Source organism: Gallinula chloropus, assembly GCF_964237585.1.
Source record: "Gallinula chloropus genome assembly, chromosome: 3".
NCBI lineage: Eukaryota > Metazoa > Chordata > Aves > Gruiformes > Rallidae > Gallinula > Gallinula chloropus.
Genome location: NC_140087.1, coordinates 107,437,941 through 107,509,008, shown reverse-complemented (window position 1 = coordinate 107,509,008; position 71,068 = coordinate 107,437,941). Strand labels below are relative to the sequence as shown.

General features: G+C 45.2%; 2 protein-coding genes across 2 annotated transcripts; one reads left to right on the top strand and one right to left on the bottom strand.

The window, feature by feature from the left end:
- The first annotated feature begins 32,916 nt into the window (after positions 1-32,916).
- PDIA6 (protein disulfide isomerase family A member 6) lies at positions 32,917-48,153 on the top strand. Its single transcript, XM_084262144.1, has 13 exons — positions 32,917-32,965; positions 35,729-35,870; positions 37,218-37,275; positions 38,585-38,711; positions 38,980-39,086; positions 40,515-40,648; positions 41,056-41,170; positions 42,806-42,946; positions 43,698-43,782; positions 43,877-43,949; positions 44,914-45,072; positions 46,916-47,012; positions 47,677-48,153. Exons 1-13 carry the CDS (start codon positions 32,932-32,934, stop codon positions 47,743-47,745), a joined length of 1,341 nt encoding a protein of 446 aa, XP_084118270.1. The 5' UTR covers positions 32,917-32,931; the 3' UTR covers positions 47,746-48,153.
- A 916-nt stretch (positions 48,154-49,069) lies between these two features.
- Positions 49,070-68,975, bottom strand: ATP6V1C2 (ATPase H+ transporting V1 subunit C2). Its single transcript, XM_084262145.1, has 13 exons — positions 68,951-68,975; positions 67,946-68,104; positions 66,379-66,446; positions 61,419-61,504; positions 56,835-56,929; positions 56,090-56,181; positions 54,025-54,123; positions 52,675-52,743; positions 51,680-51,772; positions 51,211-51,304; positions 50,870-50,967; positions 50,289-50,418; positions 49,070-49,515 (listed from the first exon to the last, which is right to left on the bottom strand). Exons 2-13 carry the CDS (start codon positions 68,072-68,074, stop codon positions 49,420-49,422), a joined length of 1,149 nt encoding a protein of 382 aa, XP_084118271.1. The 5' UTR covers positions 68,075-68,104; positions 68,951-68,975; the 3' UTR covers positions 49,070-49,419.
- Between the last annotated feature and the right edge of the window lie 2,093 nt (positions 68,976-71,068).

Below are 71,068 nucleotides of genomic sequence, written 5' to 3'. Positions count from 1 at the left end.
GAGTATCTGGTAACTCAGAGGCAAGCAGAGAAGTATTTAACACTTTCCTAATAACCTTCAGAGATGCTCAGATGAATTGGAGGTCGAAACCCTACAACAAAGGGGCGGCTGGGAGCTGTTAAGGTGGGAAGATACTGACTTCAGAGGGACCAAGAGAACTGTCTTTGTTGTGAGTGACTTCCCCAACTTCTGGGGAGAGGAGGCAGGCTTTCTGCTGCCCTTGTTTATCCCGTGGGATGCAGGTTGAGACAGTACTGTGCAGCACTGCCCAGCCACCACCACTGCAAATCCCTGATCCTCAGGGTCACAGAGACCGTATTTCCCGGTGCTCCTTTATTCCAAGGGGACATCTGAAATAAGGGACCACCCTCATCAGGAGTTTCTGTGCTTAAAGAACGTGAGTTGTGTTAGTGTGGAAAGTCACTTGGTTTCCAACATAGGTCACGAATGTTGCTAACCCTCTAGCCCAAACCATGGAGTCAAATCCCCAAAGAAAGATGCTCTCAGACAATAAGCTGAAGCCATAAAGATCTTTTCAACCAAGACAGTCTGCCAGCTGTCAGATAGTGTGTTGTATATGTCAAACAGTGCTAAACTCTTTCACAGCATTCTTCTCTAAACACGCCTTCCCCCAAAAGACATAACATCCCTTGCAAAACAGAACCTGATTTCTTTGACTTCATCTATATTGCTGAACTAAATGCTAGAGCCCCTCTTCCACTCTTCAGGTCAACAGACACGGTTGGCATCCTTATTATTAAAAATATGTTCTATGACCCCCATCCCTGTTGCCTACTGGGAGAAGTCCCCATCTCATAATGCTGTTCAGACCATGCCCAGAATCCTTTGGGAGAGTTACAGTTGTCTGGGATTAAATCATGCCATGATTTTCAGTGTAAACACATAAATGATTAAAAGTGCCTGCACCTACTTAATAGTCTAGAAGTAGTCTTGTGTAATTCAGACAGTCAATACCTAGTGTGCGCTTGTGCTCATGCTCACTGGGAGTTTTGGTTCAAAACTACTAAGAAATACTCTGGTAAGGGATCATTTAGTGTTTCAGAAAGGTACAATAAATACAAAATATTGAATATAAACTCCCCTTTATACCCCATGTTTTCAGCACATCTGCAGCGATTACCCTATCCTTTACTCTGAAATGAGTTTACAATGAAAACAATGGTCTTGGAGTCATCTTTCCATATTATGAGATGCAACTGCACACAAGGACCACTTGTCTTCACAAACGCTCAGAACCAGCTAATGAGTTACCCTGTGCAGTCTAGGACAATAGCCTCACATGGCAGCTCAGCTTCTCTCTCTCATCTTTAGGTCTTTTAGGTCAAAGATCAAAAAGAGGAAGAGGAAACTTTCAATATTATTCTACATTCTCAAGGAAATTTTTAAATACAGAAAATTCAAGAGAGACATACTGTTGATTTTTATTGGTATAGTCTCTTTCTGGATTTACAACAGTTATTGGTTAATGCATAATGTTCTCTGCATAGGTACCAAAGCGCCATGGTGATGGCTGTGACATAGAAGCCAAGATAAGAAAAATTAATTTGAGGCTGTGGCAGACTGAAAGGTCTGTTAATCTGCAGGAGAATAATGTCCTTGCTAAAATAAGTATCGTAACCATGACATCCTTGCTACAGGGAGAACATTATCCATCCTTCTATGAACCTGTAGGTTAGTTAAAACCCTCCAGGGCAGACATACTTCTCTGTTCAGCTCCAGCCTTCAGAATATTTGTGTATAATAACTGAATAGCTACAGGTGAACTCTCAACAAAATACCTATGCAGTGCCACAACTGCATTCGCGTTATCTCAGAACAATGTCCCCAAAAGCAGACATCTTCATTTACAAGTAGAGCAGACATTTCTCTAAACTGCAGCAACTTGAATGCATCATCTCATTTGTCTCTGTACTCCTGATGAATTAAGTCTAGACTACCAGTCAGGGGGTGGGGGGGGGGGTGGGGGGGAAGAATCTGCCACTTGCAATTATCCGTATTTAAAAAGTGAGTGTAGACATTGGGACTAAACAGCAGGAAAAGGCTCTTACTCAGACTGTGCAATAAAGGGCAATCATATTTGTGATTTGAGTTTCTTGTCTCCAACTTCATGAGTCAGCTTTGCCATTACTATTACTAGACAGACCAGCAGAAATTTATTGAGTAGCTCACTTCTCCTCCTCTTTATGCTAAATTGGACCCCTCCCGCCCAAAAGACATGTGTTTAATTTGATTAGATACCAAATGAGGTCTCAGGTTTTGCCCATGTGGGTGGTATTGGAGCCAGCTGACCTTAACCACAGTTGATAAGGGGCTTCACCCTTGACTCTCCTACATTAGTACCAGCTAATGATGGATGCAGTTTTGCTGGGAGCATTTAGATTTGCCACATGAGCTGGACCAGACAGGATTGCTGCACAGACTCTTTTTGTCTTAGGAAAGCTGCCCTTACTGTGCAGAGCAAGAGGTCTGAATATTCAAAAACATTTCCCTGGGGGCTCTTTGGAAGGTATGAAAGTGGCAGCCTGAGAGCCAAAGTCTCTACACATTTTGAATCTAAATGTTTTCTCAACCTTCTGGTTTCCCAGGGTGCTTTCACACACAGCCACAAATGGAAAACATTTTGCAAAGAAATATGGGATAGTGAAAAAATTCCTGCCACAAAGTTCATGCTACTTTTATTAAGTATTAGTTTTACCTTGCAAGGGTTGGATTCTGCTCTCATCTCCTTATTTTGCACCATGAAATGCTATGACTTCTGCGATGCTCTTGACTTCCATGCTGATCTCCACAACCTATGACCTAACCCAAGTCCCTCTGATTTAACAGGAATGTTTCCACTAACTTCAGTGCAGCCATTACAGAGAGCAATGCAACAAGCAAAACTGAGACTTCAAGCCCATATTTAATTTAGTATCTTAATAACTTCACTTTGCTGTGGAAGCTGAGGACAAAGATTATTAAATAAAGTCTTTCCTTAGCATTTCTATGCCAACTCAAAATCAAGCCAGTTTAATCAATGAAAAGCAGACTGATGGGAGTTGTTAAAACAAATAATTTAGACATTCATCTTCTACAGCTCAGAGAGACGGGAAAGTGTACGGTGTAAGCATGCATTGAGTGCTTTGGTAGATATTCTGGAAGGAGTGGTAAAGCAAGGAAGGAGGCAGCAAAGCAAAGCATGATATAAACCAAAGCAAACACCATATACAAGCGTTTGCTATTGCACTTTATTTAGACTGGACCAGCTCTTGACATCAATTTTATTTGAATTTTTTTACCACTTCCCATAACAGTCTGGTTTTGGGTTTTTTTAATGCAGATTAAGTTACTAAATTGCACAAATCCTTAGGAGAGCTGGAGAACAGCAATGTGTGGACTGAGTCATTGAAATAATTTTATTGTCTGTGCTTTGTAATGCCTTTCTGCTGCACTGAAACCCCAGGTATCTCAGCAGCTCAACCACAGCAGCTTTGAACAACTTCTCTGTCAGCTGCCGAAAGCACCTTGGCTGCCCAGCAAGAAGCTACCACCAAAGGTATCTGCTCCTGAGGGACTACCAGAACTCACTGCACATGAGCATAACTAAGGGTGCAGGGTTTAATCTGCTAGGATATAAAACAAAAGGCTTGAAGGCTCAGAGGAAATTGCACTATGCCAATAACCAGGGAGATTGTACAGTGTGTGTGATCCTCACAAGTGGATTGCTGTTAAAAACAGCACACCAAGAGCTGCATAGCAAGAATTAAGTGGGGAGAAGAAACTCGGGCTGGTTCATCCCTTCTCCCATGTTCTTTGAAGGAGCAGAAGTTGTCGCTGGGGGTGACCACAGTCAGAATACTACGCTGCCTCAGAAGATGGGAAAGCCACTTTTCTACATGCCTTGAGAAAGAGATCTTTGATTCAAGTGACTAGATAGATGTGTTCCTAAATCACTTGGAATACCCCTAACACTTGCATGCATTATGGAGATACTCCATCCAGGGGACAATCTGATAAAATTCAGCACTATGCTGTAAAAGCCTTCACAGAAACTACCAGCTCCCCAAGAGGTTTGCTGTCAGTCCTGTCATGGCCACCACGGATCCCTCAAGGAGCCTGGCAAAACTGAAAGGGTGGCCAGGAGAAGACCCAGCAGCCTATGAGTGCTGCCAGAGGGATCTTTCCCAGTTGTCACAGAGGGATGGAGGAAAAGCATTTCCACCATTTCTCCTCTTGCACAGCTGTGCAGGGATTGGTACATCTGGCCTAATGACGTGGGGCAAACTTCTTGCCTTACACAGAAACCATTTGCTCAAATGCAAAGAAAAATATTTGGCCTTCTGTTTCTGTGCATGGACAGATAACTGAGGAGACCTCTGCCCCCCATGGTCTGCCTGCTTCATATTTCACCCTACCAACTGTCTGACTCAAAGACCTGGTCAGAAATAAAAGTGGAAAAAAACAGAAAAGTATAAGGCATCTCTAAATAAGCAGGGAACAGCAACCCCACCATTGCTTAGAAAGATACTATTTTCAGCTGCCAGCTATAATTAAACAACTCGTTTTCCTAAGGCAGAAGATCACAAGCTTCCTCTACGGAAAGAAGGTTTTGTTTTTTAATTAAGTTGCCAAGGAGCTGCTTTCACAGCCAAGCTCAGAGATCTTGAGCTGGGGCTAGTCTGAGGTGGTTAGATACATCAACGTTTCATGAGAAAAGCTAGATACTTTAATGAAGACTTAACTTGACAGTCTTCTTGGCATTTGACTTCTTTTCTCTTCTTGCCATGTATCTTTGGACAAATAAGAAGCATAATTATTTTTTTTTTAGTAGAGATGCTTTGAGTTACCATGGTCGGCCATGAGTTACTCTCTTCCAGTGGGCATCTTCCTGGCACTGAGGAGCTCACCAGAAGCACATGTGAGGGGTAGGACCCCAGGGTGGCCAGGGGGGTCTGGGAGGAAAGAGACGTTGTATTTCAGTCAGGGAGGAGCACAAATGGAGGTCCATCCATGGGAAGAGCCTATCCGCACCACCTGTTCTGCTGGGACCAGCTCTCCTCTGCAGCATCTCCTATCACCTGGGGCAGCTACCCTGCATCTCCCTGCCAACTCCAGAGACCACAGATATCTTTGGAGAAGCTATAACATAAAGAAGGGCCATATCTTACATCACCATACCTGGGCAGGATACCACAGATGACCAGGGAGGGTGAGGGAAGAGACAGGGACAAACTCCGCTGCTGATGTAATGTCATTTTCTCTCTTTCTGCCCACTCCTACCCTTCACAATTTACTCCAATTTTGCTGTTCAGATCTCTAATTGCACTACTCTCTAAAGCATTTGCCTAAGTCAGTGAGCCAAACAAAGCTGCGTTATGCAGCATAGTACCCCTGCCTTGAGCAGAGCTCCTCAGCAAGCTCAAAAAAGATGGGCTCTCTTATGCCCCAGCAATTCTTCCTTTTCCAGCAATGTTTAAAGTATGTAATTATGTGCCAGATAATGAGTTACCTTATTTAACATTTGAGAAATGCCAGTGTTACGCTTCCTTGCAGGGTCCTGGAAGAAAGGCAGCACTTCTGTGAAAGCAGTATGCTGCAACACAACTCACACTGCTCCAGTCAAGGGGGGCTCATGGGATCATCTCCAAACGCTGCTCAAAACCCTCTTGCATGGCATGGGGGCACTGAGGGAAAATTAGAAGCATGTTTTAGAGTTGTTGTGTAGGCTCTGGATGGTGAGGGTCAGAGCAAAGAGTCTTTCCTACATAAAGACTAGGTTTGCATGCGGTATGGAGCATATAACTGAATGAAAAGGGAACATTTCTGTCTGGAATTACCAAATTTATTTTTTTTACTAAAAGCAAGAACATACTGCATTTTCAGTAAGCAAATATCTCCCCTAATTATTTATAAGAGCTACCTTGTTTTTCCAAGAAAGAATACAACATTCCCTAAATATATGCTGCCTTACAAACCCCAAATAAACTTTTCCTCTTTACTCATAATCCAGTCAATCAATCTGCTTTGATTTATAGCCTTTTCATTCCTAACTCCTGCCATGTCCCTTCCAGGCCCTGACATCTTATAGCTTGCTCTTTTCCTACAGCAATGGCAACTAAGGATGCAAAAAGTGATGGCAGAAGTCAATGCATCCAACAGTATATACAGGATGGAGCAAAAGGAGGACTGTTTTGGTTCTTACTTCAGGCACCCTGAGTCATCCATTGGGTCTGTCCACGGGCAGCTCATGACTGGAGGAATTCAAAACTTGAACTTCAAAGCTCTCTCCCCCTTGGCACTCAATTGGGAAGTGGGACAATTTGAGTTATCTGGTAACCCCTGTGTAGTCAGTGCGTTTCTTTTAGGTTGTGTCTTTCTGATTACTTTTTATAAATAAAACACCAAAGAGAATCAGCATGTAAAGTGGTTGGTCACCACCTGATTTGTAATGCTCCATTTCTGAAGACTCTTTTGTGCCCCACAGATTTTTAAATATATGTTAGTATTGTATGCCTGGAAAAAGAGATGTCTCAGTGACAGCTAAAGCCACTTAAGCAAACATTTGCCTCCAGACACAGAGAGCTTTTGCAAAGCTTGCAAAACATTGCCCTGCACCTACCCACTCTAAAAAGCCAGGGGATTAAGTGTTTTTCCCTGATCTAGAGTTTATTTAGAAAGGAGGAAAAGCCACTGCATTTAAATCCTTAAAAATGAGAGAGCTTCTTGGGTCAGATGTCCCTGTCATCTGAAAACTTGTCTCCAAGTGAGTGTATAACACTGGGGTGTGTATACATTTGATACTCTCACAGAATCCATCAGGCAAAGGTTTATGGACTGCCTGAGCCAGATACTACATCCAGACAGCTATGTTTAACAGTTCCCAGTGGAGCTGCCCTCCACTAATTTCTATAATCCCTTCCTGAGCCCATTTCCACTTGCTGTGCCCACGATGTCCTGCAGCCATGAGTTCCACAACTATGACCATGCTGCAGGAAAACACCCCTGCACAAGCCACCTGAAAACAGCACAGGAGCGACCACTAATTCCTGCAGCACATCTCCCTTCACTCATATTGCTGTGTTCTCCTGCTCTGTCTCATGAGATTAAGGGACCATTTGACTCAGCTGGGTGACACTAGATGCAGTTCGAGATGGAAGGAACATCATCAATTCCTACAGCACCTGAATTATTATCTCTAGTTCTCATTTTTTTTCTTAGAAATTCCAAATGTCTCCTTTGCTTTGAACCTGAACATTAACTCTTTCCTAGGCAGGTACAGTGAAGTCAGGACCCGTTGCTATGTATACATTTAGTGAGGGCTGTTTCCTAGCTGTGCAGTACTCACAGTCACTGACACAGAATTTCACTGTCCGTTTTCCTACCTGGCCAGTCAGTATCCTGAAGTCTTCACTAGAAGGGCTCTAGACACTGAGTCCAAAAGTAAAGTTGAAAACAGACTATTTGTTGATGGAAGTGGTGAAAATAAGAGAAACAGTAAGAGTTTTGTACCCTGCTTTACAGAAACTCATCTCTGAAGAATCACAGAATCAGAGCACGAAGAAGCTCCTGCACAACTTCCAAATCCCTTTTTTCTTACCAGAAATTAAATCTTCCACCCTGCAAAGGATCAACCTTCATATACTTCTCAACACAGGCCTTAAGACAGGCTTAAATTTTATACTTATCTCAAGAAAGGCAGCATTCAGTAACCCTGTATTTGCTCAAGAGGGAGCGTACCAGCTCCATGGAGGCTCCATCAGACACCATGAACACTGCTAGATCGCTGTAAGTGATCTCCATGCCTGCAGCCCAGCAAACGGCTGGTGGAGGAGTCACCCACACCAGGAGCTGAGCACGACCCTGTGCTCTCAAAGCAGTGAAGTAAATACAAAAGCAGCCGTGTTTCTGAGCCACCCAAGCATGAATAATAGCCCAGTGAATTCTGTTTTGCATGTTAGCTAAATTATTTAAAAAATTGACACTGGAAGAGATAATTCTATACATAGCAGAACCAGAAAGGGGGAAAAAAAAAGGAAATCTTTCTGTGAGCAAATATAAATCCCAGGAACTTCAGCCTCTGGCAGCTGTAACGGCACTAAATTTTTAAGATGGCTTTAGAGGTAGAGTTTCTACATGTGGAAGTCAGGTTCTATTTAATCATTAAGGTCTCTGTGGAGTAATAAGAAAATGGAGAGATCAACCAGATATTTAACAGTGCATAGGCACTGGGACATAAAACATGGGCAATAATAAAATAGAAAATTAACTCTCCGTGTATATGCACACACATGTATGTATGTTCTCATGCATTAGCAAGCCCATAAACAGTATTAGCTCATGTCCCATAAGCAAAGCACCTCACTTGATAGCTGGTGCTGTCACTGTATGTCCCTGTCAGTAGCATTCAGCACTCAGACACTGCTGAGCAAGGAAATCACCAGTGAACAGGCCACAGACCCCACCCTGGCATGTAAATGACTCTTTTAATTTCCATATATAAGTGAGCATTTGTTACAGCAAAATGGACTTGGGCTGAGCCATGGGAATTTAAATTTAACTGTGTTTGTGTCTTGATGACCGCTGACAAATGTTCTTTTCCATACAGCATATAAAAATACTAGGAATATGAATTAGATCTCAGAATTATGTTTGGTAATCGATCCGTGGCACAGCTTTAGAAGGCTATTTTGTGCACATAGATAAAAATAAAAAGACACTTTACTTAAAATACAGGATTCTGTTTCCTGAACCATTTCTCAGTGCTGTACAAGTTTGTGTTTTACTTTTGGAGGTTGACAATGAAGGAATAAGCTTCATTTTGGCCAGAGGAGAAGTGCTGTAATGCATTTTAGATTAAAATGCTAAAATGTTTAATCTCATTATGATTAATTATACTGTGGTAATTCTAAATAATATTATATAAATATTTATATGGAAAAGGTCAAAATGGGAATAAGCAAAAATGATGCCCTTGTTCAGAATTTAATTTGGTTTCTTTCCAGCAAAATAAATTCAAATTTTTCATTTTTCCTTGAATTTTTGTGAATTAGGTATTACTAATTTCAGACTTTCTAGTAAATAAATCGTATAGTTTCGTCACATTCCAGCTATTCTTATTAAATCTTTTAGTGCATATACTCATTTGAATAGACCTAAATAACTTGATGAACTAACTAAAAGGCCAGAGATCTAAGGAAATTGTTTCCCTGAATATAATTAGACATACAGGCTTCCTCTAGAGGTCTTCAGAGACATTCTCATCTCCACTAAGTACTTTCTGGAGTGACTTCACTCAGAAGCATCAATGTTGTAGGTGCAATTTAAATGGCCAGACTATACAGGACACTGCAAGCACACAGTACTAAACAGTCTCAGTCTTAATGACTGGAAAGTAACTGGGTTGCAGTTCTCCCATGTATAGAAATTCATTTTAAAAATTATATAATTAATATTCACCAATATTTCTTCTCATTTGTATCCAAAACTTGTTGCATCAGCTCAACAGCAATAAGCCCTTGCTAATTCTGTATGTCCCCATCATGCTGCTATGAGAAGAGGCAAAATGTAGTCCCTGAATGAATGGGTTGCAGCCATACCCTAGACTATGGGCTTTACACCCAGGGTATTGTTTAACTATCCTGTAGTATCAAAGTCATTTCTCATGGTTTAAGAGTGTGGATGGCGTACATGCAAAAGTATTTAGATGTTCATTGGGGCTTATGAAAGGTTCTAAGTGCTTGAAATGGTCAGGAGTTCATTCCTGGGATCCAACAGCTCCTACGCTGCCTTCACAGCACCCATCTGCTTTGTCAGGTACTCAAATACCTGTTAAAATCTGGCCTCACAACTTTGCTAAGGACAGCTCTGGCCCTGATCTTGGTTTTCAGCCATTTAGTTAACATGATTATTTTTCCAGTATTGAAAAAAATAACTGGCACACCTTCCAAAGTACTGCCAGAGGTGAGAACCCATCCTTGTGATGAGCTGCCAGCCCAAAGACAGGAAATGATGGTTGAAACACTAACAGAAGTTCAGATGCCAGCCAGAAATAGCCCAAACACATTTCTGTTGAGCCAACCCCGAAACTTCTAGCTTAAGCACACCTGGAGATAGCATTTGCTGGGGGTTTTGCAGGTTTTCCACTGTGTATGACTGTTGCCCTGGTGAGAGCACCGACAGCTCTCTCAGCAGTACAGCATGAGCAAAGCGTGAGGCTCTGACTCGCATCTGCGGGTGGGTTTAGCCACCACGGCTGGCAGAGTCCTTGCCATCCTCACCCTGTGGCTGCCCACAGAGGCAGAGCTGTGAATCATGGCCCTTGGATGTGCACACACACAGCCTGTTCTGCATTTCTGTCTCTGGAGACACCAACCACTGCAAGAGGAGTGGCGCGAACAGTGGGAACCGGTGCAGCTACCCCCATAGCTCTGCCTGGAGCACAGGCAGGCAGGGATGCAGCAGTGACCAGACTTCAAGAGGGGATTTTTAAAAGCATAGTTCCTCCAAACAAGCAAAAATTGCAGAACGGGAATGAGTCTTGCAAGTGGCATGAAGCAGTTCCCTCTCCTGCTGTCTACTGCAATGAAAAGCTGGAGAGAAATAGCTGTCATCTGACACTGGATGGAGTATGAGGGACTCTCTGTCTGCATGAATAAATAAAATAATGCCTGAGACCAACCTCTGGCCCTTAAACCAACTGGCATTGCAATGTTCCCAGCAGTAAACAGGAGCAGGGGACCGCTAACTGTTTAGCCGCATAGATGACTAAGTTTTGGTGCTTGGATTTGGGCCATAGCATTTTATGATTAAGAAGTAGGAACATGGTCCATACATAATCTGGTATTCCTTAGCAGGCACTGGTTCACGGGATATACACAGCTCCAAAACCCATTTTCCTCTTAGTCTGGGAACTGTCTCCGGTGCTTGCCATAGTCATACTTTCCTGGATTTCTGTGAATCTCTGCAGAAATTGAAACTCTTGGTGCTGGGACCATATTTCTTGGCCTCTGGAAAAAAAGCAAATTTAAAAACCCAGCAAACTACAACCCCCTCCACACAGCAGGGCCCATCATTATCTTGCTAATCAAAGCAAGCACTGTCAAAGGACCTGCTGAAAGGAGACTTACGTATATACGTCAAGCTTGCACCAATTAAAAAATTGCTCATTGCCTAATTCATTAAACAGTAGGAAGTAGAAATGAAGCTTTAAATTTAAATTTAGCAGAGATGCTACTGCTAATTATTAACCACAGTCTCTCATTAAGCAGATGCCTGTCATTCTAATGAATAATATGAACAAAATTCTAACGTAACCTAATGATATCCAATCGAACAAATATGTGGTCATTTTTTTTTTAAAGATCAACTGGTGGCTTTATCTTGCTATCACTAATTAACTGGGGTCTCACTGCTCAAAAACAATGTGGATTATTTCCACATCACATTCCTTACTGTCACAAGTAAGGAGGGAAGAGTACTCTGCACTTGCACAAGAGGCACTGCCTCAGGATGTAACTCCGTTTGCTATCTTTGTACTCCTTTACGGGTAAGGGGCTATTATCTTCACAGGACAAAAACCTCCCCATGTGACTCAGGTTCGACTCTTCTCACAGTCAAAGGATTTGCTTTGTGTAGATGATACATGATTTAACGCTCTGTCTGCTGGGTTCAAAAGCAAATTTAAGCAATTCTTATCTGCCAGACTCACCAAATACAGGAGGCAGATCAATACCCAATTGCTCCTTCTAGGTAGTGAGCTAGTTGTTTCAAAATCATCTGCCATGGTTGTACTGAGGCCAGTGATTTCTCCCTGTGAATGATGAAATTGTTAAGGTAAATGCTCAGGGTACTAGCTGAAGGCAATGTTTGCAGTTGTCACACTTCCCAAGAAAATGTAGATTATAATGTTTTTTTCTTGTAAGCCTTGAATCAAGCTGAATCCAATGGATAAGGGTTCTTTCTGTGGGTTATTCAGTTTTTCTACCTATCTCTGCAAACCTGAAGAGGGAGGGGACTGGGGAAAAGTGACACTGTGATCTCTGTGAAGCCCTGCCACTGCCTTGTCTTCACTCAAAGGATTGATAAAAAAGGATATTTAAATTTGAGCTTGCATTTGAAAATATACTAATGACAAGTGTCTTCCTCTCAAATCTATTCCCCTGTCTCCTACTGCTAAGGAAATCAGTTACAGAGAACCCCAGCGTGGCAAGCCATGCAAGAACAAAAGTGGTAGGATTCAACTGATCTGATTGCAGATGGTGGAAAGTTAGTTGCCTAGGTGTCTGCTGCTCAGCTCTGCCACTTCAGAGTCAAGAGGCAACTTCAGAGGGCAATTCAATTGACCCATGTGTGCAGCTATCTCAGCCTGAGAGAAGCCTCCTCCTGGAAAAGCCTGGTGGTATCCTCCACTGACTACAAAGCCTGTCTCAGCTTTGACTTAGACACCTTTCAGACAGATAGTTAAGCAGAGATGAATGCCACCTTACATCTATCACTCAGGGCATGAAGGCAGAGTTACATACTGACATCATGTGCGGTACGTAAGAAATCACAGGTTTGGGTTTCAAGTCTGTGTGATTATTTTCTTGGCTCCCCCTTTGATCAGGACCACAGCACTTGACAGGAAGGAACTTCGCTGGATTCTCTTTTACTTTTCAGCATCACTGAAATGCACCAACATTTGAATCCGTGTTTCACAATATTTGGGGCTTTTAACAGGTAGCTTTAAAAAAGCCCCTATCCTGCTCCACTTTGTTTTGCAGCTCTAAGCACACCACAGTTCAATGCTTCCTGGAGTTAATTAAGGGTTATCATATTTCTTTGCTCCAGAGGTTCATTTTAAGACAGATCCAAAAATGGCTAAGAGAGCACTTCAAGTTGCTCTTTTCCAGAACAGATTGTTAATTAACCTTCCCCTTTTTGGTGTCTGCTAAAACCTGCATTGCTCTTTTTACTAATTCCTCATCTCTTAACCTGTCATTGAAGTCTCTGCCCTTGGCCTTCAGATCCAAACCTTCATCTTTCTTTGACTTGCAGGTGGGTCAGAGGGCTGGTCCTTCAGTCCTTTATGTCCCTCACCCAGCCTCGGCTACAAGGAATGTTTCTGAAAGCCGCTGTGAACTGTCAGCATTTTCACTGGTTACTGCTCCTCTCCTTTATTATCCGTGACCTTCAAAGGCTTATTATTAGTGCAACACCTTAATTTGTATTGGATTTTGTGGCTGTCTGATTAGCATAAGGAGTTTGGTACAAAGCTATCCAAAAGGAAACATTCATCTTGCCAGGACTGTTAAAGCACTAAAAATGAATTTGTCTTCAATTACCTAATACAGAAAGATTAGCTGTGGATGCTGAAATCCCAAATTAAGATGTTCCTACTCCTTTCCTCTAAGCAGTGAGCAGTACAAAAGGCTGTACTAGTGTTCCTAGTCTGTTTTAATGATGTTTTAATGTTTTCCTGGGACACAATGTGAATGACACAACCCAGTGCCCACCAAAGCCTTTCCTGCAGCCACAGGAGAGGGTTTAAGCTGCAACCAGTCCTGTTAGTGTTAACCTCCTCACAGCCTGGTCTTATTAGCTTGTGATTGACTTTACTGTGCTGCCCACGTCCTTGGGAAGTAGCTTATTGTCTCCAATATCCAATGCATAGTGGGATGTTTGACTATGTTTTCCACCTGGCCTGAAAAGGCTACCGCAGGTTTTGAGCTCTAATAACTTTGGAATAATGCCCTATTCGGCTCTAGTCCGACCACATTTGCAGATGGCAGCATTCATGTATTAAGTCTGGAAAAACATTAATACAAGATGTCAGTGGTAAGAAGACTGGACAGTTGGATTATACAAACAAATCTAGATATTAAAAAGCTGGACCTTTACCTTCCAAAGGAAGCAGGAGTGTCTTGATGGCTGCCAGTGCCTCTCTCTGCAGCAGGGACAAGATTCCAGCTCTGTTTGTACTCATGCTGTGGTCCTGCCTTTCTCATTGGCCTTGGTGCCCCTACTTACAATTTAATGTTGCAGCCACTGGGTCTCTGTTCATGAAGGGAGGAATTTGTCTGGACCAGTGCAGGTGGATCTCCATCTGAATTAGTCAACTGTGCTGCCTTCATCAATGGAGGGGCATGTAGAAGTTTTAGGCTGTGATTCATCTGATTTACTTGAGATGTCTGCATTAAGATGACATGAATCACATCTTAAAACTGCTGTTTCTCACCAGAAAGCTGAGAGTGACAGTGATTTAAATGTATATCTTAGGTATCTACACTTGATCAAACAAAACCTGAGAAGAGGTAAACAAAGCCCCTATACTAACACTGTAAGCAGTATTGGGGACCCTTTTCTGGGCCTGAAGCCAGCTGGCAGGAGCAGGCCAGATAAATGTCTTCTCAGCCTCCAAGGAAGGGTGGTGATGTGCAAACAGCCCACTGGAGGATGTCCCTAGCCTGGGATTGCTCCTTGGTTCTTGTGAGCAGTTTGGGGGAGTGATAGTTGAATGAGAAAAAAGAACCCAACAAACATGTCAAGGACTTTTCTAACAAGTGTGGTTGTTCAAGTTCCCAACCCTTCATCTGTGTCTTTGCGCTCTTGATGTATGTACCCAGAGTGTCAGAGCTACTCTTTAGCAGAATCCTGATAGAATCATAGAATGTGTAAGTTTGGAAGGGACCCTTAAAGGCCACCTAGTCCAACCCCCCTGCAGTAAGCATGGACACCTTTAACTAGATCAGAGCTTAATCAAGCCTGACATTGAATGCTTCCAGGGATGGGGCCTCCACCACCTCTCTGGGCAACCTGTTCTGGTGTTTCACTGCCCTCATAGTGAAGAACTGCTTCCTAATGTCTAATCTAAACCTACCCTGCTCTAGTTTGAAACCATTGCCCCTCGTCCTATCACTACATGTCCTTACAAACAGTCCTTCCTCAGCTTTCTATAGGCCCCTTCAGGTACTGGAAAGCTGCTGTAAGGTCTTCCTGAGCCTTCTCTTCTCCAGGCTGAATAAGTCCAACTCTCTCTGTCTTCATAGCAGAGGCGCTCGTCCACTAATCATCTTCCCGGCCTCCTCTGGACTTGCTCCAACATCTCCATGTCCTTCTCCACTGCACATAGCTTCTGCAGCTTCACTGTGCATTTAAGAACACAACCAACTAACCCAAGAGACATATCCTCCAGATCACAGTGAGGAAGTGAAGCGGGACTGGGAAAAGCTGTTTGGTTTTACAGCCTTGCTTTGTCCAGAAATTATGAACTTTTACTACATATTTTTAAAGATACTCCGTTCTTAATCAGACTCAACTTTTACTCAGGTATAGCTGGGACTGTATTATAATAATGTAATCTTCACTGTATTATAACTATATCATCTTCCAGTTAACACAGCAATCTGTTACAAAGCAGTGGACAGGTGCCAAAGTCATCAGTCCTGGCACAGGCACTGACCATACCAGGAAGCTCAGTCCAGTTATCCAGGTGTTTGTTTGTTGGCCAAGCGAGCATCACACCTCCTCTCCCACCTTGATCCCCCTGATCCCAAGGCAGGACTGGATGGTGTGATGTGGTCAGAGCAGCATACCTGGTTCATTGTCCTGGTCCAGCTTTTGGGAGACACACAGGGCTGCCCATAGGGCACTTCCAGACAGCTCCACAGACAAGATCTGCACACCCTGTCATTCCTTTTCCCACTTCTTGACATTCCATTTCACCACCTCAGTTGTCTCTCAACAAAGCCATCCCTAAATGCTTTCTCCTTATTGTCCCCATTTGGCTGCCCAAATTCGGTATTTTGATACTATTGCGTAGGTCTCCTTGGGCTTGACATTTGACACTGACATTTGTCTCTAGGCACTGCTGGACCCACAAAATTCTGCTTCCCAAGAGGTCCCAGATGCTCCCCAAAAGGTCCCTCCAATTGCCTGTGAAGCTCAGCCATTTCTCACATAGCTCCCCCCTAACAACCTGCCAAAGCCACAGTGGGATCTGTAACTTCTGGCAATCTCTCACAGCGCCAGCTGCCACAGGCAGCAACTTCTCATGTCACCGACAAAGTACATTACTCATGGAAAGGTAAGCTCATCTTGGGCTGGGAGCAGCTGATCATTATTTATTGCATTATTTGGTATTTATTGCTGTTACTGTGACAAAGCAAGGTTATCTCTTTGAGGAAATAGCAATATTCCTCTCCAAATTATGTGAAGTCCTTTGTTAAATCAATAGATGTTCTATGGCCCTAGAAGAATGCATTGTATCACGGCTGAGGATGAAGGACATGCTGGCGATGTCGCAGCAGATGTATCACTGAAATCTGTAAGTAAGGTAGAGCTAAAATCCCTTTAGTTCATAGTTTTATGATTAAATTTTGTCTCCATAACTCTTGCAGTAACTCTTTAGGGGACTATTAAATTGTCTGTATCATATTTTTAGAAAAATACTCCTCCAACTATTGCTAGGGAACAATTTCCATTTCTCCATTCTGGATTTTAGTCTCAGATTTAAGGATTTTTTCTTATCATCTGCAACCCAGCCTACACGCATCCTTAGACACTTCAGCTTAAAACTCACCCAGAATAATGTGACCTCTGTATGTTTACCTGATATGAATCCTAGAAGAGTTTTTTTCTATCTGCTGGGAAAGGCTTAGACTGGGGGACAGATCAGAGCCTGTGACAGAGCAGAGCCTGTCACAGCCTTGGCTATTCCAAGACCCCTCCTTTCACAGGACCTGCCCTCGTCCTTAGCCTCAGGATTTCTCAGGATTTCTCCTCTGCTTCATTGTAAACAACTCTTTCTCCTGCTTCTGTGACTGATTCCCAGTGCAGCCTCAGCCTGTACCTGCATACGAGTCTTGCACCGACCTACCTGCCCTGGGAGGTATCACTCCAGAATGGAAAACACGACTAGGGCAGGGGGATGGAGACAGTGGTTGCCACCAAGCGTCCATGCTGACTCCTGTGCCCAGCTCCCTTTGCCCGCCTGTCCCGGCTGGAGAGCTCTCTTCTCTGGCTCCTCACAGCACGCGAACGGTATGAAGTGGTTTTGAGTGACAGCTCTTTATTTCCTTGTCTTCAGAGTCTGCATTAATGAGATATGCAGATTAGCAAACCGAAGTTAATTATTTTTTGACACAAACTAGGGGACATGACTCACTGATGATTAAAGCAAGTTTAAGGTGTCTCTTTGCACAGCTTCTGTAAAAGAAAGGAGAAAGCAGCAGCCCCACACAGCTCTGGTGGTACCTGGAACCCCCCTGAGGAAGCAGGGGTAGATGTTTCCACAAGCATGTGTCATAGCCACCAAAATCATTTGACTTTGCTGCAACAGGAGGTTTCCAAAACAACTGGCAAGATTGTTATATAGGGGGAAAGTATCTGGAGGATCTAATATTAGCCATGATGGGCAGGAAACTACTTGCTTGGGTTTCATCTACCTGAAGGTCATTCACCCAGGTTCTCCGTACAGTCCCTAGATAGAAGTATGCAACTTGCCTCAGCTACCTGCATACCTGTTTTGTTGTGAAATTAGTAGTTATTCTTCTTTCTTAACTACAGAGGCAGACTAAGAACCCTTCATCACCTATGCAACTCTTCGACATGAAAATCAAGCAAATGCCTCCCATGCCAGATTCCTCTTTTTCTGCATTTGTCCCCTGGGTTTTTCTACTCAGAAAGCAGCTCACTAAGAGATTATTTTAAAATATGGAATAAGTATTTTCAGTAAAAAAAAAGTTATTGCATTTTGTGGAACTAAAAGAGTTACGTGGAAATCCTGCTTTGCATCTTGTCTCCTGGTTCTTGAAGTTACGTAGGAACTATGCCTACTGAGAAAAAACAAGCTATGCTGGAATTTGTAACACTACATTTGTACTAATAAACTATGCCAGAGGTGTCAGACACTTGATTTTCTAGAGTGGCTACATCGTTAGAATAATCCACATTACAATTTTGTCCCAGGCCAACTAGCACTTTCCTACAAAATCCTTGTTTATGGTTTTGGAGTTAATGTAAGTCAGGGATCAATCCCGATGGAGAAAATAGTGATCCTTGCCCAAATTGTACTGCACCTCCTAATGACATACACTTGAATATTGACCTTTCTAATGGTCCTGGTATGATCATATTGTTTATTTCTTATGGGGCATGTCCAGAGGCTAGGGGCATCTCCAGAAGCTAAAGGCATCAATTTGAAACTTAGATGATAAAAGGCAGACATTTAAATCCACCATCTGCCTCCTGTATTGCTGCCCTGCCAGTGAGATTTCAGGAAAAGCTTCTGCTATGCAAAACCTGACCACTCCTTTATATACTGAAGCCTTACCACCTGAGCTACCCAAACCTGAGCAGAGTAAATCTGGTGGTACCTAAAATCACTGCCAGCTTTTTATCCTCTGCCCTGCTGAAGGGCAGCATATTGGTGGCTGCTCCCTTAAGAGCCCAGTGTAGGTGCTGCAAAGTTCTGTGAAGCTCGGAGGTGGATACAAGCCGATAGACACAAAATCAGCATTCTGTGAATAAGGGTGGCACTTGGGTCTCAAGTAGTGAAACATGAATTCTTGACTGTTCTTCAACCTGTACTGGAAAAAATCACCAAAAAAAATATTGTCTTACATTACATGTGCATGAACCTTCCTACACAGGTAGTATTTCCTTTGAATAAAGCAGAAATGTTACGAAGCAATCACTGAAAAACAGACACCTCAGTTTTATGAGTCTTCCTTTTAAATATCTCAGCATCCATATAGGACTATGCTCATTAACCAAATATCCTTCAACATTCAAGAAACCACTTGTTTCATCTTATAGCAATGTTGAAAGGACAAGTTCTTGCATTCCCTTTCATTACCACACTGCTAGTCTCCTAAATTAACATTCAAAATTTTATTTCCCTATCACAGACTGAGCCAACAGAAGAACTTGTGGTTCTACCAACAGCTCCTGCGTGGCTGTCCCTCCAAAACACAGGTTTGGGGGATGGGGAGGGAGAAGGAGACTCTAAATCAAAGGGTTGTGACAGCTTAAGTCAAGACTAAAACAAAGACTTAAGACATTACAAGATGATGGTGAGGAATAAGAAATTTCATTTAAACATCAGAAAGAAAACTTTTTAACTGAAAGGATGATCAAACATGGCAAATGTGGAGTTTCCATTCCAAAACTATAAAATGATGATCAACTTAAGAAGAAGCCAGGAGACATGATGAGTACTCAGTAACCAGAATCCTTTGTACCAGAAGAAATCTGGACCAGACCACCTACTGCACCTGATCCACCAGATCACCTTCCAGTCTCCTGAATGCTGGGCAGGCTAGTTGGACATGTGTGTCTTGGCACTTGAGATCACACAGGTAAGAGGATGGGAGGAAGTGGCTTCTTTTGTAAATGAAATAATCTTTCCTTCCACATAGTATCTGGCTTTGAGCTTTATAATACTGTTTCTACAACAGTGAAGCATTATTTCACACAACAGTGTGACACAATATGAGGCAACGTGAGCTTTTCCTTCCTCAGAAGCTCTGCAAAATCCAGTGCACAAAATGTAATGTATCATTTCCTCATCTGGGATAAATTAATAATACTGATATAATTCCTGACCTTTGTTCATTTTGCAATTGTCTGCTCATCTAAAAGATATGAACTAGTTCAGATGGGAATTAATCTAGGGAAGCCTGAGGAGCTTTGTTTAAACCCAAGTCAGCCTAGACTAACAGACTGAATCCTTCTTGTCCTAAAGTTGCTGGCTACATCAACTTATGAGTACACAGTTTAAAACTATGACACCTTATGACTAATTTTGCAGTTGCAGCGTTAGCAAACAATGGGGCTTGCCATTAATCCAGTAGTTACAGCTAATCTTACTTATGTTTTCTTCGATCAAAATCCTAAAACTGACTCCTGTTCACCCCTTTTTACTCTTCTCCGCCTCCCCGGTCTCCATTCTCCAGCATGCCGCGCCTGCATGCACAATAGAAGAGTTCCATCATGAAATGTGCTGTGTATCAAAGGTGAGCAGCACCATCTGCCAGCTCCTCCCGGGCACTGCAGGGAGCAGCAGGCTCGGGCTGATCCTGAGCAATCCTGCGGTAGTGGTGGGTGGGGAACGGAAAGATCATATTCCTCACACTTTCCTCACTTCCCTGTAACTCCCCGGTACAAAAAAGACAGGGATCTCCTGGAAAGAGTCGTGTGGAAGGCCACAAAGATGACTAAGGGCCTGGAGCATCTCCCCTACAAGGAAAGCCTCAGTGAACTGGGGCTGTTCAGCCTTGAGAAAAGAAGACTAAGGGGGGATCTGGTCAATGTTTATAAATGTCTCAAGTGTGGGAGACGGGGAAATGGCCAGCCTCTTCTCCGTGGTCTGTGGGGACAGGACAAGGGGCAATGACCTCAGGTTGGAGCATAGGAAGTTCCACACCAACATGTGGAAGAACTTTTTCCCAGTGAGGGTGAGGGAGCCCTGGGACAGGCTGCCCAGGGGGATTGTGGAGTCTCCATCTCTGGAGATATTCAAGACCCGACTGGACACCAACCTGTGCGACCTGTCCTAGGGACCCTGCTTTGGCAGGGGGGTTGGACCCAATGATCTCTGGAGGTCCCTTCCAACCCCTACAGTTCTGTGATCCTGTGAATCTGTAATGTCCTGTAGCAAAGATAGCTGTTCATGTGCCCTCGATTCAGTTCATGATTCAAATTTCTTAATAATTCTTGATAAAGAATTTTTAAAACATACCAAATTACAACACATTTTACAGTACATTTTGATTTATTGAGGATGTGTGTGGGGGAAGTATTCCAAGGAAGAATTTCTTTACTGAAAAGGTTGTCAGGCATTGGAACAGGTCGCACAGGGAGGTGGTGGAGTCACCATCCCTGGGGGTATTTAAAAGGTGTGTAGATGAAGTCCTTAAGGACACGATCTAGAGGTGGGCTAGTCAGGGTTAGGCTGTGGTTGGACTCAATGATCTAAAGGGTCTCTTCCAACCCAGGCAACTCTGTGATTCTATGAATATGCTAGTTTAATTTAGAGACTTCTGGGGAAAAGTTTTCTGTGTTCCAAGATGGGTATCTGGTAAGAGAGACCCTGTCTCCACCTGACCACAGGCATTCATAGATGAACACTAGTCTCTTGTCCCAAATGATTCTCTAATTTATCTCCCAGACAATCTCAGAGCATGTGGGATCTCCAGACCATCCATTCTTATTCCTCCCCCCACTTTGCCCAGACATATCCCTTTCCAGACATGTGAGTGTCTGAATGAACATGCTTCCCTGCACAGGCACAGCTGGCTCAAGACTTCCCAAGTATTCTTTCTTATAAACTTTTGGAAACAATGCTTTTTCTGGTAGTACACAAATAGGATATGAAAACAGTCCCAAGGACTCCTCTGAGGACTTGATCCAAGTCATCCTCCTTGACTAAAAAAAAAAAGAAAAAGGAAAAAGAAAAATGAAAGAGGTAAAAATGAGTTAGTCCTCTAGACCTGTAGTTTCCAAAGAGTAAACGCGTCACAGCTCTGATCTACCAGAAATACCCTTTCCTCAGGCTGATCCTGTGTACCGTAGTGATAATTGGCTTTCTCATGGATGACATGTTTTAATTAGTGACAATGGCAGACTAAGTGAGAGGAAAAGAAGATAAGTTAGTCTGCAGACTTGTAAATTCTGGCACAGAAAACATGTGGCACAGCAAGAACTAGAATTGAGCAGGATCCAAACATTAACTCAAGGAAAACACATGCTTTTTCAGATGCTTAATACAGATTTCACATACTTCTAAATGCCATCAGTTGAGTCCAGACAGAGTACCAGCTGGTGTCTGGAGATAAGGTGCTTTGATTTCTTGCTTGTCACTCATTTGTCACTCAAATGAGAAACTGCAGCGCTCACAAGACAACTGAACCAATATTTGAAAAATAAAGGGCATCGCTCCAGGGAAAGCCTGGATTCCACCTGCTAAACCAACATGTGTAGGCAGAGGAGCAGCACTGAGTTAAGACCCCGTCTGGTTTGTCATGCAGCATACAACAAGTTATAGGAGTAGTAAATAAAAGAGAGTAGCAAAAAATACAGGCACATATCTAGGATGACCCTCTCCTGGCTCATCACACGAGTGGCCTGGCCAGGCTGGTCAGCTGCAAGACCAAAGGGACCCCTGTAGCTTTCATGGTGACTTTGCATTCTGTTGTCATCTCGCTCATGCTCAACCTCTCTTTCCATGGGTCTTTTGCAAATTGCAATGTTATTAACATCCAATTGATTATACATAAACATTTTTCTATTGGGATGTCTCAGGTGAAACTGGCTGTGGTCTCATTTTAGCATCTTTCCTGAGAAATTCTGTATATGTCACATCTTTGCCACAATATCAAACATTCATAGAGCTCCCACACAGGTGTGTGCCTGCACTGTGTCCCTCACTATCCATATGCTCACAAAGATGTGCAAGTGGCAAACAAGGGTAAGATCAAATGAAGCACAGGAGCATTTTTTTTCTGTTTTCTGATGTATAACATTTCCATATTCTCACCTTCTTAGTATTAGCATGATAATGAGTAACCTGTACTGTTTGGGACATGGGTTGGGGCTTTTTTGCAAGTTTGGTAAGTTTTTCAAATTCTCTGGAACTCCAGAAATGTGCACACCCACACAGGTCTATCACAAAGCTTTCTTGTCAGAGATACACCAGCTAAAGTGAATTAGAGGTGATGATTTCACCCCCATATGTAAATAATCTTTGGCCAACGGCTTGGCCTGGTGTTGCCTGTGGAGAAGTAGCCCAGAGCTGCAGCTGATGGAGCTAGAAAGGGGCTGCCAAAGAAAGCTCAGGTCTCTCCCAAGGGGACCGTGTGCCTGGAGGAAAGGCTTGGCTACCTTGTCTAAGCCAAAGATTACAGCTCAGGTCAGGGTCAAGAGATAAACTCAAAGCTATGGCTGTTAATGACTGGAAAGTGTCTTTCTAAGTAAACTAAGGGCTGATGCCAGAAGTCATTTTGGAAGAGTGCTGTCAGCCCTGCTCTTGTAGCTCTGGGCTTGCTCCTTCTCTCAACACAAGAACGAGGTTGGCTTTACTAGAGCTTTTCTCTGAGGAATAATTAGTTCGTGGATTGCGCAGGTCTCCAGTCTATGGAAACCCTAACACATTGTTAGGGTCTGAGAGCAAGAGCAAGACCACAGTTGGAGAAGGGCTGGAAGAAGACAGAGAAGACTGCAGAAGTATCTTCTCTTGAACACATCATAATTGGGAGAAGGCTTGGGGTACACGACCTGAGGGACATGTTAAGCTTAGAGCCAGTTTGAGAGGAAAAGTCACACAAAACTACAGCTGTAGGGGGGCAGGAAAGCACATTCCAAAGCAAACTAAGGGCACATGCTTTTTGTTCTCTATGGGATATTTAGCACAGGGGAAGCTCTGAGCTTGGGGATAGTGTGGCTTATCCCCACCATAACTTTCTAAACCTTACTAAAGTCTTCTGACATAACAGTAATTAAAAAGGTTGCGTATGACAGCACAGGTGATGTCACAAGGAGGCAACCACAACAAAGGCAACATGAAACAATGTTAAATAGGTGACAATTTGCAACACACAAAAAGGTGCCCTCTGTAAAGTTTTTTCCACTAATGCTGAGATGCTTTGCAGAGCTCCTGTTCACTTCTTACCCTGCTGGGTACCTTGAGTGAGGATTTTACTGGCCACCCCCAAGCTCACGAACACAGGCATGTGGCAACTCAGGCTGAGCACAAAAACCCTGTAGGAAAATGTTACAGACTTCTTACAAAGTTTGTAAGCTGCTTTCTATTGTGTAACAGGTACTCTCGTTATCATTACCTCAGTAATGAACAGCCTATCCTCTTGTCTTCTATGACAGTGTTAAGTCTGCACTCACAAAGGAACTGATACACATGTTCAGATGTTCTGCCCAGATCCCTGTCAGCTGGAAGCATCAGGGCTGCCTGCCACTGACAGGAACACGTCCTGCTCGGGTCTCTGGGGACTTGCACAGACCGCGAAGTGGCACAGTGGCATCTAGCGGTATCTGGCACAGCAGCTGACACCTAGGAGTAATTCCCGAGTCATTCGGCCGTGCCCTGCACCACTGCTGAGAAAGGGGGCTGCAAAAAGGGTGCCAGGGAAAGGGAAGGACGGAGGTCTGCCCTCCTGTCTCTACCTCCAACGCAGAGAAAACCCCCGGCCACCCCCTGGGCTCTGCCGTTCCCAGCAGCTCTTCCAGCAAACAGCTCGAGTGAACTCGTCCTTCATTTCTTCTCACCTCTCCTTCCACTGTTTGCACATACTCTAGTAAAAAAAAAATTACTTTATCACATGGATATTTGTACTCTACAGCTATTTGTCTTATTTTTTAATCTACCTACTCAGCATTTACTCATTACTTACAAAACAGGTCATCCCAGTTCATCTTTCTAAACCTCTGTCACCCAGATGCCCTTCCTTAAAACAAATTTCAATGGGTTTTAGTGGTTTAGTGGGTTTTTACCTTAGCTAAGCAGCTCCAATTTATTATTTCTTTTGTCATAGTGCAAGTAAATGTGGGCTTATACACTGCTCTGCTAACAAGGGAATTTCTGTTGCTTATTAGCACCTCAGGCTAAGAAACCACAGAAGAGCAAACAGCTTGGTTGTAACTGCCCTACACAAGCTTTTTCCACCCCCACCACCAAAATAATCAACCCAAGATAGATAAGTATTCGATAACATAAAACAGCAACATAAAATCAGGCCAACAGGTCATCCAGCTCTGTACCCTAGAAGAAGTTAACAACAACAACAACAAATACATAAATATTCCCAGCAGAATCTCAGCCCCCATCCAAGAGAGGGTTCGTGGCTAACCAGCCACGAGGGGTTTTTCTTTCCATGACTTTTTCTAGTCACTTTTCTAATCCATTTAAACTTTTTACCATTCAAAATACCCTACAGAAAGGAGTGCAATAATTTGACTACCCATAGGAAAAAGTATCTGCATTTTTCTTGTTGCATCAAACACCTATTATTTTCATTTGTTGTTTCTTAATGACTAGCTCTACTTCTTGTACTGCACGATTAGCAGGTGCTCCCTATTTACTGTCTCCATGCCACTTACAAATTAACTCCTTCACTTTTACTGTAGTTAAACTTCACAGGGTTACACAGAACAGCTTATTACCACCATATTAATCTGTCATGTATCAATGATTTTACAAATGAAGCCGTAAATGACAATTTTAAATCACTTATTCTGAGTCACATCTAGTCCTTCTGGAGTCACGTAGGGGAAGGAACTAGCTCAGCTTTTTCACTCCATGTAGTTTCTTTACTGTTTTATGTTTGCTGCTCACCAGAAGTGAACAAAACTATCCTTTGTTGCATCCAGGGAAAACTTGCCATGACCTGCAGAGGGGTCAGGATTATACCTCCAGGTATTTCTAGGCTTTGATGGCTCAGAGGTTCAAGCTAGTCTCCCAGGGAGATTGGCCTCCAGTTCCCAGACCCAATTTCACCAATCCCACTGATGGTTTCCATAGGTATATGATCTGTTTCTTTGTATTTAGTTCCTTCCAGAATAACACTGCCTGTTGATCTCATCGTTGTGCTTCTTTCCTTGAGTTCTTGATCCTGGTCCTAACTAGACACGTTTCTATCTTATTGCAACGTTGTCTGTCCTGTCTACAGCCCAATGGCCAATATTCAGGCTATGCTTTCAAAACAATGTTTCACACAGTTCAGTGCTGATACCATTTTTTTGAGGCTGAGTTTCCCTTCACTATCTTTTATCTCCTTTTATCATGTCCTGTGTGCATTCCAGCCAGCACAGCAGATGAAGCATGTGGAAAGGCCTGTGCCTTCAGGACAAGGTAAGGCAGAGTAGTCAATCACAGTAAACACATGGTCTGCTGGCCAGCCAAAAATACAGCCTGCCACTGCACAGAAATACTCTGGTGAAGTGTACTGCCAGCCAGGCCTGGCCAAGGGGAAAGGAGAGGAGCAGGACGGGGCTGCAGCTCCCTGCCCCGTCAGCCAGCACCCCAGGGTCCCAGGTATGGCTGGAGCTGGCTGGGTGTGCAGGCTTCCAGCCAGACTGGGCTTCCTCCAGCCTGACACAAGCAAACAAGTAGAGAACCATGTCTATAAAACCTCTGAAATGCTCTCCTTCATGGCCACATTTGCTATTTTCCTCTTCTTTTTACAGCTTCTCTTGGTGTACGTACACTGCTGTATTCTTCAACTCCCTTGACATCTGCTTTCTCTTAGTCTTGTTCCAGCCAATACTTTTACTCTTCTACATTGGCCTTTAAAATCAACCCTTCTGAAAGCTCCACAGTAACACAAGTAAAGCCAGGCTGGCCTCACGAGACGTGTTTATTGGGGCTGAAGGTGAACTCTCCTGTTCAGGGGCAGAACAGAACCGGTACACCCAGAAGAGCTAAAGGAACAAGGTTCCTACATTTAATGACTTATGAAGCAAGACACCGAGAGGGGAAGCTGAGGCAGACTCATGAGCTGCATGTGAGATGTTTGAAAATGCAGATTTCTACAGAAACACATTTTGTACTAAGATTTATATGGCTTCAGCGCTTTAGGGACAATTAGAAATTACTTGATAATTTTTTTAACTCTTTTACATTTCCTCTCATACCATCTGACCAGAGTTTTAACTCAGGTCTGTGGTACAGGCTCTCAGCTTGTCAACAGGCTGATGCTTTGACTTTACTAAGAGGAGATGCTAAGTGGTCTTAGCAGTGCTGTGCATGCGCATGCAGTGCTTGTCTAGCACAGTTACAGTGATTAGCTGTGCAAGCCCACACTCAGCTATTAAGCAAAAGCCCTCACATGGTAAAAGCTTACCTCACCAAAGAAAGCTTTACCTACACTAGTAATGTCATGTTCACTGCATAGGGCAGATGGCAGGGATGGGCCTTCCCAGGGTTAGGCAGGACAACTGGAGGTGATCTTCAGAGCCAAAGTTAGGTCTGGTTCCTCAGGGTCATATTCAGCTGAGTTTTGAATGCCTCCATGGATGGAGGCTCCAATAAGTGAACTTCAATGTGGCAAAGTGTTGGGTCCTGCACTTTGGTCATAACAACCCCAGGCAACGCTACAGGCTTGGGGCAGGGGGGCTGAAAAGCTGTACAGAGATCTGGGGTGTTGTCTGACACTTGCCTGAATGTGAACCAGCAGCGTGCCCAGGGGGCCAGAAAGGCCAATGGCATCGTGGCCTGTATCAGGAATAGTGTAGTCAGCAGGACCCGGGAGGTGATCACCCCCCGGCACTCAGCTCTGCTGAGGCCACACCTCGAATACTGCCCTGGAGTGTGTCCAGAGAAGGGCAACCAGGCTGGTGAAGGAACTGGAACACAAGTCTCACAAGGAGCGGCTGAGAGAACCGGGACTGTTTAGCCTGAAGAAAAGAAGGCTCAGGGGAGGCCTTATTGCTCTCTACAACTACCTGTAAGGAGGTTGTGGTGAGCTGGGGGTCAATGTCTTCCTGCAGTTAAGTAGCAATAGGACTAGAGGGGATGGCTGCAAGGTGCTCCAGGGAGGTTCAGGCTAGAAATTAGGAGAAAATTCTTCTCATGAAGAGTGATTTGGCATTGGAACAGGTGGCGCAGGGAGGTGGTGGAGTCACTGTCCCTTGGGGTGTTCAAGGAAAGGTTGGATGAGATACGTAGGGACATGGTTTCGTTGCTAATATAGGTGGTAGGGGGACGGTTTTCCTTTTCCAACCTTAATGATTCTATGACTCTGTGATCCCTGTGCTCCGGTGCTCAGCCACTTGTAAAGTGAAAAATGTTTTTGCGACATCTAAACAGAATTTCCCCTGTTGAAATTTTCCTTGGCTGAAATGTTTACCCTGGTTCATCCTCGGGATAAGTGGGAATTCAGTTCTCCTCATTAATGCAGAACACGCTGTGCTCACAGTAATTCACAGTGAGCACCAAGGCCCTTCTATACGACAGGTGAACCTATATGTGGTACACTCAAATCTATTTTTCTTAAAGAATGATAGCTGCACTTCTTTATTACAACAGAGTTTTCTTCTTGACACGAGGACTAAATACAACAGCCCAGCCATTAAACTGAAAATTGAGAAGAGGTTTACTGGGCTTCCATAATGTTAGGTAGTGACAATACTTGCTTTTTCTTGGCAATCCCAAGGTGAGTGGCAGAGTGACAGTCTGGCTTTCTGTACAATCATACACGATTCAGTCAACCCTGAGACTCATGAAGAAACTGAACTTCCATGTTTAGCACAGAAGTGAGGCCCAAGAACAGTAACAGTAATCACCTGGAGGTACTCCTAAAGGGTCCTCTGCTCTGGGGTATGGTGCCCTCACCAAGCATCACGTTACTTCATGAAAAATGTACTGGTTTAGTTGAAAAGTTTTTATGGTTGGTTTTTTTTTTATCCTGAGTTGTCTGGTGTATCTGTCAGGATGCTGTTAAACATGTTGCTGTAGCTGATGGAAAAGCTGTCTCTATGCTGCCAAGCCCTGTTAGATACTTGAAGCTCAGAGGTTTGAGATTTGCTGTGTTTGCAAGTAGTTTGGTCAAGCTGAAGAAAACAGAGAAGAAATGGACTCACAAGTACCTCTTTTTTTTTTGCCCTGCAAAACAAGAATTTGGGGTTTTTTTCCATTCCATTTCTACTCCTTGTTTGGAACTGTGGGTACTGGAAGCGTTTTCATCATGCACTCCTCTGAACAAATTTTGGAAACTCTCTCTCTTATGTATTAACCAGTTGGATTTTGAAAGCTTTCATTCCTCTGATATTGCAAACTGGATCTTCTACAATCCTCTTCCTCCCATAAGAAGTTTGCAATAGAGAATGGTTATACCCTCTCTGATCTCCTGGTATCTGGGCTGAGAGATCTCACCCTGCATTAGCTGCTCCCTTGCTGCTCATAGGTTTCCAGTGAGCACAGAAGCATCCTCAAGAACCAAGATCTTTACTGAGAGTTTTCCTTTTGCAGCTGAAACCTGAGGCTTCAGTCCGTGGCATCTTAAGCTACTGTCAGGATGGCAGTGTGTCATTTGCTACCCAGCTCATGTGTCACCAGCATATAACCTCAGAAAGGAAATATCTGACACTGGAAAATACAATCACTCCTGCTGTAACACATAAAGAATAATTAATGCATCATGTGATGTGACAACGGGGAGCACTGCAATCAGGTCAGAGTAAGTACATCTAAAACTACCAGGTTTTAAATGCCATTTTGGTTGATTCCAGCTCTGGTGGGGAAAAGGCTAAATCATATCTGGTGTAGGACAACCTTGAAGCCTAGCACCTGAGCTCCCATGAAACATCCTCCTTCTTGTGATGCCCACACCTCGATCAAGGCAAATGGGGTCCAAACCTGATGATATCAATGGAAAGGTTCCTGTATTTGGTTTGTGTGACAAGGTTTTGGTACCTCAGTGCTCCCCAGAGAGTGGACATGTCCTTTAAAATTGACATGTGTGGTAGGTATTAGGTGTACACCTTGTGCACTGCAGCCCCCCAGACATGCTGTAACTGAGCAGTGTTACTGCCTGCCAAGCTGATTTGTGGGTGATCAAAGTCCCTCAGCCAACACTCAGCCTGGGAGAGCGTGTCCTAAGTCATGTCTGGAGCTGTGATGGCCATGTGATGGCCATGTATCCAGGCATGCTGCTGTGGGAGTTCTAGTGCTCATGACCCCTTCCCAAGTAAGTCTCCGATGGGATTCTCTTCTGGCACAGGGCAGGTTTGTAAGAGCTGGAGAGACCAGCCGTGCCATCCCTCAATATGTAAGTGACAAAGTGAGCTCGTGTCCTAAATCCTGGGAACTGAAAAAGGAATGGGGATGAACCTGCTGCATGGTGTCCCCCATAACGTGACAGGAGGGTTAGGGTGACTAGATAAACATGCTGTCACTAATTATGGTCACTGACAATAACATCAGTTAGCAAGGGCACTGAATTTGCCAGTGGTCATCTTTGCCCTGCTGCATCTCTGAACAGCAGATGCTGGAGCTTGAAGGATTTGTAGGGCTACACCTGCCAATTAGTGAAGGCTTCTCAAAAATTTTGCTGCCTCCATCTTCCTCCTCCTCCTCTTGGTCATGTGTATCACATTGGCCAGCAAAGGGCTTTCTTGCCACTTCCAAACCTTCACCCCAGTCTCATCCTAAACAGATAATAAGCCTCATTAAACAGAAAATAGCTAGTCTTAAACTCCATCCATCCTTCTGAAATTGCACAGCAGCTGGCTTCCCTCTGCTGGAAACAAACCACTCGTTCTGGGGAGCAATCCTTATCCCCATCTCTTTTTGCTGGGCCTAAGACACTCCCTGTTTTTCTACCTCCAGTAAAAGCTTCTGCCTGCTGCCTTCTTCTGCTAATTACAGGCCACTAAGGTTAAATGCATGGTAATAACACCAATGAACAATGCTCCTTCAGGCAAAGCTTGCTTTACTGTGAACTGCATTGCAGGAACACTCCACCATGTCTCAGCTTTGGAGTTAGGAAGTGCCCAGAACCTCCAAATCCAGAATCCCTGTATGTCATACTCCTACTCATCTGCCAGGGCAGGAACCAGGCAAAATCCCTGGAATACAAGAATCTTCCTCACATTTGCAACATTAATCTTTTTGGTGTCTGTTCTGTACACGTTATTCAAACACTGCATTTCCTTTCTCTGGTAACTGATTTCAAGTGTTGAGTCAGCGGTCTCCCCTGCATGCATCCGAGAGGTCTCTCTCACAGACTGATGCACCGAGCAATCTCTGCTGTGACAGCGTTGCTGACCTCAGAGATCTGCCAAGACTCGTCTAATCCTGTCCCTGCAATTACCTTTATTTTCAAATATGAGCTCAGTAACTCCTCTCATGAACCACTGCATAAAAGTGTCTTTTCATTACCCCCTTTTTATGTAGCCATGAGTCACTTTTGCCAATAATATTGCAGGAGTTCATGCTGCAATGGAGAAACAGCACCTAAATCTCTTGCAGAGACTCCATTCAAGTACTGTCTTCACTGAGATAGTGAAGGCCCCTGCAATCTCATTAACCCCCTTAATGCATTTTGTCTGAATGCAGCTCATTTATCAAATACCCAGTATCGTTGCCCTGTCTTCATTGTTACTTATCACTTTATTAATATTTGCGTTGGTGCAGGTTTTATCAGCACTATCTTATGTGTATTTCCAGAACACACATAAAAATGTCGGATAGCTCCTGGTGTAGATTCGTTTCCTGTAGAAACTCACTAGGAATTTACTGAGTCAGTAAGTATCAGTGTTAAAAGCTTCCTATTCAGCAGTAAGTACTTTAATACGTTATTCTTGGCGCTATAGAAATGTTAAGCACAGCCATTCAACTTACTATTGCATGACACTGATGAAAAATAAAGTGCACTACCTCCATGCAGTTCTATCTATCAGCCAACCTCTCTAAAATTATTGATTTTTCTCTGCCAATGTACATACCATAAAAGTATCTTTTAATTATTTCTGGGTTTGATGATTTTACCTGCAGCTAATGTCATGCTAACAGCTCAATAGTGCAGTTATACTGGTGGAACATAAGAGAAATGTTTCCCTTGGGAAAGACAGTGTGCAGAGCAGCTCATGTTTGCTTTAGGAGTCAGAAAATAAAAGGCGAGAGGTGTTTTACCTAAAGAACTAGGAATTGCCACAAACTGGAACCTTCCTGCTCAGTACAATGACCTTTAATGGATGGAAATGCCAAGGTGTCAACATTTTGTAGCCATTGATTACAATTTTTATTTCATGCATCCCCATCCCTCCATTTCTGAAACAACCTCAGTGTGAAAATGGCTGCCTGTTGTCACTAGCGTGCTAACTATTTCATACTCTTAAAAAGCAGGACTAAATAGTACAGAAGAGTGCTACTTCTGAGCATGAAGTACTGGGTGTGTGGATGGGGGTAAAATTCAGACCACTTCAGATCCAACTGCTGAAAATTTCAATTTCAATGGTACATTAAGCCCAGCTATGACTGCTACACTAAAAATCACTGCTCAGTCATTGAATCCTAGCTGTGCAAAAGCCTTTGTCTGGATCCATGCCCACCAACACCACAGCCCAGGGATCCTGTACCCTCCTGCAATGTGCAGTCACTGGTGGGCTGGGGGAACAGGCAGCTTTTTGAATCAGTTGTTTCCAGAACTTTTGAGCTGGGGCACTGGTTTTTCATACAAAATCGCCATATACCTTTTGTGCTGATGGGCCCACAGTTTCCAAAGCTCTGTTGGTTGCAAACAGGTTACCCAGGTTTTAACAGCACTTGTACGAGCACGCACCAGCCCTCCCTCCCTCCTGCCTCCCTCCTTTCACTGCCCTGGCCGACAGCGGATGCAGCTAGTCTAATTTATACTCCTACAAGCAAGCTTCTCATTTTTATTTATTTTTTTCCCCTGATGTAGGTGCCAGTCCCGCTTTCCGCAGTGACACGAGTTACACTGCCAAGCTCTAGTTTGCCCTTGGAGAAGCTCGGGCACCGAGCAGGGCGGAACACGGGCCTGCGCGCGTTGCAGCCCGCGGCCTGGCAGCCCCCAGGGCCGTGGGGCGGGCAGGGGCACTCGGCCTTCCCTGCCAAGGCGCTACAAGCGGGCCGAGAGCGTGTGTTCCGGGGTGGGGGGGAGCAGTCTGCTAGCACCGTTCACCAGACACACCTCCGCCCCCCTCCTGCCCTCAGCAGCTCCGGGAGTCGGCCCCGGGCCAGAGGCAGCCAACCAACAGCCAACCAACCACCCTCCACCGCCTCCTCCCCCGCCCCTCCGAGCCTCCCTCAGCCACCAGCGCCCCGCAGCGACTGGCGCGGCCGCCTCCCATTGGCTACACCAGTGCGCGAGCGCCAGCGCCGCCAATGGCCGGCGGCCACGGCAGGGAACGCGCGGCGCGTGGGCCGGGGGCGGGGCGCGCAGGCTCTAGTAGCGGCGGCCGGGAGAGCGGGGGACAGCCATGGGGGCGCGTGCTGCGGGCCGGCTCTGGTGGGGTAGGAGCTGCGGGGCGGTCGGAGGGAAGAAGGGGCGGTGGTGGCGGGGGCCCCGCGGCTTCCCCCTCTTCGGGCCCCACGAGGGGTGCGGGGCCGCCGTGGGGGGCGGGCAGGCAGGCCGCTAGGCCGCTGCGGCCGGGCGCGGAGCCGCCGTGCCATCTTTTCAGCTTGGGGAGGGGCGAGGGCTCCGGGCTGTGCGGCCGCTCTCCGGGTAACTCGCGGGTTGTGGGTGGGGGGGCACCGCGAGTCGCGTTTCGGGCAGCGCCCGTCCGAGCCCCGTCTGGTGCGGGGGGCAGAGGCGTGCCCCGCCCCGCCTGCTCGGTGGGGTTCCCGCACGCCCAGGGATCTCAGCCGCAAGCGAGAGCTTAAAGACGGGGTGCTTATCGCTGCCCCCCAGCAGTAAGCCGGCCCCGCTCCGCTCGGCGGTTAGCGGGGATGTCCTGCTTGCCTGGCTGCTCCCGCCTGCGGCTGGCGCTGGCGGGGCGCTAAGAGCGCGGTGGCTGAAGGCGGCGCCCGTGGGGAGCTGCGCTCCCTCCCCCCATCCCCCAGCTGCCGGCTCTTCGGTGCCGAGTGGACGGGTGGGCCTGTGCAGCAGCCCTCCCGGGCCCCGCTCTAGAGGTGCCGAGGTGCGGGTGGCCCCGCAAAAGGGGCGGAAGGGAACGGCCCCTGCCCAGCGAGCGCGCGTGGGGCGGCCCCGTCCAGCACGCCCGGCTGGGCGGCGGCAGGCCTGGGTGCCTTCAGGAGGGAGTTCACGCAGTCACCCTGGGTACTCTGTAGCACGCTTGTCTCTACAGCTCTTCGGCGTTGCCACTTGGTTTTCAGAGGAGGGCGGGTAATACCAGCATGGAGCTGCCTTGGGTTGACAGTGCTCCTGCCTGTCTGGTTTACTTCTGTTTGAAAACAACTCTTGAAATCAGGTTGTCGGGCAGTTTTGCGTTTTCTTGGCTTAGATGCTTGTATATAAACGATGTTTTTATTTGCTACTGATTAATTAAGCCTTGACTGTTTCAGTGCAGAAAGGAAAACTGTGCCACCAGTTCATGAGTCATAGTTTAAAAAAAATCATGCAGTGCTACCTGATGAGGGGAGTTTCACCACATATGTTTGAGACGTTTTTAGCAGGTGTTTTTGCATAGAGGACTTCTCTATCTGAAGCAGACAGAAATGGCTGAGTGAATTCTGTTCAGCTTCTGAATATATTCTGACCTGGATATCTTTAGGTAATGACAGAATATGCTGATTTGAATGTAATGGTCTCATTCCATCTAGAGAAGGGTTTCTCTTTTGAGAGTGGCTATAGCTTTCTCCATCCTTGGTTTCTTACTCTGCCCCGGTGGCAGCTGGTGGTGTAGTTCATGGTAACATGCTGTGACAGCCACGGATCGCCTTTGAAGTCAGTTGACCAGTGCTGATGGAAGTGTTGCTTGTGTGTGGGCATAGTAAAAGGAGGCAACCAATCCAATATGTAAATACAGTGTTGGAAGGATCACCCCAAAAGAAAGCAGTTGTGTCCTAGGGCTAGAAGAAGCCGTTGGGGGGAGTGGTGAAATGGGGGAGGGCAATCTGGGAGATGTTGTTTCTTTCAGTTTCTCTCACCTGCAGAATAGGTTTAATGAAGCTGGCTTTTCTTGAGCGGAACTGACAAAGCATGGGTGTTGCTGTGCAGTCTGTACCGTGTGATGTAGTTTCTGCATCACCGAACTGTATCTTCCTCACATGGTCAGTCTTGAGAGAATGTGCAGCTCCTTATTCAAGTTACTAACCACTTGCAGTGAAGCTAACTATTTTTTGCCTAGTTACAACTTCTATGTCTGAGCCCAGGCTTTTGCAGATTAATAAAAGTTGTTTGTTAATTGGATTTGGTGAAGAGATGCTTGTCATCTATTGAGTCATTTTTCAATCTCTGACTTGGTAGAAGGAAGGATTGCAAGGTTTTATATGTATGTAGAGTCTCAAGCAGTAATATACTTGGAGCCCTAGCAGCCTGGTCTAGTGAGAGGTGTGCCCCCTCCCAGCCCATGGCAGGGGGGTTGGAACTTGATGATCTTTAAGGTCTCTTCCAACCCAAACCATTCTATGATCGAGAAGTATGAAGCCTTTTCTAAAAGAAAGCAATTTTCTTGGTAATACTTTTCTTAGCATTCTAGGAGTGCTGGATTTGTTAACCAGAGCTGTTAGCTGGTGTTCTCCAGTCTGTTGCTAGAGAGAAATCAATGGCAGACCACATTCCTCATGAGCAAGAATGAAGGAGCTCCTTATGCTACCAGTGCATCAAGTGCTGGTCCTGAAATCAATGTAACTGTACTAAGAGTAGTTGAAACAGTCCTGCATTAAATGATCCTATGAGGGATGTGTTTGAAAGCCTCCTATGCAAGATGTGGGCATTTGGCTTAGGAGCTGTTATGAGGAAAAAAACCAAAATAAAAAGTAGCTGATCGGTGGGGTCTTGTACCAACAGTAGTTAGGGTAACAGCTTTGACAGAATGCTCTTTGGATTACTGGAGAAAGAATGGTGTAACTCCAGATAGCTCTAGGCACAGACAATGTACTGCATCATTCTATGGAATCATGATCTCTGTGAGGGTGAGAAGCATATATTTTTGCTTTAACTTTTTTTTTTTTCTGGTCAAACTGGAATAACCTTTTTTTTTTCTTCTTCTTTCCCCTGCTGATTTGCAGGGGGTGGGGAGATGATTTGGCCATGTCAACAGGAGAATCAGAAATGTTCTGTAAAAATGCTGATTGCTTTGCTTTTTGTTTTAGGCACAGTGAGCTGCACGTTATTCCTGGCAGTTAACAGTTTGTATTCGGCCAGCGATGATGTGATCGAGCTAACACCAACTAACTTCAACAAGGAAGTCATTCAGAGTGACAGCCTGTGGCTTGTGGAGTTCTATGCCCCATGGTAAGAGTTACAGCTGCATACTGGCTTGCTGGTATGATGGAGCAGAAACATACAAACTCGGTGCTGAACAGTCCAGGGTTTCATTCAGTTGCTGGCAGGACAGTTACTGGTGTGATAGTTTTGTGACTAGTGAAATAACTGTAGTTGGGATTCCTATTTTAAACAGCCTCACCAGGGAGAAGAAGGTAGGAACTGTGGTCACTTGAAAAGGTGAGGTGTAAGGGGCACAAGTTACTCCTGGTGAGATCGTGACTGGATGCAAGAGGAAAACTTTCACAATGAGAACAGTCAGCCATTGGAATAGTCTCTCCATGGAAGCGGTGGATTCCCCAACACTGGACACTAAGATTTGCCTGGGCAGAGTGCTGGGGCCATCTTACCTATACTGGTTTAGCAAGAAAAGTTGGACCAGATGATCCTTGAGGTCCCTTATGATCCGGTATTCTATGAAAATGTTAAGTATTTTGGTACTTCATCTCTTCTACTGGAATTACTATTAAATGACTGGTCAAAGTGCAGTAGGTGAGAAGGCCCCTTGCTTCTGTCTCTGAACTCTGTACTGATGTGAAATCACAGATCTGAATTTGCATTTAGAATTCCTGGTTTTTCATTGAGAAATGCTACCTTTGTGCATCTTAATTTAGCATCTGTATCTGCCATTGTGCTCATGTCCAGTGTATATTCCACCTTGGCATAAATCTTCTATGATATTGCCATCCAAAACTGCACTGTAACAGCCTGACTGTGTCAGGGCTGAGGGGTGTAGGGGAAAGCTTGCTGTCCTTGCAGCAGGAAGCTTTATAGAGTAATGACAGTGAAGTGCAGAACAGGTATCTGTAAATTGGCAGCTCCTCTTCTCCTGCATGCTTGTGTTGATGTGATTATACACCAGTCTCCAGTCAATTGTTGGTATCTTCCCCCAGACACCTCCAGGAGATGCTATGCCACACATTGCTTTTCTAGTTAAGAAGTTACCTCTACAATAACTTTTCTAGGCCTTGTCACAGGTCTGTTTCAGCTTGCAGTGAGCAGACTGGTGTGCAAATTTTTGGGTTTTGATGCTCATGTTTGCCCATCTTTTAAGAAAGCCAGGTAGCTTTTGGTGGGAGGGCAGGGGGGGCAGCATGCACTTAAGTAATGTGCAGAGGGGGGTTTTCTTCAGAAGTTAGTGATGTGTGTTGTGGCATAACCTCTTCCCCTCTTCATGAGTAGACCTTAAGTCTCGAGCAGCTTGCTGCAAGTGGCTGCTCTGTAACTGCAAACCCAACAAGGCTGCTCTGTGCTTCGTGAAGTAGTTTGCAGTTATCAGATCTGAATGTCAATTACTCTTCTGTTTTTTTCTAAAAGGTGTGGTCACTGTCAAAGGCTAACTCCTGAATGGAAGAAAGCAGCAACAGCATTAAAAGTAAGTTTAACCTTTGACATGTGCTTGTGGCTCTAGGTTGAGGAGAGTTTGGCTGTTTGTCATCTTTGCTTGGGAACACAGAGGTAGGGTTTGGTCCCCAAAACTGTATCACTTGTCCTGTCCGGGAAGTGGCCAGTCAAAGGGACTTAGTCAGCATGTTTTGTGGGGTTTTTTCTTTTTTAAAGGAAGCCATTGAATTGTAGAGGAAGGAGGTCAGCTCTGTGCCTGTGAATTCCCATTACTGTTTTCAGGGCTGCTTTTCACAACACCAGAAGACATGAGAATCCAGTCATCTCCTAAAATAGCATGTTTCTCTCTTCGTGTTGTACTGTCACCTGCCCCTGAAGTACAAGAACAGCATGAACTGAACATATGAACACGGCTTTGGAAGCTGTTGGTGATGAATATTTTTTAATTACAGAAAGCCTGGTCATATAATGATTTGCTGAGCTCCTGCCTGTGTAAAATATATTCCTCTTTATAAAAAAAAAAAAAAAAAACCCACAACTAATACAATCCCAAACAACTGAAAATTTAGTTTGTCAAGAGAAAGCATCTCTCTTTTGGTGACTGATTTCTTAACCTCCTAATAACTCTCTCTTTCTCTCTGGCATGCACAGAATATTAAGTGTGTGTCCTGGTTTTGGTCAGGATGGAGTTAACTTCATTTGTAGCAGCAGATGGAATGCTGTGTTTGGGAGTTAAAATGGGAGTAGTGCTGATAACACCCTGATGTTTCTAGTTGCTGTCAGACAGTCAAGGACTTTCTCAGCTCTTTGTATTTCTCTATTTATGAGAAAGGAGGGGCGAAGCCAGGACAGGTGACCCAGGCTGGCCAAAGAGACTATTCCATGCCAGTTACGTCCTGCCCAGGATATCGGGGGCTGACGGGAGGAAGGTCTGGGGTGGCTCCGGGACGCGCGGTTCTTGGGGGACGGTCGGGTTCTGGGACGGCTCTGGGTGGCACGGCCTGAGCTGTGTGGTTTGGTGAGAAACTGCATTGTGTATCAACAGCTTCATATATATTTGCTCTAAAGTCCTGTTAGCATTGTTATATTTTATCTTTCTGTTATCTTAGTAAACTATCCTTATCCCAACCCACGGGCCTCTTAGTTTCTTGGTTTTGGGGTTATTTGCCACTTCCTTTTCTCTTCCCTTGCCTCTCACCCTCCTCTTCCCTCTTCCCCTCCTCTTTTCCTTTAAGGAGCAGGCAGCTGTGTGGATCTCGGCTCTCAGCCGGGGTGAAACCACGACAGTGTGTTAAACCACTGTAGAAATCATGTCTTAGTTTTTATTTTTACTTCCACAGGGTGTAGTGAAAGTAGGTGCAGTAGATGCAGATAAGCATCAGTCCTTGGGTGGACAGTATGGAGTCAGAGGATTTCCAACTATCAAGATATTTGGAGCCAACAAAAACAAAGCGGAGGATTATCAGGGTAATTGTGCTGCTCTTACATGTGTTGTGTGTGTAAACTTCTCTGAAGGAGTAAATACAGTAGCCATTAATGATGCCTTGTGTAGGCTTTCCTTCCTGTCTAGTGCTTGTAGTAACTGAGGCATATGTGGGTGGGACTTGACTGAACCGTACATGTCTTAGTTTGGACGTACAGTCCTCCCTGCAGTTTGTAGTTGGTGGAAGTTAAGTCAGAGGCTGCCTTAAACCATCCTTTTGAGGCTTTAAGCTGTTGTTTTGCTGCTTTGCAGGTGGCAGGACAAGCGATGCCATTGTCGACGCTGCTCTAAGTGCTCTTCGGTCCCTGGTGAAAGACCGTCTTAGTGGCAGAAGTGGAGGATATAGTTCTGGGAAACAGGTATTTGGGGGAGTGGGTGGGTTTGTCTTCAACTAGAGGCTGTCCTGTGCAGGAGATGAGGGCTTGTGCTCCTTGCTCTGTTCACAAAACTTGAAGTTGGAAGGGACCTCTGGAGGTTGTCTAGTCTAGCCCCCTGTCTAGTGTAGGGTCAGCTAGAGCAGATTTCTCTGAGCTTTGTCCCATGAAGTTGTATGTCTCTCCAAGGACTGAGGCTCTACACAGACTACATTCTTTGGGCAACCTGTTCCAGTATTTGACCACCCTCACAAAAGAAAAGTGTTTTTTTCCTGTTTCAGTGGAATTCGTGTATTTCAACTTACGCTTTTTTGTCATGTTGCTGGGCACTGGAGAGAAGAGTCTTTGTTTTCTTTAAATCCTTGAGTGGAAGGGAGTATACACAGATAGGATTCACAGTGAGTCTTCCCTCCAGCTGAGCAATCCCAGGTTTAACCTCTCATTGAATGTCAGATACTCAAAGCCCATAATCAGCTTTTCCCCTTGGCTGGACTTGCTTCGGTGTGTGCACACCCCTCATGCTGGGCAGCCCAGAACTGGATCCAGCACTCCAGTTGTTTTACATAGTGCTGAGCAGAAAGATTGCCTCCCCACACCTGTTGGCAGCTCTCTCCTTAAAGCAGCTCAGGAAGCTGTTGGCTGCCTCTGCCACAGTGGTGCATTTCTGGCTCGTGTTCAGCTTGTCTACCTCAGGTCCCTCTCTGAAAAGTTGCTTTCCAGTTAGTGCATGTACTGGTGCATGGGGTTATTCATAACCAGGAGCAAGACTTTGCATTTCCCTTTGCATGTTGAGGTCCCTGTTAGCCCCATTCTCTAGCTCGTTGAGGTGCCATCTGCCTAGTTCTAACCTAAGGTAGGTGGGTGAGGTTTTTGTTAATTTGGTAGTGTGCTTCTGAGTTGGCTTGCCAGCTTTTACCCTGAGGGTAAATTGAAAAGCTGCTGGCTCCTACTGCTGTTTCTGATTCACTGAGTAAGTATACTCCAACATTCTCAGGTTGTCCAGATAGAAGACCTGGGTGGGCTGTACCCTGTGGTGTCTGTTACACTCTCAGGTGTTCTGTTTTGCCTGGAAATCAGGGCACAGTGGGCTGGGGGGGGTTGGAGAGCACTTTGCTCTTGAACAGATCAGAGCATGAAGAGGTGGGGAAGTGTTCCCACATTGTCTTGGTTAGTCAGTTTATGCTGCTTGTTTTGGTCTTTTTTTGAGAGAAGGTTTACTTGCTGCTTGTTGGAAGTGCTGTGGGAGTAAGCTGTGTGTATTGTTGGTTCTAGAACAGGAAAGTTGTATGACCTACCAGTGTCTGTTTTGTATCTCACATAATGACTGTTTGGTACAGCATGACATGTAGGAGGTGGCTTATGTGGGAGACCAATCTTGGTTACTAATGTGAGGGTCTGTTTTGTTTCTTACAGGGTCAAGAGAGAGGAGGTGGAGATAAGAAGGATGTGATTGAGCTGACTGATGACAGCTTTGATAAGAACGTCCTAAATAGTGATGATGTGTGGATGGTGGAGTTTTATGCCCCGTGGTGTGGGCACTGCAAAAAGTAAATGAGGTTTTTCTTTGACAGCTCAGTTCCCATGAGTGCTTGTTTTTAAGAAGTACCCTTAATTCCCTAAAGGGGACCTTGCATCAGAAGTGGGGTTTTCAGTAAGGTGTTTTAATAAAACTGTGTGGGCTTCTCCCTCTCAGGGCACCTTGGTGCTGCTCTGGCTGTGCTTTTCCTTAACAGTAAAATTCCCTGTTACCAATGGAAGTAAGATCCATAAGTTACGTTAACCTTTTCATTCCTTCAGATGCAGGACTTCAGTCTCATTTGAAATAACCCTCCTAGCTGTCATCTGCAGAAAGTTGGGGTTTTTTCTGGAGTAGAGTATGCCACAAAATGTTGGGATGTGCTATGCTTCTGGTAGCTCTGAGAGCTGAAGAGGACTTGTACTCTTTGTTTTTCAGCTTGGAGCCAGAATGGGCAGCTGCTGCCACGGAGGTGAAGGAACAAACAAAGGGAAAAGTAAAGCTGGCTGCAGTAGATGCAACTGTCAATCAGGTGCTGGCAAGCCGATATGGGGTGAGTGTGCTCTGCAGTGGTTACAAGTGCTTCTCCACCTCTAGTAGTCACTGTTGTGGTCTAGCTTCAGCCAGCAGCTAAGCCCCACATGCTCACTTCCCCGTGGCAGGATAGGGAGAGAATCAAAGGATTAAGTGAGAGAACTCATGGGTTGAAATAAAGACAATTTAATAGGTAAACTAAAAGCTGCATATGAGCAAAGCAAACCAAGGAACTTCCTATGGGCAGGTGGGTGTTCAGCCATCTCTAGGAAAGCAGAGCTCTGTCATGCCTAATGGTGACTTGAAGACAAATGGCATCACTCAGAACATCCATCCCCCACCTTCTTCCTTCTTCCCCCAGATTTATGTGCTGAGCGTGATGTCATATGTTATGGAATATCCCTTTGGTCAGTGGGGATCAGCTGTCCCAGCTGTGTCCCCTCACAACTCTTTGTGCACCTGCAGCCCACTCAAGGGTGGGGTGAGAAGCAGAAAAGGCCTTGGATCTGTGTAAGCACTGCTCAGCTGTAATAGAAACATCCCTGACTCCAGCACAAATTCAAGCCACAGCCCCATGCCAACTGCTATGAAGAAAATTAACTCTACCCCAGCCAAAACCAGCACATTCTCCACCCCTTATTCCATATCATTTACACCATACTTGGGTATCATGATATTCAGTGCAGCCTCCTTAACCACCACCCCCTTTACCATCCTTTGGTATAATGCAGCTATCACTCCCTCAGTCTATTGACCACCCTTATAAAATGTCTCTTAAAGTCCACAAATACTGAATTCACTTAGTCCATGACTAAACCAGCAGAGTATCCCTTTTAATGCTTTCTAAACTGTTGCTTAATCTAGTACTGCTTAATATTGCCTTTAGCCCAAATACTTAAGCAACACATACCACTCTTCCACAATTCATCTCTGAATGTCAATAAAAATATTAATAAATTGAGGAGGAAGGAATTAATCTGGTTGTTTCTGATGAAACAGGCTGTTTATTTCCATAAAGTCTCTTACAGTTTTATCATTTGAAATCAGAGGTGTCTCTCTAATGACTAATGACTGGCTGGGCATCTTCAGAACACCCATCTTAGAGCCAGTTATCAGGGATCACTCCAACAATTTAGCTGCACAGATCAGCTGTTCTGTGGGCCCAAAATGAACTGATACTCTTCAGTAGTAGAGTATGTGGACTTAGTGTGCTGCTTTGCTGCCCTGTAAGTCAGCAGGAAGACTGAGCAAGTTTTACTGGAAGTGCAGCAGAGGCAGCTTATGGTCCATTTGTTGCCTTGTAGGCACAGTCCTGTCGCCCCACAGGCAAATCAGGAAGCTAATGTACAGTGAGTTCAGTTAGTCTTCTTGGTACTGAAGCCTGCAGTGCTTGGTGCTTCTAAACTGAGCTGAATCAGCAGCAGGCCTGAGTGTAAAACAGTGTTTCAGTGTATGTTAGCCTTGTTTTGAATTGTTGGGCAAGTAGGAAGCTGCAAAATTGGGTGTAGTGAAATCTTTACGTGTTCTGAGACTTGATCCATGTATGTGTTAAATTACATCCCTTTCTCTTAATCCAGAATCCATCAGAGTAGCAGACAACTTCCTCCATAAATAATCAGATTTGAGCTAATGATGGTTTAAACTTGTCTTGCAGATTCGTGGATTTCCCACAATTAAAATCTTCCAGAAGGGAGAAGAACCTGTTGATTATGATGGTGGCAGAACTAGATCTGATATCACTGCTCGTGCTCTGGATCTGTTTTCTGATAATGCCCCACCACCTGAGCTCCTGGAGGTACCTCTACATCAGCTTCTCAAACTGCTTTTCCACCATGTCCTTAGCAGCAGTTTTTACTATATTCATTATAAATAGCCTGAGTGTGGTGCTTGCATGCTGTTTTGCAGCAGAATGTCAAGGATGACATGAAGTATCAAGCTTGCTAATTCACCTGTTACTTATTTTTTACTGTGAACTTGTTCACTGAAAGATGATCAGAATGATACTGCCAAGGCACTGACAGGGGCTGGGTAGTCTGAATCTTCTCTTGAGGAGAAGTTTGGGTTCTGTTCTCTTTTTCCTCTTGAAAGAAGAGGGCAGGGTGTTGTCACTTGTAAGCTGTCCACTAGAGGTTGCATGATGACTAATCTTGTTTTTTGTCTAAAAAGCTCTACTCTATATGGTGACTTTCTGGTTTCAGAGTGATGTTGGTAGATTGAAATGATAATCAGTTGTCTTGTTTGTACCCCACTTTTGGGACAATCCATTAGGGTGCAGGAAGAAAAAATTGTACTATTAATAAATTTAAAGGATACTGTAAAACTTAATCTTTCAAAAATGCCTGTTTTCTGTATGCCTTCTGTTGTGCATAGCGTTAGTACAGCAGTATGTGTGGCTATAATTGATAGGCATATATCAGGGCTGTGTGCTTACAAATGTTTTTACTGGTAGCACACTCAAAGTTTGGAGATCACTGATGTAGAGAAGAGGAGTGAAATGCTGGGTAACCAAGCCTTCCTCTTACTGGCTTTCTGCTGCTTTCTCCTAGATAATTAGTGAGGATGTTCTGAAGAGTACCTGTGACGCTCATCAGCTCTGCATCATTTCTGTCCTGCCTCATATTCTTGACACAGGTAGATACACCCACAAGCAGATTTCTGTATGAATTTGTCACTTAAAGCATGTAGTTGTGTTTTTTTAACTTGTTCAATTCTGCCTAACAAACAGGAGCTTCAGGGAGGAATTCTTACCTGGATGTCATGTTAAAAATGGCTGAAAAATACAAAAAGAAAATGTGGGGGTAAGTGTCACTGTAGACTGTTTTTCTTGGAAAAGATGTGAGCGTTCTTAGAGGTAAAAGGATAGAATTTCTATGGTAGTGATGTGTCTGCAGACAAAAGTTGTGCCTTGTTCAGGGCGATGTATCTCATGAGCTGTACTGGGTAGGGAATGCTGTGGCTTTAGAACAAGCTGCTAATTGGTTTGCTTGTTTCATCCATCTCAAATCCTGTGTTTACAAGTGATATATCAGTGTGAATGAGGTCAGATTGTCTCTAGTTTTCAGTAGTCATACTGGCATTCAGGACAATTCTGAAAAAAAATTGCAGTTGTCTAACAAATTTCATGTTCTCAAAGAAGCAGGCCAGTAAGCATTGCCTTCCTCTTCTCAAGTTAGAAGAGGTTAGGATCTCTGAGAAGTCATAGTTGTTCTGAAACACTGCTGTGAAAAGGGGGCAAAATGCCATGAAAGCATGGAAATACCAAGATTAGGCAATTTCAGAGGTTCCTCATGAGACTGCTTAAGGGTTAGAGGAACTGAGACCTGACCAGTGAGGAATTAATACTGAGGGCAATACTGGTCTTGCAGTCTTCAGCCAGAAATCCTCTACAGAGGGATTTGAGCAGTCCTTTGTCACATTTAGATCTGTGACTTGAGCCATCTCAAATCTTAATGTAGGCCAAGTGCAGCAATTTGTTCCTGTGGGTAACACTTGTGGGTTTTTTCCTCTGGACCCTTCCCTGGCTTTTCTTCTGATCCAGTTTTCAGTGTCTGTGAGCATGGGGCTGGCCCATAGGTCCTATTCAGGGGGCTTTTTTCAGCTGCATGGTTTGAGATCGGCACTCTGCCGTTCCCTGCTGACCTCCATAACAGCTGTAACTGCCAGGGGAAGTTCAGAGCCTGGCTTGAACTCTGCAGGGTTGCAGGATGTGTGTGGTGATTGATTGTAGTGCTTATTCTGATTATTTTCTATCCTTTCCTTAAGGTGGCTGTGGACAGAAGCAGGTGCTCAGTCGGATCTCGAGAGCTCTTTGGGGATCGGAGGCTTTGGGTATCCAGCAATGGCAGCTGTTAATGCTCGGAAGATGAAATTTGCCCTTCTGAAAGGATCATTCAGTGAGCAAGGGATTAATGAGTTTCTCAGGTATGATGTCTTTAAGTGGCTTAAATATTTCTTTATACCAAAACCAGGCCCTATTGGATCAGACAAGACTCTCACATTAGGAGAATTAAGATGAGTATTCACTGAAGTAAGGGAATTATTTCAGTGAGGTTTGCCACTGATAAAGGAGTCTCTGCCCATTGTATAAAGGTAGACTCAAGAAGTGGGATGTTTAGACTTTATTGGTAGCTTTAGCATGCCTTCTGAAAACGGCTTGAAAACAGAACTGAGCTTTGATCTTGAAAAAATTCTGTTTCTCTGGTAACCCGGGAAACAAATGGGATTTGGTAGTTGATAATATGAAATTCAAATGGTGCATTCTGATTAGGAATTGAAAGTGCTCAGTTTGGGAACCTAGACAGGTGCTGCTGAGGTTCTTGAGGTTCTGCTGTCTGCTGCTTTTCATCTTTCTGGTCTGGTTCTGTCTTCCTTCCCCTTTCCCATTCCCCTGGCATATGATAAACTAATTGGAGGAGCTCTAGCAACCCATCTGAAAAGTTGTAGCGCTCTGCTCAGCTCTTGTGTAGCCTATTGCGTAGCTGGGCAAGAGCCAGTGCTGAGAATTGAATGGGGAAGGGAAGTGGGGAGGAGGACAGAAGGCAGCAGCACTGCATCAGAGCAACTTAAGCTGTTGCTCAAGCATGGTCAGAGTGAAAGTTTTGCTTCCAGGTGAAGCACCAGCTGCCATAAGGTGTGCAACAGCCATTGAGGGTCTTGCTTGGAGAATGGCAAAGGGCAGTCAGAATGGCCAAAGGAAGTACAACAGCCTCTCCTCAGCTTGCTGTTAATTGAACCCTCTTTTTGCTGCATCAGTGGGCACAGTGCTAATGTTCTCTGCCTGTGTAGGTGACCAGGCTTTCTTCTTAATGCCAAAAAGGGAACGTTCTCAGACCATCAAGTGAAATACAGGATTTGGATGCAAGAAGAGTAATACTAGCAAGGCTGTAGTAATACACATTTGAGAAATATCTGCCTTTCTCAGACATGGCAAATTTTCTTAGCCTATAAAATCCATCTTAGGGAAGCCTCCCCTCGTTAGGGTGGCTGGTGCTTCAGGACATAGCAGCCAACTGAACAGCTTATATTGCATTAGATAATAGGTTAGGTGTTGTCTTACTACAGAGCAATACTCGGTGGAGTAATCTTTTGCTTGACACTTTTCCAGGCAGCACAGCTCAGCTGAACATGGTACAATGGCAGTTGGTGTAGCTGGCTGTTAACTCGGCAGTTTTTGTAATCTAATAGGCAGTCTCAACAGTGGGGACTGAAAGTAAGGAATCAAGCACTGAGAGGAGCATAAAAATCATTGCTCCCTAGGTGGAGTCTATGCTTACTTTCTTTTATTTGCCTCTGAAAGAATGCCAGGGGGTTAGCAATTAAGGATTTTAAAGTTAGGGTTGCTCAAAAAGCCTAAACTAGCAAGTGCAAGATGGGCTGTCTCAAAGCTGCAGCTTTTTACCTCGTTGTGCTCATTGTAATCCATGGAGGCTTAGAGTCCACTGAAGAAATCCCTAGTGATTTCAAGTAACAGTTGTGGGTGACTTCCAAAACAGAGTTGTATCCTCAAGTGACAGACAAAAGGGGCTGTTTGCTTGAGTGTTACAAGGGGCACTGCTGAAATACAAACCAGTGTAGCTCGCTGTTTGTTTCCTTGGATCCAATTGTAAATTCAGTGTGTTGCTTTAAGGGCTCTTTCTCATTTTCTGCTTCTCTACTAGAAAAACTTTGCTTCCAGACACTTAATGTGCTTTGAGAGATACAGCAAGCACTGTTCCACGTGGCTGGATAGTGAAGAAACTTCTTTAATTAAACTTGTTTTTCCTAGGGAACTGTCTGTTGGTCGTGGCTCTACAGCACCTGTGGGTGGTGGAGCATTCCCTAAAATTCATTCAGTTGAACCTTGGGATGGCAAAGATGGTGAGGTAAGAAGTGCTCCATCTCTCTGTGCTGTGGCTTTCTAGGGTCAGAAGTGGCTGGATAGAGTAACTGAGAACTGGCAGTGTGAGAGTTTTAGCTCTCCAGAGCTCGTGGCAAGCTGTGGTGGTGGTTTCCCATTATCTAAATTCTGCCACCAGACCAAACACCGGGTTTGTCACCTGACACTGAGGACAGATGCTCCTGCTGAGCTGTTGGGATGCAGTCTGAACCTGTTATTGCCCGTGCTGGGTAAGGGAGGTGGTAGTGTGATTACCTGCTGACCTTACCATCAAAGTCTATGTCAGAAAGTTTGATAAGGTAAAGCCTCTGTAATAACACAGTGATTAAGTTTTGTTCTTAGGGTTTGATGTTGCTATAAAAAAACCCCAAAGTTACTACAATCCTTTGTACTTCAAATGGAATTAAACCATGTCAGCTGCTGGAGTGTGTGTTTTATCTGTAGCTGCCTTTTTCTGAAGTGTTTATAACAGAAAACAACCTTTTAGTCTGAACTCCAACCACTTGTCCTGTGCTTGATATGCTTTGAGAGAGTGGAAGAGGTGTCAGGTGGGAGCTTTACTCTCAGGGTGAAGCAAGCACCTTCCAAAGTCAGTGATGTCCAGGGCTAAGCACGTCTGAACGTGTGCTCACAACCTTCCCTTTCCACAGCTGCCGGTTGAAGATGACATCGATCTCAGTGATGTGGATCTGGATGACTGGGATAAAGATGAGCTGTGAGATCTTCAGGAAACTTTCTTTTCTTGAGAGAGTTTGTGCAGCAGTTGGCAGCCTGGCTCACAATCAGATGGATATTCCAGTGGCCTTTTTAATGGAGAAGTAGCACATGACACACTGTGCTATTCGATGCACTGCAGCAGTGAACTGTACACATCTCAAGAAAACATTGCAGAAATTCTATGAATTGTCATAACCAGTAAACTTGATTGTATTCTGTGTAACAAATATTTTGAGGACAACATGGATATTTCTTTGGAACATCTTGGGTTTTGTTTTGTTGATAGTGTGCTGTTTGAGTGTTACTGGAGGCTGTTAGCGTAACCAATTTTAAATGTGACTTTTTTTCATGGAGGTGGAACTTGGTCAGCTTCTGTTTCAATTAAAGAATAAACCAGAATATTTTTGACACACAGTGTTAGTCTTGTATAGAGTAACAAAGGTGCACATGATAAAAGCTATCTTATTTTGGATGACTCTTGAAAAATGACCTTGTAGGACAGAGGCTGGTGCAGAGGGGAGTCCTCAACCACCCCGTTGCTGTGAACGGTCTCAACAGTTTGGCCCAAAGCCTGATTAGACAATCTTAGTTTCAGTGCTCTTTAGTCTTCCTTCTCCTATTCCTTCTCAGGGGCTTTCTCTTTTTGTGCCAGACTTTGTAAGATTATTAATTCAATGGAAGTGGGGTTGCTGCTGCAGTGGGAGACACCAGGAGTTCTTGGTCTTTTCCTCAGGATTAGCAGTGAAGCTAATCCTTGGTTTAGGGCATGAAGGTTTCCAGATGCTAATGGAGAAACTCCAGAGTGTTGTCCAGCAAGTTGGATGTAATGTTTCTTCACTTCCCATCTGGCATTATTTTGATTTGAAATTACTATTTCCTTGGAAGGGGAATTAGGGATGGTTGCTGCTGCTTTTTATAAATAAAAATACCATTATTCTGTTGTTCTCCATGTCTAGTGAAGCAACCAGCTCTTTTATAAGTAAGGAATAATGGAACTGAGCCTTTCCCCTCCTTTCAAGGAAATAGGGATAGGTGTCATCTGGTGCCAGTAAGAGAATGGCTGTACCTCATTCCTAAGAAAGATGGGACAAGAACCATTGGTGGCCAACTGCACCTTGACTGCTGACATGCTGCAGGAAATCTGCTCTGGTTTATAAATCCTCCTGGCAGATGAGATACAATGTAACTCTTCTACTGAAATGTCTTGGCAAAAACTAAACTTGGGAGTGCTTGGGCCTGTAAGTCATGCTACAATAAGCTCCACAGCGAGTTTGAGGATTTCTTAAGCTTTTTTTTAATTAAAATTAACTTTGGGTTTTGCTCTGATGCTTTCTACTTTTGTTTGCTTTTTTTTTTAAGTTTTCTTAGAAAAACAGGACTGTGCACATCTAGAGATCCATTAGCCACCACACACTTTTTACATTGTTTTATTTCAAGTCCAATAGATATTCCATCTTTGTAACTTACCAAAAAAAATAAATACTACCATAGTACCTCCTGCCTCTGAAATATCTTTTTATAAAGCCATGAACAAGAGATATTGAAGCCACTGTAAAAATTACTGGAAATGGTAGGAAGATCTTAGACAATTATCAATGTAATTTGAGCAGCCAAAGATTCTTTTCCTGTAACATCAGGGTCTTGATGCTTCATGGATGAAGCTTGAGCATTTTCTTTTAACTGCTGTCTAGAAGACTCAGGTCAATCTTGAAGTAGACATAAGGATAGTATTCTTGGTTGCTCAGTTGTAAACCAGGGATGTCCATGCCAGGCTGCAAAAGGGAACAGTGTGCCTTGAGTATCAGTAAACAACCTGCTGCACGGTTCCAAACTACAGTGGATTGCTTTTATGTTCCTCTTCCACAGGTGGAAAGGGGTTTCGTATTTCACGTGCTTGGGGTGAGGAATTAACTGCTGAGGATATGGTACTTGCTTAGTGTTTTCAGGCTGCCCCATGCAGTTAGTGTTGAGAATTCATGCTCAGCAGCAACTGAGCGTCTATTGGAGCATTTTTGTGTCCTTCAGCTCTAGAGCAATTTCTTTCTCCTCCCTTCATGCACTGGCCCTCTCCTATGTGCTGATTTTAGGCTGTTTCAATGCCCAGGGGCTTGTCACAAATAATGTGCACGCTCAACATGGAGAGGGAGAAAGCAAGGACTGCTGCTTGCTGAAGGCCTAGGCTGAGGTATTTAGTCACTGAGTGCCTTCTGCGGTGGATGGAGGTGTCACTGTCCTAGCACTTACTCCAAATTCTTTTTCCTGGCTTGTGTCAACCTGAATGTTTGTGGAAGAGTTGAAGCTTTTTCCCTAGAGGAGCTGACGTGATTGGGCAGACATCAGATGCTTAAACAGAAAATGTAAGTGCTCCCTATGTATCTTTGTCATAAGCTCACCCTGCCTGTTACCCTAATCCAGGGGTTAGAGCTGCAGCCAAGGGTTGAGCATTGCACACTGTGGAGTTGCTTGCTCTGATCCCTGGACTGTGAAAGTGTTTGGCTGAACCCTGACACGCTGCAGCATGTGCAGTCACAGTCCCCATACGTACATCCATTATACTCGCTGCTGCCACTTCATCCAGGTGTTTGAAGACCACGTTTAGGACATCTCTCAGGCGTTTCACAGACTTCCTGTTTGGCTGCAGCAGCATCGCTTGGAAGTTCACAGGGAGGCCGTACCTTGAACACAAAGGCACTTGTGGTCACCTGCTGGACAGGGGCCCAGGCACACCTTCCCCTCCTGCCCCTTTCCTGCCTGGGGCCCGGGCACACCTTCCCCTCCCTACCCTGCCACCTGCTTGTGCATCCCAGAAACAATCCCCGTGATGGCATGCTGCCTCCTTATCACAGAATGGTAGGGGTTGGAAGAGACCTCTGGGGATCATTTCATCAAAAAACATTTTGGAGACAAAACATCGACTAGTCTCTCTTCCATTTCCCTCTAAGTGCCCCCAGAGAACTGTTTTCACCAGCTCTCTGTCATCTTTCTGGGATCATCTGAACTGACTCCTGTGAGCTTCTGGAGCAGGTAAGGGATGTTCCCTCCTGCGAAGGTGCTGCCCCATGAAGACAGCCGTGCGTTTGGACGCACAGAGGAATCTCTGCTGGCACTGTGTGTTTACCCACCTACCTCAGGACAGATTCAACAAAGACTCTCAAGGCTTTCACGTGAATCCAAGCCACGAACGCTTCACTGAAGTTCACTTTCAGCCAGCGCAGTAAGGGGCCCTGTGAGAACAGATGCAGCAGTATTGTGAGATGGTGCTCAGGCAGCCCGGTGGTGGCTCCCACTTGGTCAGAAACTCAGGTGACCTTGGGCAAACAGTGCTCTGTGTCCCACACCTCTGTTTCCTGGGCGCAAGGGAGCTCACACGACTGCTGGAACCACAGAGCCAGTTCCGAGCGCGAGGGGCTTGGGTACACTGGTAGCAACAGCTGTTACAGGGGCCGTCAATTTGATGTGCTACTCACATATTGTTGTTTCTTATCAGAAGCTAACTTCATCAGCTCTTCCTTCTCACATTTCAGTTCCTTCTCATCAAAGTAAAACTCTCGAACCATGAACCTGCAATTGAATGACAGTTGTTCTCCTGAGCCGCAGCCCATGCAATATGCACACTTGTTTGCTTTGCCTCTGGAGAAGCAGCTACATGGTATTTCCAAGCAGCTAGCCATTCAATGTTCACGTGGAGGGTGGGAGCTGAAGTCACACCCAGAAAACAAGCTTCCTGCTGTCAGCAGGATCTGCAGTTTGGTGGTTAAAGAACAGGGTGACTGTCTCTGCTGCCACAACTCCTCCCCACCCTGCCTTTTCCACAGCTTTAGGGCCAGCAGAAGCCCAAAAAGTAAAGTCCTAAAAAAAAGCGATGGATTCATCAGCTCTGCATGCAGAACAAGCCTCACCTTACCGTCTGCTTGGGAGCCTTCTTAGAGTGCTTACCTGTTCTCCCTGGCTTTAGCCTTGAAGTCTTCCATCACTTTTCTAAATAGGGTCACTGTGAAGAGTCCTCCCTCTGCATCCTCAGCAATCATTCTGTGGGAAGGAAATCCACTGCTGGGATTTGACATGGCAAATCCCTCATGCCTTAGTACCTTCCTCTTGCAGGGTTTTTTTTCATTTATGATACTGACCCACACCCTGCTTTGCAAGCACTGCTGTGGCTGGGATAGGGAACAAAGGCTTTACTAGCACCTGCCAGGCTATCCCCCAGTGGAAAGCTGCTACGAGTTAAGCTCCTGAACCCATCCTAGTGCGTGCACATTCTGCCTGGTCTCTGTCTCCTGGTAACATTCCCCACTTCCCATGCACTTGTGGTTCTGGGACAGGCAGGAGCATGCAGCTTTCTTCATTCTCTGTGCTTTCTGCTGCTTCCATTTCTGATGATGACACTGTCACCTCTTGCGCCCTGGAGTGCACCTCGTGGCCTGTGTGAGCTACACAGTGGAGTATTTAGTTCCTAGGAAGGATCTTTTACTCCAGGTGAAATGTAAGTTAATTTAATTAGCAAATGCTGGTACACTGAATTATCCTATTCTACAGCAGGAAGCAATTAAAGATGCAAAGACAGTGTTTGATCTTTGCAAGAAGTGGTTTCCATGAAGTCATATGTGACTGCCCCGTCTGAATTATGCTCGGATTATGCAACAAATTGTTTTACACACAAAGCAAAGGCCCTGGTAGAAAAACCAAGATCACTGGAAAAGGGAACAACAGGATAACTGTAAAATAAGTGATGATATTTTTTCTTTCATCTGCACTTCCCTTCAACAGTCACTTCTGATTTCAACTGAGAATGAGATCAGGCAAATGTGTATGTTGAAGTGGAGTCTGTGTGTTAGACAAGTGATTCCTTCCAGGATCCAGTGACTTGAGGGGCTGCAATGCAGCAAGGTTCTCCAAAACAAACAGGGACCTTAATTGGGAATCTCACTTACTTAGTGGAGCGAGGCACTACCATCTCGGAGAGGGACTCGTAGGTCTTCTGCCACTGCACGTAGCTTGACCTTGAGCAACACAACACAAAGCACAGTAAATACATCCTATATAGTAGAAAGCAAATGTGTTGGTAAGTACAGTTAATTAAGCTAATGGCTTAGGGCAGAAGCATTGGAGCTCTTTGTGGTGGGTTATGTGATAAAGACACACTAAGCATCTCCTATCCTTTCCTCTCCTAATCGTCAGCTAGGGAAATGTTTCCCTCAACACCACACCCTCAGCCCTCACTTGGGTCTTGACATGAGAAGAGCCCTGAGCAGGAAGCCAGCGGTGGGATTGATGTGGCTTTTGGCACACACTTCCAGGCTGCCACACAGCATCCCATGGTGCAGGACCCCTGTGCACCGTCCCTGGTCCGTGGGTAGGTGCAGTACCTGCGGCATATGCAACCCCAGAGCAATCTGGGGCTATGCTGCAGGCATGGTGAGTGCCAGCACTGAGAGAAAGGGGACAAGGGGTGGTGACAGTTTGCAATGCAGGGAGTCTGTTCACAAGGGGATCTAAAGGAATGTGCAGATAATAACCTCAGCAAACTTATTGCAGATAGCTTTGTGTGTGTGATTTTCACAGACAGAAAACTAAGTGTGTGTGTCTGTGTGTGTGTGTGTGTGTCTGTGTGTGTATTGCAGGGGAATATCCAGAGGGGAAAAGTTTTGTCTAGGTTTCTAAGAAGGTTGTTGTGTAACTTCACAACTGATGGTGATGGCAGTCATCCTATGTGTGGATGCTTACAGATATTTGGCCAGCAGAAGCCTTGTGAGTTCAACAGGTCTAACTCCCTTCAGGAGGTGGCTAAGCTCCAGCAAGAATCTGATTTTTCTCTTTTTTTTAACCTTGTACTGTTCCTACTGGCAGGCTGTTTGAGAACCGCCTCTGTAGCCATTTAAGACCTACGTCCCGATTCTGTCCTGCTCCGAGTATGGAGCTGTCTTCACAGAATCACAAGGTTGGAAAAGACCCTTAAGATCATCAAGTCCAACCATTCCCATCCTATGCTAAACCATATCCCTAAGTACCTCATCTACCCTTTTGTTAAACACATCCAGGGATGGTGACTCAACCACCTTCCTGGGCAGCCTGTTCCAGGCCCTGCCAACTCTAAAAAGAATCTTTGCCTCTTTCTTTTGATTTTCATCAACGAACTGTTCTTGGCTAACATCTCCTCTCTGCCCCGTGCCCCAGCCACAGCGCTGGTGAGCTGCCCAACCTGACCAGCGTGGTCCGGATCCGGAGCTCAGGCCTGAAACCCAAGGGCACACTGAGCGTGTCTGCACACACTGTTGCCTTACTTTGGCACCACGACGAGCAGCGTGATCAGATACTCTGAATTCAGAACAAAGTCTTCTTTGTGCACAATGTCTGCCAGGGTCCGAGTCAGCAGATTTCCCCTGCGCCGAAGAAGACAATAAACATTAGCAGGAGCAGCACGCTGGAGGCACTGGGCTGTGGGTACAGCTGCTAATAGTGTGTATGGGGGTAGAAGGTGGCCATGAAGGTGACTAAAAGACACGTCTACGCTTTGAAAATGACCATTTAGTTATTTTTCCTGCAACTAAAAAGAATAACACCCAACTAATAGTAATGGCAGAACACTGGTGACTAGCACTAGGCTCGTTCATGCCCTGTGTGTGAAATGACATCATTCTTCTGCTACTTTTTCTACAGTAAGGGTGCAGAGGCTTGCAAAGTGGGGCCTGTGGGAGCCAGTCTCTTCCCAGCCTAAGCCCACTGATCACAGGACACACCTAGTGAGTGTAGATGGCTGGGGCTGGCCTAGCATGGCTGGTAGGCAGTAGGTGTGTCAGGGAAGAGAACTGCTGGCCTCCCTGTCACTGGGCAGCGGGGAAGAAGAACCACCAGTAGGTTTTGGTTTGACATTTGCTGTGCCAATTTAAATGTTAATTAACTGGCCGGTAACATTAGATGTTTGCTCAACCCAAGCTAGATGGCACTGGTAGACACCAGACTTGCCAGCATTTAAAGGTGGATGGGACAGGGAGAGGAAGATAGATGTGGGTCACGAGGTCTCTGTTCTTCTCCCTCATTGCCTTGCTGGAGGACTGACACTGCTCATGTTCCACACAGGACTTCTGCCTCTCTCCAGGTGCTTAAAGCTAATGTGGGAGCTGGAGAGATGCTGCAGGAGTGAGCTGGGAGTAAAAATGGTGCCAAGAAAAGGGAAATGGGAGATAATGTCCCCTTTTCCCATAATTATCCACATGCACATGGCCCAAGACAAACATGTCAAATAACATCTATGCTGAGCTGGATGCCCAGGCCAGTGGTGCTGGCTGGCAGGGGTGAGGCATGAGGGGGGAAGATGTAATGGTCCTATGGCTCTGCTGACCCTCCTGGGCACTGCAGTCCTCATGTTAAGCATGTCTTCACAAGGTACAGATTTTTTGTGACAAAGTCCTTCTGAACCACCACCTGGAAGTAAGTTTTTTCTGTGGTTTCTGGTTGGATTCAGCAGAGTTGGTGCCAGGCATGCTCATTCTAGCTCCAGAACAAAATTCCAACCATCCTGAAATTCAATTTCAGCCCCTGTGTCCCATCATCCATGGGCAAAGGCTGTTTTCTAGGGCTGCAGTGCCAGGAAGGTGAGGACCTACCCATGTCCTGTGCCCAGAGCAAGGGGACTCATTAGGAAAGGATAACACATGAACATGTGTTGGGTGACAGCTTGTACAGCATCTAAGTTGCTCTAAATTTACTACTTACTGGAATTTACCCTTCTCCTCAGTGGTACTCTGAAGAAAATCCAGGTACCAGCAGTGATATGGGTAAAGAGAATATGAAGTTGAGGACTGGCAAGAGAACATTTGGGAAGCCCTGACAGACCATTATCTGGGCTAATATAATGAAACAAAGAAAAGAACAATGTAAGTGGGATGCTGGTGAGGTAAGCACAGTGAGGAAGGAGAACAGATGACTTTGCCTGGAATACTGTAAAACTGACTTTCTGAACAGCATTTGCTGAGCTCCTGTAGGAAATGAATCTGTCCTGCAAAGGAATCCATTGGCTGGCCCAGCTGACCTCATTTCTGACTCCCTGAAGTCTCATCACAACAACACAATGCATTCAGTGTTGACTCTTTCCAAGACTCTGCTCACACTGCCAATAAAATCCTATTGGAACGGTGGTCTCTCCAAGCTGACTGAGATGTGCTGACGACACCAGCTCCCTCCCCAGCTTTGCTTGGTCCACAGATGATCCACATAAGCCCCCAGGCCAGAAAAACGTGTTTGCAGCAGCACACACATGGTCCAGAGCACAGTGACGGGTGTGAGCAGGCACTGTCTGCAGCTCAGCCCACACCATCCCAGATGTGAACAGGCAGGTGCTGTACTTACACGGTCTTTTTCTCCAGGCTCTGCAAATTCCCTTTAATGTTGTTGTAGGCAGCTGATCGGGCCTTTAGGTCTGATTCTATTTGAGTCACTTGCTAAAACAAAGTTAAAGAAACAGGGAGTCAAATCAGGGCTCGAGGTGGTGTCCTCACTCCTCTCTGGCCACCTCTGCACCTTAACAGCAGGAGGGAGCTGTTGGAGCCTGTGCCAGAGCTCCCCATGCAAAGGCCTCTGCTCAAACTGGGATGCAGTTAGCTGTTGCTCCCCGTGTTACTGCTGTATCTAAGGGGCAAGCTCAGGGATTCCTTTGTTACCTGTATCATACAAAGCATCCTGCCTTCCTGAATGGGCTGGCAGTAAACATTTATTGCAGCCTGCAATGTACTTGATTGAATGTTGGACCAACAATCCCACAAAAGAACTCCAAAATGGAGAAAATGTCATAAAAACCAGTCTATAAAACATTACAACGAAGGGGATTCAAGTGCAGAAAATATGTCAATGTGCTCTAGTAAATCTGATAAAGTGCCATATACCTATAGGCTGGATAGGTTTAAATATGATATATCATTATTATTACAGTAGAAATTAAAACAGTCCCAACTGCTTCAGTACAAAGCGTGTGCTTCTGAGCCTGTTCTGCCCAAACCAACGTTCTCACTGACTGCCATGAAAAAAGGGACCAAAAACTGTCAAAAGCCAAGCTTCCCTATGCTGACATCTTTTTAATTTGTGGAGTACAATTTACCTTTGCCAATGCTTCTGATATATTCTTCAGCGGCTGCTTTATGGGATATTTGGCCATGTCCCACTCGAACCGTGTCAGGTAGCTAATTAGATCGACTGAAAAGAGAAAGAGATGCATTAAGGCAGACAGCTTACCAGATGGCAACGTCTGGGTCGTAGTCCCCAGCTGTAGCCCAGCCATAACTTTGATTAACATTTGAGATGACAGTAAACCAGCAGCCCACCTCTGAATCCTCACAGCAATCTGATCTAGATCAAATCCGCACAGATCATGTGCTCAATCTGGTGATCTTTCTATACATTAAGAAGTACTTAGAAGTTGAAGCAGAAATCTTTTCTGGAGGACACTTAAGAGTATGAAAGAAGCGTTACTGTAAAATAAGCTGTTATCAGCAGGACACTGCAATGTGCAGCCATTCTCCACGGTAGAAGCAGCCTCACCTTGATTACTGCAACAGGCCTGAATTTAACCCCAGCAAGAGCTCTACAAAAAATACTGGCCCAGGATCAGCAGTACTACTTTGGGTTAATGAGAGCTTGATCAAAGATATTATGAGTGTAGATGATGTTACTCTACAATTCAGTCATGCACTCACTAGAAGTCAAACCAATTCATATGCGATGAGGAGTTCCCCATTGGCTTTGCATCCCCATCTCACACAAAGCCACACAGTATTTCTCTAAATGGGTAAATCCGGTCACAGCATCCAACAACAGAAATTCACAGCAAGACCCTGTGCATGCAGCCCCCCCAAATAAGGCACCCTCGGACCTTGGGGAGCCATGGCTTCTTCCTAAAATTGAGGGGAGATGACACATTTAATGCTCAGCTCCCAGAACAGGATGATGCTGTTGCACTCTGAATACCAAAGCTCCTTAACATTAGAAAGCATTGAGGCTTGATACATGATGGTACTGAATAAGGAACTCTCCAGCAGCTCATGAAATCAGACCCCTGCAACTTCATGGAATGGGATAAAGTCACAAATCCTGCCACAGACAGCAGGGCTGGACTATCCCCTTGCAGGTTAGGGGGGGCTAGAGGAAGGCAGCAGGCAGGGGCTCAGTGTCTAGACAAAGAGGCCGGGGGCACTGTTACCTGCAGTGTGGGCTTCCTTCCACACCAGGAGTGGAAACATGGAGAAGATCCACAGGGATAAAGGGGAGCAAAACAAGCTCAAGGTACCAAGTAAAAGGAGGGGCATGCTGGGGCTGCTCAGTGCTCTTTGCTACCTTGTCTAGAGAGCTAATCCAGTCCCACAGTGAGGTCTGAGCGTAGTTTCTTGGGGGCTGGACTTCCAGGGTGTGGGGAAGACTTTATGAACCAAGATACATGAGTAGGAATGTGAAAAGTGGAGTAACTGCCATACTGCTGGCTGAGTGTACCACCCTGTCTCATATGACACTGAACACCCAAATAGCCTTTCCACAGGCTTCTCTCACCCCACAACAGAGTCAGTTTACCCTATTAGATTTCCAAAGCATGGAAAGTCTTATGTTAGAAGGAAACAGGCTTCTTAGCAAGGGATAAACCACGTGGGAGGCAGAGACCACTGGCATGACAGTGTTCTCTCCCTCTTTCTAAAACCACATCCAGTGGACAGGAGTCACGAGGCCAAGATCCAACCCTTCCCGCTCAGGTCTGACAGGGAGTCAGCAAATTCTCCTGCACAGGGAGGGGGTGGGAAGGGGAGAAAACTGCAGAAGGCAGGGAGAGCTATCACACAGCTCCATTGGGCACAGTTCTTTGGCAATGTTTGCTCATGGTCTCTGGGAAGGAAGGCAGGGAGGCCAAAAATACTCAAGCAATAAAAAATCACGGAGCATTTTCAGCACAGGGTACACGATACAAGGATTTCATCCTGCTGTCCTCTTCCAAGCTTCCTGTCTTAGGTTTTGCTAAATTCAGCATGAATGAAACCTGCAAAGTGCACAGTATTACTGGGCTGTGTGGAGGAACAGCATATTCACATGCTCTTTAAAGACAGGCACCCACCTATTTGTAGCCGAGAAGATACAAAGTTCCCTGAAGACCTACACATGCCCTCTCTATCTTCAGGTTCCTTGAATCTCTGCAGAGTTCAAATGTTAGGCAGTTAAGCACAACGGGAGTTCTCAGCCCATCTTACAAGTTCACTCCCCAGCAGTGCTCTAGCAGGGGTGCAGTTCAGTTAAAGCAGCCTGATCTTGAGGGTGGCACAAAACTACTGAGAAGGCATTACCACAGCTGAGATTAAAAGGTGAAGCAGCCCAAGCGCCCTGTTGCTCCTGCCATGGCACCCCTCACTTAGGGAACCTGGCAAGTCACTTATAAAAGACTTCACATCCAGGAGAGATGCCTCTGACCTGCCCCAACGCACTCACAGCTGTCCAGAAGCCCCACAGCCCAAACCTCTCATAACTGAACCTCTCATAACTCAGCTCTAAGAGGCAATATCAAACACTTTCCCCTCACAACACTTAATTCTTCAGAACTGTTGCACTTCCCATTTTGCTTTGTTTTGAGCTCACTACAAAGGATGGAGTTGTGCCACCACTTCCCAAATTTTAACATTCACTTGGGTTGAACGTTACTGTAAACTGAGGAGAATATGGTCCAAATCTTTGAAGAAAAGCTTCACTCACATTTCACATTTTTTATTCTGTCATAATCAAGGAAGCATTCCTTGCTGTTGTGAGATACTCAAATTCCCTTTAGTACTCAAACCCCAGAATTTCCTCCTGTGAGATCCCTCCATGGGGCTGCTTCCAGCTGTTGCCCACTGGAAAGCAGTATGTGTGTGTTCACTGTATTTTCTGACACTTTGCATTTTTCCTCACACTAATCTAACCAAACAACTGTTAGACACACAGCCACCGCTTTTTTCAGGACCAATCTGCTGTCAGGAATATATACAACTGAGTTAAAATCAGAAAACCTGTACAGAATAACTTCAAATTCGAGCTGGCACAGGCCAATAGTCTGAAACATGATCATGCAGCAAGAAATCATGTCTTACAATTATGTTTCTGATTTCTCAACCTCGAGGAAGTCTTCAACTTTAGGCTCCTTTTGCTAACCAGAAAGTGGAGGAGGAAGAATCTGTCCAGCGAAGTTGCTGTTTATGAAGACTGGCACTGGAACATGTCAGGGGATTCCTCATATACTAAAGCTGAGTCAGATTTTTTAAGATGCAGTCAATAATCTTGGAAAGGCTAATGTCTTAGTTTAATATGATTTGTTGGAATGATCGAGTCCAGACAGAGGGCAGAAATCAGTAACACATACAAGTAATTTCCACGTCCTTCTATTGCAACCCATGCAGAGCTGAGAGGAAAGGAAAATGGTGCTGAAAGAGGAAAGAAAGGCAAGAAGTTAAACCTGTTGTTTCTCAAGCCATAGGGATATCGTGATCAAGCTGCGAGGTCGTTACTTGAGAAATCCATCGTAACCTGATCACTGTATCTCTACAACCAGACCAAGGCTTGCCTCTAGCACTAACACACACAAACACATGCTTGTCACAACACCGCAGTCGTCAATCCTCAACATACTTTTTAGACATTTCATTTTATCCTTTAGCCCTGAAACACAAGAAGTGGGATTACTGCACTTGTTGAGCGGTTCCTCTCAGCCAAAATCAGTCTCATTTCAGGCAAGGACATTTCTAAAAGAACTCCATCCCCACCCTTTACTCATCCAGAGCTGCAGTACAGTGCTGCTGGCAGGCCATGGCTGGTGGAGTGGGCACTGCCAGTCTGTCTGGCAGTTATCAGCACCACACAACAAGCCCGCAGCTGGTGTGTGTAACACATCCAACCTTGCTGTACTTTTCCAGGAGAGAAATTTGCTCCAAAACACACTCAGGGTCTAGCAAGGCATGCAGAAACCCAGAAGCCATCAGGCTTTGAGTACTGTTCTAGATAATAAAGCGGGGAAATTAGTTCAGGGAAGTTATAAAACCACCATATTGACTCCTCAGGGAAGATGTGTACAGCAATGCAGTGGGGTCCCACGGCCCTCTGTCATGCCAGGAGTGCCCCTGTCATCACTGCCTGCCCTCCTTCTCTGCTACACAGCTGCTGCCAGGGCAGGACATCCCTGGAGGGAACTTCCTCCTAGCAGGAGTAGCACATACACATCCTCTGTGAGTGCAGCCCCAGCTCCATGTTTTGGGGCTGCTGCTTCACACATCCACATGTGATGTCAGAATTCCAGTGAGCAACATGATCTACCCCAGCACTGTGAGAGGGAAGGCAAACCACCAACAGATAACTGACAGATGTCATACCACCATGCAGAATGAGATTTAGCTGCTCTAAGAGATCAAGCCCATACAGGGCACAGAAAGGTGCTAGGTCATTTTTTTTAGGAGTGAAGAAGGACACTTCCTGCTTTCCTCCTCAGCTCAGGCATTAGAAACTAGTACTGAACACCCTCCTGGAAGCAAAGCTGATGCTGGATAAAGCTTCTGCTATCTTCAAGAAAAATGGGAGAGGGCTAGATATATTTGTACAAAGGATTGATGATGGTTGTCCTAACGTGCCACACGCTCATGTTCTGAAGCAACACAGGCAGCATCAATGCATTAAAATATTCACCTACCTCCATTGGCCAGAAGATTTTCCTGGACTTTATCTTTTGAGTCCTCCATAACTTCTCCTATGTACTGGGCTATTTTCTTTATTATGCTTAGGTGTAACAAGAGAAACTTTGTTAGTGATGAAACAAAATGAATATAAAGCAGTTGTCACAATGATCTGATAAACACAGTGATCCCCAAACAGAACACTTCTGAAGCAAGGTTAATTTGCAATTTAAATTATGATAAACAACCTGTGGCATGTTGCAGGACTAGAAGTCTTGATTCTAAGTACACTGATCTCCACAAACATATAATAATATCATCTCCCCAGTGTTCTAAACTTCCAAAAGATCAAGATCCCTAACAGAAAACAGAAAGCAAGAAACCCATGTTTAAAAGTCTAAGGGTGATGGAGGAACATACATACATGATCTGTTCCATGGGATACTAAATAAACTCTTACAGCTTGCTGAGATAAAGTTCTTACAAAGTAAGAGGAGAACAACAATGTTCTCCTGTTGTCATGGAGAATTTCCTTCTTACTGCTCTTCTTGAGCTGACTCTCTCTCTCTTTACCATGGTGAACAAAAGGCTCTTTTAAGGTGTGGGAGAACCAGATTCAAATCTTCCTTCTGCCCAATTCAGAGCAGTGAATTGAAGAGAGTCACTCCTGGAGAACATTGTCTCTACACGGTTACTTATTCTCTGATTATTTTAAAAACCAGATTGATTAGGTCCCTCCAGCAGTAGATCCCCCTGCCTCAAGTCAAAGTACTTATCACATAGAGGTCATGAGCCTTTCTGGTTCTTCTAGCATTGCTAGAGCTCTGCACTCAGAATTATTCACAGAATTTGACCTTGAGAAAAAAAAAAAGCAACAGCTAAAAGTAACTTCCTGATCATAAACCTGTCAGAGACATGGAATGGACATAATCCCTGGCATGGTGTCATGGAGTGGAGCATGGCAGGTTGCTCCTCCCTTTCTTTCCTTATGGGGGGGAGACTACTGCAGCTGCAGATGAGCTGGAGACTGAATGGACCCCTGCAGTGTTCGGACAATGTGTCTTGAGACCTCCCGTGGCTTTCAGAAGCTCAGGAAACGGACTTCAAGCCAGGTACAGATACCACAAGAGCATCAGAGAAAAACGTTTTCTTTGATGTGCTGCAAGCACATATATGGGCCATTTAAAGCAGTAATTTACAGAAGTAAAGATTCCCTCTGTCTCCATTCCTGTGAAGAAACTCAGAATCTTTGGCAAGGTTCTGTGGTGGGGAGGAAAAATCTGAGATTGCTGATGCTGCCAAGAATGAAGTAGTCAGAATTCCTGCTGTTTGGGACCGTTCAGCTTGTATGAGACCTTAATGTGGTCTTTCAATATATAAAGGGGACTTAGAAGAAAGATGGAGAGAGACTTTTTACCAGTGCCTATAGTGACAGGACAAGAGCGACAGTTTTCCACTGAAAGAGGGTAGGTTTAGGTGAGGTATAAAGAACTTCCCTGTGAGAGCAGTGAGGCCCTGGCACAGGCTGCCCAGAAAAAACTGTGGCTGCCTCCTCCCTGTCAGTGCCCAAGGCCAGGTTGGATGGGGCTTTGGGCACCCTGGGCTAGTGGAGGCTGTACCTGCCCATGGCAGGGGGTCGGAACTAGATGGGCTTTGAGGTCCCTTCCAACCCAAACCATTCTTTTCATGACCCTGGACAGACACAGCTCAGAGTGCCTGTAGGAACCTGCACCACTGCACTGTAGGTCACAGCCCTCTTAGGGCTGTGTAGTTTTCCACCCTCTGGCTGCAGCCATGTAGGTGTGGCTTGCACTGGTGCAAGGTAAGCGTGGCTGAACTGTATGGTGCCTGCACTCTGGCTGTGGGGCAGGTGGGGGATCCATACAGCAGTTCCCCATCAGCTGCAACCTTGCTGAGCACTCCTGCAGCCTTCAGCTTGTAGATGCAGCTCATTTTCAGCTCCCTCACAATGCCCAGGGAGCCCAAAGGAACTTAGAACAAGACAAGACTCCAGCCCAGTTGGTAAGAACAGCAGGAGACTAAGGACATTACGAAGAAAGCAACCAACAAGAAAGTGTAAAAACCAGCAGCTTTTCCAAGGGGCCTGAGCTGCTTTCATTACTGCTGAGTGCAGCTGGGGGATAACCCGACAGCTGGGAGATGGCTCTAGGTGTATCTCCACAGGTATGAATGGCAGGACAGGTACATGCTCTCGTGCATCCAACAGTCCCAGCTGTGGAGGTGAGGCTTGGCTCCCTTCCAGCCCATATGCTCCAGAGTCCCTGCAGGCAGGACACGAGCAGGAGGTATATAAACACTGGGCCAGAGAGATGTTCTCTAGTCCTGGCTTAGTCTCTGTGCGGGATTCACTCATCTGATACATTTCCTGTGCAAAGACAGAACACACACCCAGCACACCTCTGATGCCTGGGGCAAGAGAGAGGAGTCAGGCCCCCAGAAGAGCACCACACTGACTACAATGACATCCCACAGTGAGCAGCTTTCACATCCAACCCTTAAACCTCTGCCTTTAGGTGAGACGAATCCCAACTTACATTTAAAAAAAACCCAAACCAAAAACCTCTAAAACTCTTAATTTAAATGATGTTGTCTATTAAAGGGTGCTACCAGCTAGACCTCCACAATACAGCGCGGAGCAGAAGCCCTGCAATCTGAAGCCACTGTGGAATGGTCCACAGACTGAGGACCCAGGAGAACGCCCAGCTAGGAGTGACTGAGAGGATCGTCAGCTGGGGAGCGCTCCATGCTACCACAGGCAACATGGAAAAACACCCCGCCTCCCTCTGTAAATAAATAATAAAAGTATGTGGAAACAATAGATCCTGCAAACTCTTGCCCCTTCTCTGCTGTCCCGGCAGGAGGCAGCGCTGACAGGTTTGTGCTGCCTGGCTTTACGGGTAGTTTGTTTGTCTAGCAACAGTTCAGCAGGTAGCTGTTTCAGAGGAACAGGAACATAAATCCTTAGGTCATTTGAACGGGCTTGTAACCCTCTGGATGCCATTTATTTCAACAAAATGTGATTGCTTGGCATTTAAAGCCTTGAATCACAATTTAGGCTCAAAACCTGGCATGTTTATTTAATGCAAAATGCTTTTGTACATCCTTGTGGACCTTGATTTGTGTTGATTATTCTCTGCTATCACTCTAATGCTTTTTCATATTTTTAGCACATTCTTCTTACTTTTAAATCTTGTTGCTCCTTGCTTAGCTAGCTGAATAGGCAAACAAGACAAAGAAAGAGGTGGAGTCCTTATCTCAGTAGCTTATGGTGGAAGGGCCTCATTTGCTCAGTCATACGCTAAGTGTCATTACCAGCATTAAAGGGGCAGTTAGTGGGATAAAGTGGCAGTCAGTTTGAACAAGCATCAGTACTATGTTCTCAAGACCAAGGTAACAGGAGACTGAGCCTAGGACACACTGACGTTTCACTTAAAATCACCCTCTGTGATCTTACATGGACTCTACAGGTGGCATTCCAGAAGTACTAAATCTTCACAAGGCTGGGAATTAGCTAAGCCCTTCTGAAAATCAGTTCTGCATCATTTTTGGCAACCCTCAAAGACAGATCACGCGGTTGCTTGGCTATCTGCTGCCCTGACTAGAGGCACTTCCCTTCAGAACAGATGGTAGTTATTGGCACTGTTTCTCCCCAAATCTGTCCTCATCCTCGCTTCATGAAGCATCTCTGCAGTATGAACCAGAGGCCTGAATGTGTTTACAAAGAATATAGGATAGTTTTTTTGGCAGGATCACAATGGAGAAGGTTTTCTTGATGAATTAAGTATTAAATTGCTCTGTCTCGCTAAAAATCCTAAAAAACAATATGGTTTAGTTTTAGGTAGTCCTGTGAGGAGCAGGGGGTTAGACTCAATGACCCTTATTGGTCCCTTCTAACTTGAGATATTCTGCGATCCTAAAAAGATCAGCGCTGTGTGCAACCCAGAGTGGTCAAATGCAGGTATCCTGACAGAGTCCTGCACCAGTAAAGGAGAGAAAAAAAAAATCAGAGAAATGCTTTCTAACAGACTTCTTTTCACCCAAACTCCCTAGCACAGAGGTGATTGATCAGTGTGTCTATGTGTCCACAACTGCCAGACAAAATCTATGAAAGTATCAAGCACACTTAGACAAGTGAATCTTTATCAGCCCTGGCTGGAGGGAAATAAAAGGTGAAAAGCCTCAAAGGGTAACACAAAAAACAAACCCCCAAACAAAAACAACACAACCCCAAAAAGCCTAGCAGCTTGTACTGTCATTGCCTCAATAACAAAGTTTACTTTGTGCCAGGAAGTATCTCACAACCTGACATTTTCTCAGCTCGCTATACTTGTTATTCATTGTACACCCAGGTCAGCTTGGCCCAAACAGCAATCTGGCAATGACCAGCAAGGAGATCTTGTGAGTCTTTGTGCAAGTAGGTTTGATACAATCTGAGTCAGTTTTCTGATTTTCATGGAGTTTAAAAGTCTGAGAGGGAGAACTCCAGAAGAACTTCAGAGGAACTTGTTCCTTAGACCTCCTATAATCTGGTTGAAAAGCGGCAGAGGGCTCAAGAAATATATTGTGGGAAAATAAGATCAGGGAGGGCTTCATATCCTCCAAACTTTGTTTTATTAATTTCAGTTTCTGACTTGGGTGGGGTGATGTTCTTTACAAAAGAAAGAACCTTTTTTAGCAGTTTCCCTTTGAAGAACATTTTCCCTAGCACTGCCACTGAAACAGAGTGCTGTGCAGACAAAACTAGCATAGACTTAATCCATCCACATTTAAAGGAATGGTCCCTTCTTTGTGATGGCTCCGTGACAATCAACACAAGGGTTAAACAAAGCCTATCCACTTCAGTCCAGTTGTAGCCTGGGTTGAACTGAGTCAGGCCGAGGTGAACACAAGGACATAGCGTCCCATAAAAACAATGTCTGTTTCTCATTTGTAGGTAGTAAATAAGATCTATTTTACCTTTCAGCAAAACTATCAAGTTTTCCCAACTCATCTGACAGACCAACAAGAGCATCCAGTGTCCCCACCTGTGCAAAAGATGAGAAGTAGGTGAAAGATGCGCAAGTCTGTCTAAGGCTTCTGTTGGCACAACTTTATTTACTTGGTGGAAAAGAACAGCAATTCCTTTACCCGAGACCCAGGGCACAAAAAGCCTTTTCCAACAAAGGAAAAAAGTGTGCATGGTCTCCAGATTACACACCAGCATCGTCCTTCCTGTTCTGATTCCTGTACCACTCAGTAGCATAGCCTGGTCTTTTATGTGATAAAATAGTGACTAGAAATGCACACGACACCTGTAAACCAAACTGGATGTGCTGAGAGAGCGCCAAGGGGAGCAGCACTTATGCAAATGGGGGGGGGGTGTCCTCTCTTTGCGCTCTTTGCCGTCACTGAAGACTAACCCTCCAGCAAAGCCATTTCCCCCAAGCCCAGACTAACATCTGCTTTTTGAATGACTCTCTCACAGTCATAATCCCGTGTGTGTGGTATTGCAATGTACTGCCGAACCTCTGCTTGTCACGTTGCCAGCTCAACGTTATGAAGCTGGAGGAGAAGAAACAAGTTTCACATAGAACAATTTGTGGATGGTTAATCAGCTGGTTGCATCTTCAGCTACTGCAAAGGCTTTATTACCTTTAGCATTAGCAGACACACACCAACAGCATCTAGGTAAGGCCCACAGATGGTAAAAATCACACCAATCTGGGGCACACATGCAAAAGGCAAAATTCCCAGTCTGAAACATTAATGTGTCAGTTCAGCGGGTCATTACTTTAGAATGGGCCACGCCCCCCTTTTACTTGCACCCTTATGTAATAGGAATAGCTCGAGTTATAAGTGCTAACAATCTTTTTGGATTAAAGCCAGATCCTGTACCATAGCTTCTTTAAGTAACGGGTGATGGCAATTCCCCAAAGAACCAAGTCCTACACCTGCGGGAGCTCCACTGACCTTAAATGAAGCACATTTGGGTTTTCTATAGTCACAAGTGAAATGAAAATAATGCGCAGATCTTATAAAATAAGGATTAAATAATGCAAAGATATTAATATCAATGATGGGCTACTACTCTTCCTACTTATATGATGATATGGAGCTGGACAATCTAGCTGAATGTAGACACACATCCACTTCCCAAAGAGCAATGTGCACTGTGGCACTGTTCTCTGTCAGCAGGCTGTAGATACTCAGCTGCTACTCCCTCTGCATTAGCCACCCAAGGTGTACAATGCTGCGTGACTTTCACGACTGGCAGCAAACGGAACACCAAAGGCAACAGGTTAGTTATTTAACTCATCTCGCTCACTGTCAGTCCTTATACATACATCCTTCCAACGCAAAGGTCAGCTTCAAGCACAATGACTTCTTTTCTCACTGATCAATTTTCAGCTGACTGAATGCAACTCACACCCCAACAGCAATCTTCTACACACCACGTCTTATCCCAAAAGGTGAATCCCACATTTATCCCAAAAGCCTTTAGCCCCAGCTAATGCTGCTGTATTGCCCACACACAAACAATTACCTTTAAGTCTGGAATATGGAACTTGCTGTTGCTGGACAGGTTGGATTTAGCAGTCACTGTGTTCATTCTCTCCCACGCCTGCAGGTTGGTTTTATCTCCCGGGGCGGAAATTAGCCAGAACTCTGACATGATGTAGGATTTTCCCTTCACTCCTGGTCACTGTAGAAACACAAAGCAGGTAAGAGGTTAAAAGAGCACTGTACAAAATGGGCGCTTCCCTAAGTAAAGTTACAACAGATTAATGTTTGAGTTTTTTTCAGAAACACAAGGAGAGTGAGTCAGTCCCGTGTCTCAGCCTGAAATGGAACATGACCTTCTCCAGAATGTCACTGAAAGAGCGCTGCTGTTCCTCCTTTCTCAGGGTTGATCCATCCAGTTTCTGAATGAAGAAAAGAAGCTTCCTCCTCCCCTTTTCTCTCCTTGCCTGTTCCATCCCCCTTGCACTGCAGGTCCAGTCTCCGCTGTGGAGTTCAGGGACTTCACTAAACCACCCAACCGTGATGAAGGATTTCTGTTTGATAAATATGGCCTCTCAAATTTTTGGACACTTGAAGGCAAAAGCGACAGCACGATGTAAAAAGACCTCTGCTGAACATACAGGCTCCAAGAGATGCCCCTGGCCAACTGGAGTATTGCTTTCTCCTGCTTCTCTTCCCAGGCTGGGTAGGAGGGAGCTGGAGGAAGGCAAGTCGTGCTGTACAGACACGGTATCAGCAGAACAATCGAGCTAACAGTCGGAGAACAGCTGGTAACCGATCACCCCGGCGCAGGACAGCGAGCAGCAGACGCCGCTCAGAGAGAGCGCAGGGACACTCGCCTCCCACCCGCCCCCGACGTGCCCCCGCGGCGCCCGGCCGCTGCCCGGAGCCCGGTCCTCCCTCCGCCCCGGGGGTCCCAGCATCGCCGAGCAGGGCGGAGGTGCGGGCGCTGCCCGTACGCGCCGGGCTCTGCCAGGGGGGCCAGGGGCGGGGCGGGGGGAGACACACACGCTGCCCGCTGCCTTACCTGTGCGAGCTGCCGCTCCCTGCCCGCGCCGCCCCGTGCTGCCAGCCCGGCCGCGGCTGCCGGCGGGGCGGCGCGGACATGCGGGCAGGGGCAGGGTCGGGGCGGAGCGGAGCGGAGCGGGGCGTGGGGCAGGCCGGGCGGGCGGCGGGGCAGTGGCAGGGCAGCGGTGGGTGCGAGGCAGTGGGGGTTGCTCCCGGCGCAGGGCCGAGCCTGGGAAGCCGGTGACAGCTCCGGCTTGCAGCCTTTCATCTCTTCACTGTCTTTTAAACTCGGAAAAACATACCCGCCGAGGCCATTTCTTTTCATTAAACGCTGAAGGGTTTGGAATGAGTAAAGAAACTTTCAGGACAGTTGTTTCTGGGACTTCCCTGGGTGCTTTAAGTAACAACACACCAGCGCTGCCGGAGTCCGCAGGGCAGCGATGCTTCCTCTCCCGGAGGTGCCGCTGCTGAGCAAAGCACGGCTGTGGCTTGCAGGCTTTACCAAGTCTTCGGTTTGCCTTATGTTGTTTTTACGTTTGCTTAAGGTCCCGGGAGCGTTTCGTGGTACGTGTGAAGTGTTCATGGTGCATCCAGTTCTCATTTCCCAGCCCTGTGCTCGAATCACTCGGCTGCCACGCAGCACTTGGGCAATCCCTCCTGTTGCCAGCGTTAAATTTTCTTCAAAAGACGGTGCATTCTTTTGCTCATATTTCTGTGTACCAAATGTAAATGAAGCATCACAAGAAATTAATCAGAAGGATGCTCTTCCCCAGCCCCCCACCCCCTGCCCCCATATAACCTGCCCCAAATAGACAGGGTTTGAGCTGCCTGGGCCAGGAAGGTCTGGTCATGCATAGAAGCAGATGTGGTGACGCCTCCAAGAACACTAAATCAAGATCCCTAAATGGCTTTAAGTATCTCCAGCATTAGATAGAAACAGCTGATGAAAGACATCCAGAATCACAGTCTTGCATTTGGACAGTGACATCTAAACCATGCTTTAAGTAGCTAACACACAGGTCAAGGTCTTAGGGTCTAAACACGTAGACTCTATTTGCCAAGGATTCACCTCCCTCTGCTTCTCTTTAATGTTTTTAGTGATATATAAAACAGCAATACATGTGCAGAGGAGGAAAGTCTCTCCAGAAAAAAGACACTGAGAAGACTGGTAGCTGAAATAACCACTCTATGGGTTGTTTTGCTTGTGGCTTGTTGGTTTATTCTTTTTCCCTTCTAAGCTAATGAAACATTCCATGTTTGTAACTGTGATTATTCTAGTTCTTTTCAGTCACGGTGTCCCCAAGTCCCCAGCAAAGTACTTTTCAGAAGTCATGCAAAAAACCTAACACAGCGTTCACAGGAACAGTGGTTATTGTCTAATCTTCCCATCCTTTCTTGTTGTTTCTTTAGACTATATGTTTTAATAATTACAACAGAATTAGCTGACATCTGAGTATGTACATCATACATTTCTACCCACAGACTAGCTGCCTGAGAGGTACAGTAAACCCCATCAGCTCTTTCCCATCTCAGACTGAGTACACAGTTTACACTGGATCTCTGCTGCAGTCTCAAGCCACAGAAATACTTTGCACAATTTATTTTAGAGATGTTACGTTCCCATAAGCTTCTTTAATTTGGAGTTGTGTCAGCATCTGACACTGACGCTGACAGATGAGAAACATTACTCACTGTAGTAGCACTAGCTGTTGGGGATGCTTCAGTACGTATGGATATTACAGTGAGGAAGGGAAAACACAAGCTGAAAGGTTGTCAGATTTCTAGATTCTACAGTGCATGTTACTTCCTTCCTAAATGTTTTTATCCCAGCAATGTCACATTTCTGTTTCTTTTCTTTTTTTCCATTTAGAATCATCTGCTTTGGTTACTTCTATAAAAGTGGAAAATATTTTATTAATTACTGTTTTGTTAATTATTGAAAATTATCAAGGAAACATGTTAATGCCTAAGCAATGTCCTCCTGAGTGTTATCTGTTAGCAGATTTTCTGGTTTTGCTGTGACTTCTAAATCATTTTCTTTCCCCCCATTGCACATTTTAACAGCAGCAAAGGTGGAGGGAGGAAGGAGCACACAGCCCCACGTGCCACGTGGGGATATGGAGAGTGTGCCGCACGC

Coding starts and splice junctions, on each gene's coding strand:
- PDIA6 (XM_084262144.1), top strand. CDS start 32,932: ATGGGGGCGCGTGCTGCGGGCCGGCTCTGGTGGG. Junction 39,087..40,514: donor GATATAGTTCTGGGAAACAG/GTATTTGGGGGA, acceptor TGTTTCTTACAG/GGTCAAGAGAGAGGAGGTGG. Junction 47,013..47,676: donor GGGATGGCAAAGATGGTGAG/GTAAGAAGTGCT, acceptor CCCTTTCCACAG/CTGCCGGTTGAAGATGACAT.
- ATP6V1C2 (XM_084262145.1), bottom strand. CDS start 68,074: ATGTCAGAGTTCTGGCTAATTTCCGCCCCGGGAGATAAAACCAACCTG. Junction 61,505..66,378: donor CTTGATAGTTTTGCTGAAAG/GTAAAATAGATC, acceptor GTTACACCTAAG/CATAATAAAGAAAATAGCCC. Junction 56,182..56,834: donor TATCAGAAGCATTGGCAAAG/GTAAATTGTACT, acceptor ACTTTGTTTTAG/CAAGTGACTCAAATAGAATC.